This window comes from Canis lupus, chromosome 18, assembly GCF_048164855.1.
Source record: "Canis lupus baileyi chromosome 18, mCanLup2.hap1, whole genome shotgun sequence".
Taxonomy (NCBI): domain Eukaryota; kingdom Metazoa; phylum Chordata; class Mammalia; order Carnivora; family Canidae; genus Canis; species Canis lupus.
This window is the reverse complement of record NC_132855.1, coordinates 59,664,930-59,737,018: the sequence shown is the minus strand read 5'-3', so window position 1 is coordinate 59,737,018 and position 72,089 is coordinate 59,664,930. Positions and strand designations below refer to the sequence as shown.

At 39.4% G+C, this 72,089-nt stretch overlaps 2 protein-coding genes across 2 annotated transcripts; both read right to left on the bottom strand.

Moving 5' to 3' along the window:
- Window positions 1-28,968: 28,968 nt before the first annotated feature.
- Window positions 28,969-29,913, bottom strand: OR2W3 (olfactory receptor family 2 subfamily W member 3). Its single transcript, XM_072784742.1, has one exon. It carries the CDS (start codon window positions 29,911-29,913, stop codon window positions 28,969-28,971), a length of 945 nt encoding a protein of 314 aa, XP_072640843.1.
- Window positions 29,914-36,133: 6,220 nt separating this feature from the next.
- Window positions 36,134-55,544, bottom strand: TRIM58 (tripartite motif containing 58). The gene is made up of 6 exons (XM_072784651.1): window positions 54,900-55,544; window positions 51,802-51,897; window positions 47,876-48,106; window positions 44,756-44,778; window positions 44,558-44,658; window positions 36,134-40,435 (listed from the first exon to the last, which is right to left on the bottom strand). Exons 1-6 carry the CDS (start codon window positions 55,320-55,322, stop codon window positions 39,846-39,848), a joined length of 1,464 nt encoding a protein of 487 aa, XP_072640752.1. The 5' UTR covers window positions 55,323-55,544; the 3' UTR covers window positions 36,134-39,845.
- Window positions 55,545-72,089: the final 16,545 nt, after the last annotated feature.

The window sequence follows — 72,089 nt, the reverse complement described above, 5'->3', positions numbered from 1 at the left end:
CTTCAGGGGAAATGGAAATGTAGTATGTTGAAGGACAACGTGTGGTGTGCTTTCCACCCATATACACACATAAAGGTGTGAGTGAGAGAGCAAAGCAGTGCTAATTATGAAATCGATCAGCTGACCTGCTTGCAATTTCATTTTATACTAGCTATTTGACATAGTTCATTTTTAAATTATTATTATTTTTGTCATTTTGACTTTCCAGGATGCAAAATCATGCACCAAAGAATCATTGCATGGTTGCCTGTCAGGTTAAGGGAGTCTTGTGAGTATTTTTTCACAGTGACATCAAATTTATCATGCCCAACAATTAACTGTCAAAGTCCCCTGAAGAATGTGCTACCATTGGTACCACCATGTATAATAGCAAAACTAGTAATAAAAAAAGGTAATCTTAACTTTTCTTCATCTCTCTACTCTTCTATATGAAAATCACCATCTCCTACCTATCTACATACATAAATGCCTCCCATGGGTAATTCCTCCTCATGGTGCTACATACCATGTGTCATCAGGTGACTAAAGAATCTATCCTCTCCTCCTTCAGGAGAATGTCTAGATCGGTATGGGTTCAGTACCATCCAGACATGATCATGCACATCAGAGCTCTACTGAAATCAGAAGAATGTGGCCAATGAGGTAAATTTCAGACAATGACAGTGGAAGAGTGTTGGGACTGAAAGCACACACTCTTCTCATTCCTTTGTCCTGTGAGTTGCACCTACATGTGATGGTGTGTGGTCCTGCATTCTCTCTGGGAGAGCTTTGCAGGAAATAAAACCCAGTAATTCAGGAGCAAAATGCTGGGAGCCACCTGGCAATTTATTCATCATGATAATGTGTGAATATCAATGAAGATTAACTTACCAAATTGTTAAAAAAATAATTTGGGAAGATAAAAGGCAAGAGATCTCCCTGTGATAGGCTCTCAGTATACTTCATATTCCCATTGATTCACACACTTTTATGATAATGTATCTAGTATAATTCTGGTAGGTTTTATTCAAAATCCATAACACATGCTTTTATGACATAGAATCTCAAAGAATTATAATCAGGTAAAGATAATTCAAGTAAGTGTCTATGTTCAATTTCTCCCCTATGAATAGACTTTTTGTCTAGCCTAGTTTATTCTTTCTGGAACCCTGTTTTCAGCATGCATATTATCTATTAGGTTACACTGTCTGCACGTTCCATTCTATTAAAAAAAAACAACCAACAAACCAGTCAAACAAGCATCTCTATTTTCCACTTCCATGGAAATTAAAGTATTTGTATTTACATGATACTGTCTTTCTTGCATCTTTGTCATATCCATATTCTTTCTTCCACATAAACAGTCTTCCCCATGATTTATTTCTAATGTCTTTCAAATCTTCTAACATCTAAGAATTCATGTAAAAATATCCTTCTGTGGTGAATTCTTTGGTCTCTCTAGACCATTCTTCCTTGCTTCTCTTTCTTAGAACTGGACAGCTCACTCTGTACATCCTGTTTAATCTACAGCTTCTCTGTGTGACTTTCTGTTTGCTCTCTCTGCACCCTTAATGTAACCTACTCAGCTCTTCTTTACCTGATCCCTAATGTCTCCCAAGGGCCCACTTTTCTCACTTCATTAAAAGCTCAACTTCACACCACTTCACACCACCCAGAACAGAACATTGTTGAGGAGCTCTTTCACATCTGATACACTGGGCTACTGGCCCCCCAGAGGCTACACAAGCCCATCCTCATTGATGTCTAGTCATTGCTCACACCATCTGGGTGTCTGATTCAATGTCACTTCTTTCAGAGTGACTGAGAGGCATGGGAAGATTCCTCAATCCAGGAATTTGCTTCAAAATAGCTAAGAGTTTGCAAGGACAAGTGGGGTAAATGGTTTGGGAGGAACAAGGAAATGCAGGGAGGACACCCATCACCTTGAAGTCCTGTGTCATGTAGCCTCTGGAGGAGAAAATAGACACCCTTTGATGGGTGACATAAGTTGCCATGTCCCCAGGGCACAGCTAGGGAAGCAAAGGAAGTAAAGGTAGCATGAGGAAATTGTCTCTGTGGAGTTGGGTGAGGGCATTGAGACAGGTGTTTCTTAGAGTGCACCAGAAATATCTGGTGTCAAAGAGAAGGGAGATAACCAATTTCAGATGGATTAAATAAAGTAAGATGAAACATTTGATAAAGAAAAAACCTTACCTTTCTGAACTCTTCTCTATTATACCTTCTCTATTATACTTAGCATATTTTAATCCCATTCTTCAGGGCCTGAGAGCACATTTCTGTTGAAGGAGCCTTGAATGACATGTCTCTTAATCAGGTATGAGCTTTAGAGAAAGCCACTGGCTGACCTCACTTGCTGCAGCATGGAGAGTCTCCTGGGTGTTTGCAGAGTCAATGAATCAATCTGCTTATCCCACAGACAGCCTACTACAGAGAGGCATGTAAAAAGATGGTTTTGTTTTATGTAAGCTATTATGCTTATTTTTATTCTTTATAGGTTTGTAATTCAGTTGCATTATTACCAAATAAAATAAATATGAAAATAAAAGTAACAAGGGTCTCTTGAGTGCCTCAGTTGGTTGAGCGTCTGACTCTTGATTTTGGCTCAGGTTATGATCTCAGGGCCATGGAATCAGCCCCCTCTCATGTCCCAAGATCAGTGTGGAATCTGCTTGTCTCTCTTCCTCTGCTCCTGCCCTGATGAAGCCCTCTTTGTCTCTCCCTCAAATAAATAAATAAAATATTTAAAACAAGAAAGTAACTGCAACAAAATATGCAGTTAATTTACCAGTCTTACACATAATTATTATGACAGCAACACATGAAAGACAGTATAATTGACATAGAGTGTCATATTCATGTCATATGTACAGCATGGTGATTCCATGCTTCCACACATAACCTAGGGCTCATCACAAGTGCACTCCAACTCCTCTTCACCTATTTTGTCTATCGCCCCACCCAACTCACCTCCAGTAACCTTCAGTTTGCTCTCCATAGTTAAAAATCTGTTTCTTGGTTTGTCTCTCTCTAGTTTTCATTTGCTTATTGCTTTGTTTCTTTAAATTCCACATATGAGTGAGTTCATGTGGTATTTACTTTTGACTTATTTGACTTAGCAAAAGGCTCTCTGGTTCCATTCATGTTGTTTCGAATGGCAAAAAATGTATTCTGCATTTATGGCTGAATTATTTTTAATTTTTGAGGAAGTCTATAATGTTTTTCACAGTGGATGCACCATTTTTCAATTCTACCAACAGTGTGGTATGATTCCTTATCATCCACATCCTCACCAACAGCTACTGTTTTTTGTCTTTTTAGGTTTAGCCATTCTGATGGATCTGCATCACCCTGGTGATTAGTGATGTTGAGGATCTTTTCATTTGTCAGTTGGTCATCTGCATGTCTTCTTCAAAGAAATATCTGTTCATGTCTTTTTAAAGTTATATTAGTTGCATATTGGCGTTTAGAGTTGTATTTATATATTTTGAATGTTCACACATTATGAGATATGCCATTTACAAATATTTTTGTCATTCAGTAAGATGCCTCTTCATTTTATTGATTGATTCCTTCACTGTGCAGAAGATTTTTGGGGGATGCCTGGGTGACTCAGTGGTTGAGCATCTGCCTTTGGCTCAGGTTGTGATCGCGGGGTCTTGGAATCAAGTCCCACATCGGCTCACCAACAGGAAACTTGCTTCTTCATATTCCTATGTCTCTGCCTCTCTCTCTCTGTCTCTCATGAATAAAAATAAAAACTGAAAAAAGTTAAAAATACACCTACATTATGATCTAGCAATTACATTGCTTTTTAATTACCCAAAGAATATAATTGGTGATTTAAAGGGATAAATGCACACATGATACTTATTGCAGCATTATCAACAGCTGCAAAATTCTGAATAGAGTCCAAATGTACATTAACTGAATAAAGAAAATTATAGGCTGATAACATTGATAAACATAGATTAATTAATTAATCAAGGAAAACAGAAGAAGGAATGGAAAATGGAGAAATGACAAGTGGGCAAACTGGACAACTACATGCAAAAGAATGAAAGTGGAACACCAGGGAAATACAAACTATTTTAAAAACATATTATGAATAGCGACATGCCAACAAATTAGGCAATCTAGAAGAAATGGACGCATTTCTAGAAAACCACAAACTACCAAAAATGGAATTGGAAGAAATAGAAAACCTGAAAAGGCCAATAACCACGGAGGAAATTGAAGCAGTCATCCAAAACCTCCCAAGACACAAAAGTCCAGGGACAGATGGCTTCCCTGGGGAAATCTATCAAACGTTTAAAGAAGAAATCATACCTATTCTACTAAAGCTGTTCAGAAAGATAGAAAGAGATGGAGTACTTCCAAATTCATTCTATGAGGCCAGCATCACCTTAATTCCAAAACCAGACAAAGACCCCACCAAAAAGGAGAATTACAGACCAATATCCCTGATGAATATGGATGCAAAATTTCTCAACAAGATACTAGCCAATAGGATACAACAATACTTTAGGAAAATTATTCACCATGACCAAGTAGCATTTATCCCTGGGATGCAAGGCTGTTTCAACACTTGTAAAACTATCAATGTGATTCATCTTATCAGCAAGAGAAAAAACAAGAACCCTAGGATCCTTTCAATAGATGCAGAGAAAACATTTGATAAAATAGAGTGTTCATTCCTGATCAAAACTCGTCAGAGTGGAGGGATACAGGGAACATTCCTTGACATCTTTAAGGCCATCTACGAAAAGCCCACAGCAAATATCATTCTCAATGGGGGAGCACTGGGAGCATTTCCCCTAATTCAAGAACAAGACAGGGTAGTCAACGCTCACCACTACTATTCAACATAGTACTAGAAGTCCTAACCTCAGCAATCAGACAATAAAAAGAAATACAAGGCATTCCAATTGGCAAAGAAGAAGTCAAACTCTCCTTCTTTGCCAATGACATGATACTCTACAAAGAAAACACAAAATACTCCACCTCAAGATGGCTAGACCTCATAAAGCAATCGGGCAGTGTGGCAGGATACAAAATCAATGCCCAGAAGTCAGTGGCATTTCTAGACACTAACAAGGAGAGTGAAGAAAGAGAAATTAAGGAGTCAATCCCATTTACAATTGCACCCAAAAGCATAAGATACCTAGGAATAAACCTAACCAAAGAGGTAAAGGATCTATACCCTAAAAATATAGAACAATTCTGAAAGAAATTGAGGAAGACACAAAGAGATGGAAAAATATTCCATGCTCATGGATTGGCAGAATTAATATTGTGAAAATGTCAATGTTACCCAGGGCAATTTACACACTTAATGCAATCCCTATCTAAATACCATGGACTTTCTTTAGAGATTTGGAACAAATTATTTTAAGATTAGTGTGGAATTAATAAAGACCCCGAAGAGCCAGTGGAATTTTAAAAAAGAAAACCAGAGCTGGGGGCATCACAATGCCAGATTTCAGGTTGTACTACAAAGCTGTGGTCATCAAGACAGTGTGGTACTGGCACAAAAACAGACACATAGATCAATGGAACAGACTAGAGAATCCAGGAGTGGACCCTCAACTTTATGGTCAACTAATAGTCGATAAAGGAGGAAAGATTATCCACTGGAAGAAAGAAAGTCTCTTCAATAAATGGTGCTGGGAAAATTGGACATCCACATGCAGAAGAATGAAACTACACCACTCTCTTGCCCCATACTCAAAGATAAACTCAAAATGGATGACAGATCTAAATGTGAGACAAGATTCCATCAAATCCTAGAGGAGAACACAGGCAACACCCTTTTTGAACTTGGCCACAGTAACGTTTTGCAAAATTCATCCACGAAAGCAAGAGAAACAAAAGCAAAAATGAACTATTGGGACTTCATCAAGATAAGAAGCTTTTGCACAGCAAAGGATACAGTCAACAAAACTCAAAGACAACTTACAGAATGGGCAAAGATATTTGCAACTGACATATACGATAAAGGGCTAGTTTCCAAGATCTATAAAGAACTTATTAAACTCAACACCAAAGAAACAAACAATCCAATCATGAAATGGGCAAAAGACATGAAGAGAAATCTCACAGAGGAAGACATAGACATGGCCAACATGCACATGAGAAAATGCTCTGCATCACTGGCCATCAGGGAAATACAAATCAAAACCACAATGATATACCACCTCACACAAGCGAGAATGGGGAAAATTAACAAGGCAGGAAACCGCAAATGTTGGAGAGGATGTGGAGAAATGGGAACACTCCTGAACTGTTGGTGGGAATGTGAACTGGTGCAGCCACTCTGGAAAACTGTGTGGAGGTTCCTCAAAGAGTTAAAAATAGATATGCCCTACAACCCCGCAATTGCACTGCTGGGATTTACCCCAAAGATACAGATGCAATGAAAGGCTGGGACACCTGCAGCCTGATGTTTCTAGCAGCAATGTCCACAATAGCCAAACTGTGGAAGGAGCCTCAGTGTCCATCGAAAGATGAATGGATAAAGAAGATGTGCTCTATGTATACAATGGAATATTCCTCAGCCATTAGAAATGACAAATACCTACCATTTTTTCGGCATGGATGGACCTGAGGGTATTATGCTGAGTGAAATAAGTCAATCGGTGAAGTACAAACATTATATGGTTTCATTAATTTGGGGAATATAAAAAAATAGTGAAAGGGAATAAAGGCGAAAGGAGAAAAAATGAGTGCGAAATATCAGAAAGGGAGATGGAACATGAGAGACTCCTAACTCTGGGAAAGGAACTAGGGGTGGTGGAAGGGGAGGTGGGCGGGGGGTGGGGATGACAGGGTGATGGGCACTGAGGGAGGCACTTGATGGGATGAGCACTGGGTGTTATTCAATATGTTGGCAAATTGGACACCAATAAAAAAATAAATTTAAAAGAAAGAATAAAATCAAATTGATCAAAGACCTAAACATGAGATATTAATCTCCTATAAGAAAAAGAATGATTTTAGCAATATTTTCTCTAAGTATATCTCCTCAGACAAGGGGACCAAAAACAAAGTAAAGTATTAGTACTACACAAAATGAAAAACTTTTGCTCAGCAAAGGAACCCATTAACAAAATAAAAAGACAATCTTTTGAATGAGGAAAGAGATTTGTAAATGGTATAACCAGTTAGGGAATAATATCCAAAATATGTTTAGAACTCTTAGGGTCCTAGTCCATTAAAAACATATAGTGTGATTAAAAATGAGCAGGGAACCTGAATGACATATTTGCCAAGAAGACATAGTGACAATGAAATGACACACGAAAAGATGTTCAACATCACTAACCACCAGAGATATGAAAATCAAAACCTCAATAAGGTATAGCTATACATATATCAAAGTGGCTAGTACACAAAAGATAAGAAATAACTAATGTCGAGGATGATGTGGAGACAAAAGAATAGAGGGAACATTCCTCAGCATCTTTAAAGCCATCTATGAAACGCCCACAGCAAATATCATTTTCAATGGGGAAACACTGGGAGCCTTTCCCATATGATCAGGAATATGACAGGGATTTCAACTCTCACCACTGCTATTCAACATAGTACTAGAAGTCCTAACCTCAGCAATTGGCAACAAAAAGTAATAAAAAGGCATTCAAATTGGCAAAGAAGTCAAACTCTTCTTCTTGGCAGATGACATGATAGTCTACATAGAAAACCCAAAAGACTCCACCCCAAGATTGCTAGAATTGGGCATACAGCAATTGGGCAGTGTAGCAGGATACAAAATCAATGCCCAGAAGTCAGTAGCATTTCTAGACACTAACAAGGACTGAAGAAAGAGAAATTAAGGACTCAAACCCATTTACAATTGCACCCAAAAGCATAAGATACCTAGGAATAAATCTAACCAAAGAGGTAAAGGATCTATACCCTAAAGACTGCAGAACACTTCTGAAAGAAATTGAGGAAGACACAAAGAGATGGAAAAATATTCCATGCTCATGGATCGGCAGAATTAATATTGTGAAAATGTCAATGTTACTCAGGGCAATTTACACGTTTAATGCAATCCCTATCAAAATACCATGGACTCTCTTCAGAGAGTTGGAACAAATTATTTTAAGGCTTGTGTGGAATCAGAAAAGACCCCGAATAGCCAGGGGAATTTTAAAAAAGAAAATCAGAGCTGGGGGCATCACAATGCCAGATTTCAGGTTGTACTACAAAGCTGTGGTCATCAAGACTGTGGTACTGGCACAAGAAACAGACACATAGATCAATGGAACAGAATGGAGAATCCAGAAGTGGATCCTCAACTTTGTGGTCAATTACTACTCACCAAAGCAGGAATGACTATCCACCACTGGAAAAATGACAGTCTCTTCAATAAATAGTGCTGGGAAAATTGGACATCCATATGCGGAAGAATGAAACTAGACCACTCTCTTACACCATACACAAAGATAAACTCAAAATGGATGAAAGATCTAAATGTGAGACGAGATTCCATCAAATCCTAGAGGAGAACACAGTAAACACCCTTGTTGAACGTGGCCAAAGCAACATCTTGCAAGAGACATCCATGAAGGCAAGAGAAACAAAAGCAAAAATGAACTATTGGGACTTCATCAAGATAAAAATCTCCTGCACATCAAAAGAAACAGTCCACAAAACTAAAAGACAACCTACAGAATGGGAGAAGATATTTGCAAATGACCTATCAGATAAAGGGCTAGTTTCCAAGATCTATAAAGAACTTATCAAACTCAACAGCAAAGAAACAAACCATCCAATCATGAAATGGGCAAAAGACATGAACAGAAATCTCACAGAGGAAGACATAGACATGGCCAACATGCACATGAGAAAATGCTCCACATCCCTTGCCATCAGGGAAATACAAATCAAAACCACAAGGAGATACCACCTCACACCAGTGAGAATGGGGAAAATTAACAAGACAAGAAACCACAAATGTTGGAGAGGATGTGGAGAAAGGGAACCCTCTTACACTGTTGGTGAGAATGTGAACTGGTGCAGCCACTCTGGAAAACTGTGTGGAGGTTCCTCAAAGAGTTAAAAATAGACCTGCCCTTCGACCCAGCAATTGCACTGCTGGGGATTTACCCCAAAGATACAGATGCAATGAAATGCCGGGACACCTGCACCCTGATGTTTCTAGCAGCAATGTCCAAAATAGCCAAACTGTGGAAGGAGCCTTGGTGTCCATCGAAAGATGAATGGATAAATATGTGGTCTATGTATACAATAGAATATTACTCAGCCATTAGAAAAGATAAATACCCACCATTTGCTTCGACATGGATGGAACTGGAGGGTATTATGCTGAGTGAAATAAGTCAATCGGAGAAGGACAAACAATATATGGTCTCCTTCATTTGGGGAATATAAATAATAGTGAAAGGGAATATAAGGAAAGGGAGAAGTGTGTGGGAAATATCAGAATGGGAGACAGAACATAAAGACTCCTAACTCTCTGAAAAGATCTAGGGGTGGTGGAAGGGGAGGAGGGCGGGGGGTGGGGGTGAATGGGTGACCGGCACTGAGGGGGGCTCCTGACGGGATGAGCTCTGGGTGTTATTCTGTATGTTGGCAAATTGAACACCAATAAAAATAAATTTATTATAAAAAAGATAAGATGTGGTTTATGTATACAATGGAATATTACTCAGCCTTTAGAAATGACAAATACCCACCATTTGCTTCAACGTGGATGGAACTGGAGGGTGTTATGCTGAGTGAAGTAAGTAATCGGAGAAGGACAAACATTATATGTTCTCATTCATTTGGGGAATATAAATAATAGTGAAAGGGAATAGAAGGGAAGGGAGAAGAAATGAGTAGGAAATATCAGAAAGGGATACAGAACATAAAAACTCCTAACTCTGGGAAATGAACTAGGGTTGATGGAAGGGGAGGAGGGCTTGGAATGGGGGTGAAAGGGTGACGGGCACTGAGGGGGGCACTTGACAGGATGAGCACTGGGTGTTATTCTGTATGTTGGCAAATTGAACACCAATAAAAAATAAATTTATTATAAAAAAGTAAGAAACAAAACAAACCTGCAAAGGGGGGTGAGATGAGAGAAGCACACCAAGAAACACATTGTTAACCATAGAGAAGAAACTATCAAATACTGGAGGAAGGTGATGAGGGGATGGGGAAATGGGGGATGGGGGTGACAGAGGGCACCTGGGATGAGTAGCAGGTATTGTCTCCAATGGTTGAATCACTATCTTGTACACCTGAAACTAATATTACACTGTGTTAACAAACAGGAATTCAAGTAAAACTTTAAAACAACAATAACAATTGTTAGTATTGATGACACTGGTGCACACAAGAGATAAAATTGAAAATCCAAATAAAGTTTATTTAGAGCCATATATCTTCTCAGCTCAGGAGATGGCTGCCATGTCTATTCTACCCCAGCAGAAGCCTGGATTTTGATTCTCTGGGGAGGCCTCTGAATGGATGGATGCCAAGCACAAACACTAACCCCAAACTTAAACACAACACTTAAAACTAACCCATTGAAGATACTAGGATTCCCAGTGCCAGACATTCCCAGATCCAATCTCTACCTGTATACAGACAATAAGCCTAACCCTAATCCTAATCCTAACTTTCATCTGGCCTCACACTGGACCTATCACTAACTGAAAACCAAATATGAATCACTAGCCCCTAATCTATACACCTAACCGTGACTCCAACCATAATCCTAACCCCGACCCTAACGCCTAACCCCTAATCCTAAACACTGAAAGATAACCCTAACCCTTTAACCCTAAGCCTACTCTATTGTAATCCCACCCCAAATCTGGAACCTAACCCAAACCCTAGCCGTACTCCCTAATGCTAACCCCTAACCACAATCCTAACCAAAAACCCTTAACCATAACGATTAACCGATAACCCCCATCCCTAAAACCAAACCCTCCCCTTAACCCAAACCTGTAACTCTAACCCCTAACCCAAATGTAACAGTAACCCTAACCCCTAACTCTAAACACTAACCTTAACTCCTAACCCTAAACACTAACCCTAACCCGACACTCACCTTAACCCTACCGTTACCTTAACCCCTTACCCTAACCACTAACCCTACCGGTAACCCCTAACGCTAGCATTAACTCTAACTTAACCCTTACCTTGTGGTTTTGAAGAGTCCCTGCTAATGTCTGCGTGGACACGACCAATGCCTCCAGAAGCCTCCAAGCGGGTTCTGAAAGGCCAATTTCTGTAGGCATGTCGGGCCCTACATCAGCCCCCATACTCACCACCCCAGGGCCTGAGGAGGCCAGGGCTGCTGTCAGAGTGGAGCCTGACAAGCCTCCCCAGCGCGGGGACTCCTTTTCCTGCAGGTGGACAAGGGCCCCTGCACCTGTCAGGCCGCTGGGGCAGCGCCTGCGCTTGGGCGCCCCCTGCAGGGTGTTCAGGCTCTCCAGGAAGGCAAAAGAAACAAAAGCAAAAATGAACTATTGGGACTTCATCAAGATAAGAAGCTTTTGCACAGCAAAGGATACAGTCAACAAAACTCAAAGACAACTTACAGAATGGGAGAAGATATTTGCAAATGACGTATCAGATAAAGGGCTAGTATCCGAGATCTATAAAGAACTTATTAAACTCAACAGCAAAGAAACAAACAATCCAATCATGAAATGGGCAAAAGACATGAACAGAAATCTCACAGAGGAAGACATAGACATGGCCAACATGCACATGAGAAAATGCTCCGCATCACTTGCCATCAGGGAAATACAAATCAACCACAATGAGATACCACCTCACACCAGTGAGAATGGGGAAAATTAACAAGGCAGGAAACCACAAATGTTGGAGAGGATGTGGAGAAAGGGGAACCCTCTTGCACTGTTGGTGGGAATGTGAACTGGTGCAGCCACTCTGGAAAATGGTGTGGAGGTTCCTCAAAGAGTTAAAAATAGACCTGCCCTACGACCCAGCAATTGCATTGTTGGGGATTTACCCCCAAAGATACAGATGCAATGAAACCCCGGGACACCTGCACCCCGATGTTTCTAGCAGCAATGTCCACAATAGCCAATCTGTGGAAGGAGCCTCGGTGTCCATCGAAAGATGAATGGATAAAGAAGATGTGGTTTATGTATACAATGGAATATTACTCACCCATTAGAAATGACAAATACCCACCATTTGCTTCGACGTGGATGGAACTGGAGGGTATTATGATGAGTGAAATGAGTCAATTTGAGTAGGACAAACATTATATGTTCTCATTCATTTGGGGAATATAAATAATAGTGAAAGGGAATAGAAGGGAAGGGAGAAGAAATGGGTAGGAAATATCAGAAAGGGAGACAGAACATAAAGACTCCTAACTCTGGGAAATGAACTAGGGTTGATGGAAGGGGAGGAGGGCGGGGGGTGGGGGTAAATGGGTGATGGGCACTGAGGAGGGCACTTGATGGGATGAGCAATGGGTGTTATTCTGTATGTTGGCAAATTGAACACCAATAAAAATAAATTTATTATAAAAAAAGATACAAATGCAATGAAATGCTGGGACACCTCTATCCCTATGTTTATGCAGCAATGTCCACAATAGCCAAACTGTGGAAGGAGCCTCAGTGTCCATCGAAAGATGAATGGACAAAGAAGATGTGGTCTATGTAAAGAATCGAATATTACTCAGCCATCAGAAACGACAAATACCCACCATTTTTTTCAACGTGGATGGATCCAGAACATATTATGCTGAGTGAAATAAGTCAATTGGAGAAGAACAAACATTATGTGGTTTCATTCATTTGGGGAATATTAAAATTAGTGAAAGGGAATAAAGGGAAAGGAGAGATAATGAGTGAAAATATCAGATACTGTGACAAAAAATGTGAGACACCTAATTCTGGGAAATGAATGAGGTGTAGTGGAATGGGAGGTGGGCGGGGGGTTGGGGTGACTGGGTGATGGTCCCTGAGGGGTGTACTTGTCGGGATGAGCACTGAGTGTTATGCTATATGTTGGAAAATTGAACTCTAATAAAAAAAATTAAAGGTGGTAGCAGGATGGGATGATGGTCACTGAGGAGGGCTCTTGATGGAAAGAGCCCTGGGTGTTATACTATATGTTGGAAAATTGAATTTATATTAAAAAATTTTTTTAAAAAAGAAACCCAAAAAATGGTGTAGGAAAAAAACAGTAAGAAAGAGAAAGGACATTTATAATAATAAAAATGACACTTCATCAAGAATATATAACAATTATAAACATATATATATATATATATATATATATATATATATATATATATACCAAACATCAGAGATATTAAATATACTTAGAAACATTGACAGAAGTAAAGGGAAAGTAGGCTGGTGTATAATAATATTAGAAGATTTACATATGTCATATTAAAAATGGATAGAAAATCAGAGAGAAAATCATGATAGAAATAAAAGACTTGGGCAATACTACACAGCAATTCAATAAAAAATAATAGAGAGAGGTCTCTTCACACAACAATATCAGAGTACATAATTTCTCAAGTGAACATGGAACATTTTCTAATATAGACCGTATATAAGTTTAATAAACATTTATTAACATTTTAAGAAGAGTGAAGTCATACAAACTAGCTTTTCTTTTTTTTCCCTGTTAAGCCACGTTGTCAATTTATTTCATAGAACTACCTATAGAACCCCTAAGGATAGAGGGGAAGGCTTTCATCTCTTACAGTAGCTTTCCTTTTCATTATTTTTTTATTTTATTTATTTATTTATTTATTTATTTATTTATTTATTTATTTATTTATTTTTATTGGAGTTCAATTTGCCAGCATATAGCATAACACCCAGTGCTGATCCCATCAAGTGCCCCCCATCAGTGCCCGTAACCCAGTCACCCTCACCCCCGCCCACCTCCCTTTTAACCACCCCTTGTTCGTTTCCCAGAGTTAGGAGTCTCTCATATTCTGTCTCCCTTTCTGATATTTCCCACTTATTTTTTCTCCTTTCCCCTTTATTCCCTTTCACTATTTCTTATCATAATGAGATAAAATTAAAATCATTAGCAGAAATAAATCTGGGAAATCAAGAATATATGTGGAAAAATTTAATTATATACTTGTAAAATAATATATGTGGAAATTTAATTATATACTTGTAAAAATGAACTGGTCAAACAACTAAACACAAGGGACATAAAATATCCTGACACAAATGAAAATAAAACATCATGTACCAAAATGTATTAGATACAGGAAAAACAATGTTAAGATGGAAATTTGGAGTTGTAAAATTTTTCATTTATAAAGACTGTGAGTCTGAGGCTCTGGGAAATAGAGGAGTAGGAGGATCCTGAGCTCACCTAGTACCAGGGATACACAAGGTAACAGACACACCCATGCAAATAGTTCTGAAGACAACCCAAGGTAGGATATAACAGACTCTCCAGTCACTCAGGGAGACAGGCCACATCAAAAATGGTAGGAGGTGTGGAAATGAGTTGGGAACCAAATCCTTCACAGGACTAACCACAAGAAGGAGGTACACAACAAGCATGGAGAAGAGAGAAAATCAGAACCCATGCTAAACAGCTCAAGGATGGGGCACCCACACCAGGATCATGGATCCCCCTATAGTATCTGGCTTTGTAAAACAGTGGAGCTTCACTTTCTGAATTTTTACCATCAGCTGGGCATAATTCTGGGTATTTAACAAATTGGCAGGCTTAACTCAGCCTGAGGGCAAACAGAAACTGGGTCCCTGCCTTAAAGAGCCAGCACAATAACATATGAACATCATTTCAAACAGCATTTGGGACATGTATAAGGAGATTTATTTACTACTCCCAGAATATACTTGAGTGTGTTTGGAGGGGTGTGGTGGGAGAAATCTTGGGGACTTGAGGATTTCTCCAAGAAAAGTACTGGGCAGTTCCATTTCCTCCCAGACCCGAAGCCAAGACAACACCACATGTACAGACCCTCTGTGAACACTCTCTACTTATCTTGGTAGCACCATGAACATGGTTCCCTCATTCTCCTGCAGATCCACCATATCCAACCAGTCCTCTTACACAGGTGTCCATCCAAAGCAACTCCTGCCCCAAAACACACTGCAAACAGTCCTAACAGTGAGTGGTGACACTCCAAACTGTCTTCTGCCCTGGGGAGAGGGGAAGATATCCATGCACACCAGTATGTCCACAGTTGCAGTGCCCAAATCTTGGCTAGTAGCAGAGAGAGCACGGACGGCTAATCAGTGCAACTGCAGCCCTAGCAGGTATGGCTGCTATTACTGCCCACTCTGAAAGCCTTAGGGCACAAGGCAGAGATATCATCCTCCAAGGCCCTGCAACAGTAGCTCCTGCACATGAGCTTATGGCAGGCATCTTGCTGACCGCTGACACCATCCAACCTCTAGCCCATGATGGCGCAGATTGGTCCCTTGATGGCACAAAGACAAAAATCTTCATGGTGTAACAAGCACAGTGGTCATTGCAGCCAAGTGGACTGAAAGAAATTATAGTTCAGTCACAATAATAAAGTGCACACACCCACATGGGACATATCCTTAGAGTGCCGGTTCTAGGGAACAGAGTGTCACAATAGTGCTACTGGACACCACAGAATCTCTTCTTTATAAAGCCACTCCTGTCAAGGTCAAGAAATGTCTCTGATCTTCCAAATACATAGGAAACAAGCACAGACACTTACACATAATAATGATATAGAGGACTATGTCCCCAGTGGACAAGGACAAAACCCCTTCAAAGTGCTAAATGAAACAGAAATAATCAATATGACTGTTATCAATTCAAAGGAAGGACTGTAAGATATTTATGGGATTTGAGAAGATTGCAGTGTGTCAGTGAGTCTTTTGACAAAGATAGGAAATATTGAAAAGGGATCCAGTATTAGATAAATAACTCAGTAACTGAAATAAAATATACTGGAGATAAGCAATTGCAAATAAGATGATGCAGAAGAATGGATCAGTAAGCTAACTTGTATACTGGCCATGTTGGCTGTGATCTCTCCTCTTTCATTGGTGATTTTATTTATTTGGTTCCTTTCTTTCTTTTCTTTCTTTCTTTCTTTCTTTCTTTCTTTCTTTCTTTCTTTCTTTCTTTCTTTCTTTCTTTCTTCTTCTTTCTTTCTTTCTTTCTTTCTTTCTTTCTTTCTTTCTTTCTTTCTTCTTTCTTTCTTTTTAAAGATTTTATTTATTTATTCATGAGAGACACAAAGAGAGAGGCAGAGACATAGGTGGAGGGAGAAGCAGGCTCCCTGTGGGCAGCCTGATGTGGGACTCGATCCCAGGACCTGGGATCATGACCTGAGCCAAAGGTAGATACTCAACCACTGAGTCACCCAAGTGCCCTTTTTTTGATAAGTCTGGCTGGGGGCATATCAATTTTGTTAATTATTTCATAGAACCAGCTCCTGGTTTCATTGATCTCTTCTGGGATATTTTTTTATTTCTATATTTTTTATTTCTGCTCTAATCTCAATTATTTGACTTCTTGATTTCCTGTTCTTTCTCCAGCTCTTTTAGATCTAAGTTTTGATTGTGCTTTTGAGACTTTTCTAGCTTCTTGATGAAAGTCTGTTTTGCTATACACTTCTCTCTTAAAACCGAATTTGCTATGTCTCAAAGGTTTTTGATCCTTGTGTTTTCCTCTTGTTTCCATGTATTTTTAAATTAATTTTCAAAGTTCATGATTAACCCATTCACTCTTTTGTAGGATACTCTTTAACCTCAACATACTTGTGGTCTTTCTATGTTTTTTTTTCTTGTGGTTGATTTCAAGTTTCAAAACTTTGTGGTCTGAAAATATCCACAGTATGTTCTCATTCTTTTTGTACCAGTTGAAGTTTGTTTTGTGATCCAGTATGTGATTTTTCTGAAGAATATTCCAAGTGTACTCAAAAATAATGTGTATTCTGATTTAGGATGAAATGCGCTGAATATATATGTTATGTCCATCTCTTCCTGTGTGTCATTCAAAGCCTTTGTTTCCTTATTTATCTTTTGCTTAGATGGTCTGTACATTGCTGTCAGTGGGGTCTTAACTTCCCTACTATTTATTTAAATAATAAATTTATTTTTTATTGGTGTTCAATTTGCCAACATACAGAATAACAACCAGTACTCATCCTATCAAGTGACCCCCTCAGTGCCCGTCACCCAGTCACCCCCACCCCCCGCCCTCCTCCGCTTCCACCACCCCTAGTTCATTTCCCAGAGTTAGGAGTCTTCGTGTTACTGTGGCCGAGTTCAAAAAGGATGTTGCCTGTGTTCTCCTCTAGGAATTTGATGGAATCTTGTCTCACATTTAGATCTTTCATCCATTTTGAGTTTATCTTTGTGTATGGTGCAAGAGAGTGGTCTAGTTTCATTCTTCTGCATGTGGATGTCCAATTTTCCCAGCACCATTTATTGAAGAGACTGTCTTTCTTCCAGTGGATAGTCTTTCCTCCTTTATCGAATATTAGTTGACCATAAAGTTGAGGGTCCCCTCCTGGATTCTCTATTCTGTTCCATTGATCTACATGTCTCTTTTTGTGCCAGTAACACACTATCTTGATGACCACAGCTCTGTGGTACAACCTGAAATCTGGCATTGTGATGCCCCCAGCTATGGTTCTCTTTTTTAATACTCCCCTGGCTATTCGGGGTCTTTTCTGATTCCACACAAATCTTAAAATAATCTGTTCTAACTCTCTGAAGAAAGTCCATGGTATTTTGATAGGAATTGCATTAAACGTGTAAATTGCCCTGGGTAACATTGACATTTTCACAGTATTACTTCTGCCAATCCATGAGCATGGAATATTTTTCCATCTCTTTGAGTCTTCTTCAATTTCTTTCATAAGTGTTCTATAGTTTTTAGGGTATAGATCCTTTACCTCTTTGGTTAGGTTTATTCCTAGGTATCTTATGCTTTTGGGTGCAATTGTAAATGGGTTTGAGTCCTTAATTTCTCTTTCTTCAGTCTCATTGTTAGTGTATAGAAATGCCACTGATTTCTGGGCATTGATTTTGTATCCTGCCACGCTGCCAAATTGCTGTATGAGTTCTAGCCATCTTGGGGTGGAGTCTTTTGGGTTCTCTACTTAGAGTATCATGTGATGGGCGAAGAGGGAGAGTTTGACTTCTTCTTTGCCAATTTGAATGCCTTTAATGTCTTTTTGTTGTCTGATTGCTGAGGCTAGGACTTCCAGTACTATGTTGAATAGCAGTGGTCAGAGTGGACATCCCTGTCTTGTTCCTGATCTTAGGGGAAAGGCTCCCAGTGCATCCTCATTGAGAATTTTATTTGCTGTGGGTTTTTCATAGATGGCTTTTAAGATGTTGAGGAATGTTCCCTCTATCCCTACACTCTGAAGAGTTTTGATCAGGCATGGATGCTGTATTCTCTCAAATGCTTTCTCTGCATCTATTGAGAGGATCATATGGTTCTTGGTTTTTCTCTCGCTGATATGATGAATCACATTGATTGTTTTACGAGTGTTGAACCAGCCTTGTGTCCCAGGAATAAATCCTACTTGTTCATGGTGAATAATTTTCTTAATGTACAGTTGGATCCTATTGGCTAGAATCTTGTTGAGAATTTTTGCATCCATGTTCATCAGGGATATTGGTCTGTAATTCTCCTTTTTGGAGGCGTCTTTGTCTGGTTTTGGAATTAAGGTGATGCTGGCCTCATAGAATGAATTTGGAAGTACTCCATCTCTTTCTATCTTTCTGAACAGCTTTAGAGTAGGTATGCATTCTACTTTAAACGTTTGATAGAATTCCCCTGGGAAGCCATCTGGCCCTGGACTTTTGTGTCTTGGGAGGTTTTTGATGACTGCTTCAATTTCCTCCCTGGTTAATGGCCTGTTCAGGTTTTCTATTTCTTACTGATCTAGTTTTGGTAATTGTGGCTTTCCAGAAATGCATCCGTTTCTTCTAGATTGCCTAATTTATTGGCGTATAGCTGTTCATAATATGTTTTTAAAATTGTTTGTATTTAAAAAAAATTGTTTGTATTTCCTTGGTGTTGGTAGTCTCTCTTTTGTCATTCATGATTTTATTAATTTGAGTCTTCTCTCTCTTCTTTTTAATAAGGCTGGCTAATGGTTTATCTAACTTATTAATTCTTTCAAAGAACCAACTCCTGGTTTTGTTGATCTGTTCCACGGTTCTTCTGGTCTCGATTTAGTTGAGTTCTGCTTGAATTTTTATTAACTCTCTTCTTCTGCTGGGTGTAGGATCTAGTTGCTGTTTTTTCGATAGCTCCTTTAGGTGTAAGGTTAGCTTTTGTATTTGAGTTCTTTCCAACTTTTGGATGGATGCTTGTATTGCGGTATATTTACCCCTCAGCACTGCTTTTGCTGTATCCCAAAGATTTTGAACGATTGTATCTTCATTCTTATTAGTTTCCATGAATCTTTTTATTTCTTCCTTAATTTCCTGGTTGACCCTGACCCTTTTATCTTTTAGCAGGATGGTCCTTAACCTCCATGTGTTTTAAGTCCTTCCAAATTTCTTGTTGTGATTTAGCTCTAATTTCAAGGCATTATGGTCTGAGAATATGCAGGGGACAATCCCAATCTTTTGGTATCAGTTAAGACCTGATTTGTGACCCAGTATGTGGTCTATACTGGAGAAAGTTCCATGAGCACTTGAGAAGAATGTGTATTCAGTTGAGTTTGGATGTAAAGTTCTGTAGATATCTGTGAAATCCATCTGGTCCAATGTATCATTTAAAGCTCTCGTTTCCTTGCAAATGTTTTGTTTAGAACACCTCTCGAGGGGGTCCGTAGGTGGCGCAGTGGTTTGGTGCCTGCCTTTGGCTCAGGGCGCGATCCTGGAGACCTGGGATCGAATCCCATGTTGGGCTCCCGGTGCATGGAGCCTGCTTCTCCCTCTGCCTGTGTCTCTGTCTCTCTCTCTCTGACTATCGTAAATAAATAATAAAAAAAAAATTTAGAAGACCTATCGAGTGTAGAAAGCGCTAGATTGAAGTCACCAAGTGTAAGTGTATTATTATCTAAGTATGTCTTAACTTTGGTTGTTAATTGATATATTTGGCAGCTTCCCCATTCGGGGCACATATATTGAGGATTGTGAAGTCCTCTTGTTGGATAGATCCATTAAGTATGATATAGTGTCCCTCTTCATCTCTCACTACAGTCTTTGGGGTAAGTTTTAGTTTATCTGATATAAGGATGGCTACCCCTGCTTTCTTTTGAGGACCATTCGAATGGTAAATGGTTCTCCAACCTTTTATTTTCAGGCTGTAGGTGTCCCTTCTGTCTAAAATGAGTCTCTTGTAGACAGCAAATAGGTGGGTCCTTCTTTTTTATCCAGTCTGACGCCCTGCACCGTTTGATGGGTCATTAAGCTCATTCACGTTTAGAGTTACTATTGAAAGATATGAGTTTAGTGTCATCATGATATCTATTCAGTCCCTGTGGATTGTTCCTTTGGACTTCTTCTTAAAGGGGAATTTTGAGAGTCCCCCTTAAAATTTTGTGTAGAACTGGTTTGGAGGTCACATATTCTTTTCAGTTCCTGCCTGTCTTGGAAGCTCTTTATCTCTCCTTCCATTCTGAATGAGAGACTTGCTGGATAAAGTATTTTTGGTTACATCTTCTATTCATTTAGGACCCTGAATATATCCTGCCAGCCCTTTCTGGCCTGCTAGGTCTCTGTGGAGAAGTCTGGTGTTACCCTAATACTTCTCCCCATAAAATTCAGGGATTTCTTGTCTCTTGCTGCTTTAAGGATCTTCTCTTTATCTTTGGAATTTGCAAGCTTCACTATTCAATGTTGAGGTGTTGAACGGTTTTTATTGATTTTAGGGGGGGGAATCTCTCTATCTCCTGGATCTGAATGCCTGTTTCCCTTCCCAGATTAGGAAAGTTTTCAGCTATGACTTGTTCAAATACATTTTCTGGACCTCTGTCCCTTTTGGCACCCTCGGCAACCCCAGTTTAACATAGGTTTTTCTTCCTCAGGCTGTCATTTATTTCCCTTAATCTATCCTCATGATCTTTTAATTGTTTGTCTCTTTCTTCCTCAGTTTCCCTCTTTGCCATCAACTTGTCTTCTATGTTACTCACTCGTTCTTCCACCTCATTAACCCTCTTCGTTAGGACTTCTAGTTTGGATTGTATCTCATTCAATTGGTTTTTAATTTCTGCCTGATTAGATCTAAATTCTGCAGTCATGAAGTCTCTTGAGTCCTTTATGCTTTTTTCTAGAGCCACCAGTAGCTTTATAATAGTGCTTCTGAATTGGCTTTCTGACATTGAATTGTAATCCAAATTTTGTAACCCTGTGGTAGAGAGGACTGTTTCTGATTCTTTCTTCTGAGGTTAGGTTTTCCTTCTAGTCATTTTGCTCAGTGCAGAGTGGCTGAAAACAAGTTGTATTGGGAAAAGGAGAAAAAGATAGGAGAGAAGGAAGGAAAAACAAAGAAAAAGAAAAAAGAAAAAAGGAAGAAAAAAAGAGAAGAAAAAGAGAAAGAAAAAGAAAGAAAGAAAAAAAGGGGTGGGGAAGCAAACAGAAATCAAAAAGCAAAAAAAAAAAAAAAAAAAAAAAAAAAAAAAACCACTCGGGAGTATCCTCTGATTCTGTATACTGTAAGTCCCTTCACTTCCCCTGGAACTTTCCAGTGCTGCTTCATCAATAATTTGTTTTTCCCCTGTCTATCTAGCTAGTCGTCTGGGGGAGGGGCCTGTTGTGCTGATTTTCAGGTGTTAGCACTTGGGGGAGCTGCTCTGCCCCCTGCCTGGTGCAGGGCTCAGTGGGGGATGTTTATCCCGTGAGGCCCCAGGAGGAACAACCTCAGTGGCGGGGCCAGCTCTGGAGCCCTGGAGTCAGCTCCCGCAGTAACTCCGGAGCTCTCTGTCTGCAGGGCCTGGAGGCTCCGGGGCGGGCCGCTGATCTGCTCAGCTGGGGGCAGGAGCATCCTTGCTGTCCTGAGCCCGCCCGGCCTCTGCCTGTCCCGGGGGAGGCCGGATCCTGGGCTGTGTCCCGGCGCCCTGTGCTCCGGGGCCTGTGCTGTTGGATTCGCGCTCCCGCCCCGCAGCCCCCTCCGCGGAGCCGCCCCCGAGCCCCCAGAGCTGCTCCGGGTCCCCCGTGCGCGCTGCAGCCCTTAGGGAGCTCGGCGCACTCTCCCGGGGCGCAGGTGTCTGTTAGTGTCCTCGGGAGCCCGAGGGCATCCCCGCCCTCCTGGGTCCTGCTCTAACTCCCTGCGAGCCCCTTTCCGCCCGGGAAGGTCGGTGCAGCTCCTGCTCCTCCGGGACGGGGCTCTCCTGTCCTGGGGACACTAGCCCTGGTCTCAGCCCGGCTCCTCTCAGGGCCCCTCCCCCTTGGAGGCCTTTTGTTTCTTTATTTCTCCCCCCCCCTGGCCTTTTTAGAGGCGCAAACTCTTCTCACTGTAGCATTCCAGCTGTTGTCTCTAAATCTCAGGCTGAATTTGTAGATTTTCAGAATGATTTGAAGGTTATGTAGTAATTTGTTGGGGACAGGTGACTTGTGGACCCTACTCTTCTGCCATCTTGCCCTTATGTACCTCCTTTTTAGTACAGCCTTTTTAATTTAATTTAATTTAATTTAATTTAATTTATTATTTTATTTTATTTTGTTATTTTATATTTTTGCCTTTTGTGAAATCTTTTGCTTCAGCTGACCACACCAGTATTTGCTGTTCCTATACTTCTTCCTTTGGTTTTATTAACTAGATTGTTTTAACCAATATTCTAAAAAGCAATTTCCCGATGCATATCTGTCATAGACTCTACATAGAAGTTCACACTGTTTTATATAAATGAGTCTCCAAAAAGAACTGTGACTCAACATGTTCAAATCATACTCAAAATTTGCAAGCTTGAAGCACCTCATTGGCTCAGTCAGCAGAACTAGTAGCTCTTAATCTTGGAGTCATGTTGGGCATAGAGCTTACTTAAAAAATGCACCCCCTGAAATTTTGCAACCTGCACAGAGATACCTGACCCCAACTGTATCACTTGTGTTTCTTTCATCTAGCAGTTTCACATCTGTAATTATTTTGCTTATTTATATTGCATATCTATGTGTGTGAGTGTGTATGTGTGTGTCCAATATTATCCAATTGCAAGGACCTTAGCAGTTATATTTGCTGCTGTAACTCTTATTAAACCCAAGTTTGGCTACTTGTCACTCAAGAGATTGAAAATAATATGAACTTTTTCCCCGAGCCAGCCACCACTGGGAAAGGTAGACTCTTGTCCCAAAGCCACATTTGTAGTTTCTGTCTAGGCCAGAGGGTTTTAAAGGGATGGGTGTTGTCAATCAGTGAGGGGGTACACTTGTCTCTACTATTTCCTGATTATGAGTAGATTTAGCAATGGCTATTTAGGTTTCAGTGGTTGAGTGTGATCCAAGAGGTCTAATTCATGTTCTGTGGCACACAGAGGCTTTCTTTTCTCCTTTGCAAAAGGAGTGTAAGATTTATAGAAACACAAGAAAGGTTAGAAAATCAATCATATAAACTTAAGAATGAGTTAGGGATAAACAAGGCTAGGCAGGGCTAGGTAAAGGGCCATGGAAGCAGGCTCACAGAAATCCCTAAAATGCTGAGATATAAGGAAACCAGAGATAGTGGAGCAAGCCAGACCACCTTGGCCTAGGTGTGGGCAGGGAGGGTGTCTTTCTATGATGGTCATCTGTAACCAACATAGAATAACTAGACCCCAAAGAAGAAGTGAGCCATTGAAGATGTTACCACCAGTCCTAACTCAAACCAAGACAGCACAAGAATCTCAAGGCTATGAGCTTCCCAGTCAATTCTCAATAAAAGGCTGCCAATACAAGAGCTCAGTGGCAACCCTGTTGGCAGCCCTCTCACTCTTGAGAGCTTTCTCTATATCTTTACTTAATAAACTTCTGTCTCTTTACTCTCTCTCTCCTGTGTCCACAAGATTCATTTTTTGACTCCGTGAGGCAAGAACCGAGCTCTCCTGTATCAAGAATACCTTTTAAAGATCACCATACTAGTTTATAACGATCAAAGTGGCTTCATAACTCTAGTCTCTGAAAGAATAGAAAAGCACATTTTAGGTGTTTACATCTTTCTTCAATTAATGAGTGCATCAGTAGATGGAAGATATAGTTGTGGTTCCCCTTGGCAATAATTACAATGAAAACAAATATTGTTGACTGGTATGATAGGTGAGAACAAATCCAGTGATTATGAAATCTCCTTTGGCAGGATGGTGTGGAGCAAAACACAACTAAGTAGGATTTCCTGGTACATGCCTCAATTTACTTCTTCAGATGCCTGTGTCTTTTGTGAAAATGTGATCTTTGACATTGATCACAATAGAAGAGCCAAGGTTAGAAACATCAGTGCCAAAAAGAAGGTTACAGTTGTAATGATTCAAGAGAGATTTTTTTTCTTAAGAGATTTTTTTTATAGATCTTGGAAACTAGCCCTTTATCTGATACGTCATTTGCAAATATCTTCTCCCATTCTGTAGGTTGTCTTTGAGTTTTGTTGACTGTATCTTTTGCTGTTCAAAAGCTTCTTATCTTGATGAAGTCCCAATAGTTCATTTTTTCTTTTGTTTCTCTTGCCTTCATGGATGAATCTTGCAAGAAGTTACTGTGGCTGAGTTCAAAAAGGGTGTTGCCTGTGTTTTCCTCTAGGATTTTGATGGAATCTTGTCTCACATTAAGATCTTTCATCCAAAAAAAAATCTTTCATCCATTTTGAGTTTATCTTTGTGTACGGTGCAAGAGAGTGGTCTAGTTTCATTCTTCTGCATGTGGATGTCCAATTTTCGCAGCACCATTTATTGAAGAGACTGATTTTCTTCCAGCAGTATTTGGAATAAACAATTGGGAAGGGTGGATGGAATTGAGAAGGAGGACCTTACAATAATCAGATGTTTGGAATGTGGAATTACAAACAACTTTATTTTTTGAAACTGGACAAATAGGTGTGACAAAGGTAGAATTTAAAGAACCCATGTGGAAAAAAAAATAAAGAACCCATGTGGGGAAGCCTGGGTGCCTCAGCAGTGAGCATCTGCCGTTGGCTCAGGTCCTGATCTGGGGTCCTAGGATCGACTCCCACATCAGACTTTCTGCAGGGAGTCTGCTTCTCTGTCTGCCCGTGTCTCTGCCTCTCTCTGTGTGTCTCTCATAAAGAATAAATAAAATCTTTTAAAAAAAGAGCCCATGTGGAGTGGAAAATTTGATATCAGCATATATGGACTCCATTGATTCATAAGTTTTATGGTTATTGAGTATAAAATATGTAATAAATAAGCCAAAGAGTATGGCATATTTCTTATTTGAGGGAATGCTAAAATCCCCAAAATAATCATAGGAAGCAATATGAATGACTTTATTTCCACTATTGTCACCCAATGGGGGTAGATTATATATACATTACTTGTAGTATACTTCCCAAGCAACTATTCTATCTTAAAAGCACACACACACACACAACACATGCAGGTATGCAAAAATGCAGATATAACACATATGTCTGTATATATATTGTCAAGGACTAAGAATTACTGCTCCCTTTAAGGTCCTTTTAGCTTAAAAATCAAATTGACATGAGTCAGATTAACAGTAGAAAATCAAGTTAATAGTGGATATAAGGGAAATCCACACAGATACAGAAATTCCAAAGGCAGTGAGGCAATATGAAGCCTAAGAGCTAAGGAGAAGGATAGGGTCTGAGAATATAAAGGAGAGGAGATGCTTGGAAATCAAATGTTTCACTATTATGTAGATACGTGTTTAAGTAAAGAAGAATCTCTCTTAATAGCTCTCTTCCTAATACAGGCAGGTAGTTGAGGTGAGAGATAAAAAACTTTTCCAGAATCTACTGGGTTTTGATTAATGTTTATGCCAGACTGGCCTATTTGGGGTAGTCCGCCCTTTGCCCATATTGTATTATGTGTATGTATTTTACCTACATGTGTGTACTATGAAAAAAAAGCCATAAGACATGGATTAGATAGCTATGTAAGTATGTACACTTTTTTAGATAGAAAATGTTTTTTTAATAATAAATTAATTTTTTACTCGTGTTCAATTTGCCAACTTACAGAATAACACCCAGCGCTCATCCCGTCAAGTGCCCCCCTCAGTGCCCGTCACCCATTCACCCCGCCGCCCTCCTCCCCCCACCACCACCCCCAGTTCGTTTCCCAGAGTTAGGAGTCTTTATGTTCCCTCTCCCTTTCTGATATTTCCCACACATTTGTTCTCCCTTCCCTTATATTCCCTTTCACTATTATTTATATTCCCCAAATAAATGAGAACATATAATGTTTGTCCTTCTCCGACTGACTTACTTCATTCATCATAATACCCTCCAGTTCCATCCATGTTGAAGCAAATGGTGGGTATTTGTCATTTCTAATGGCTGAGTAATATTCCATTGTATACATAAACCACATCTTCTTTATCCATTCATCTTTCGATGGACACCGAGGCTTCTTCCACAGTTTGGCTATTGTGGACATTGCTGCTAGAAACATTGGGGTGCAGGTGTCCCAGCCTTTCATTGCATCTGTATCTTTGGGGTAAATCCCCAACAATGCAATTGCTGGGTCGTAGGGCAGGTCTATTTTTAACTCTTTGAGGAACCTTCACACAGTTTTCCAGAGTGGCTGCACCAGTTCACATTCCCACCAACAGTGTAAGAGGGTTACCCTTTCTCCGATTCCTCTCCAACATTTGTGGTTTCCTGCCTTGCTAATTTTTCCCATTCTCACTGGTGTGAGGTGGTATCTCCTTGTGGTTTTGATTTGTATTTCCCTGATGGCAAGTGATGCAGAGCATTTTCTCATGTGCTGGCCATGGGTATGTCTTCCTCTGTGAGATTTCTGTTCATGTCTTTTGCCCATTTCATGATTGGATTGTCTGTTTCTGTGGTGTTGAGTTTAATAAGTTCTTTATAGATCTTGGAAACTAGCCCTTTATCTGATAGGTCATTTGCAAATATCTTCTCCCATTCTGTAAGTTGTCTTTTAGTTTTGTTGACTGTATCCTTTGCTGTGCAAAAGCTTCTTATCTTGATGAAGTCCCAATAGGTCATTTTTGCTTTTGTTTCTTTTGCCTTCGTGGATGTATCTTGCAAGAAGTTACTGTGGCCGAGTTCAAAAAGGATGTTGCCTGTGTTCTTCTCTAGGATTTTGATGGAATCTTGTCTCATATTTAGATCTGTCATCCATTTTGAGTTTATCTTTGTGTATGGTGAAAGAGAGTGGTCTAGTTTCATTCTTCTCCATGTAGATGTCCTATTTTCCCAGCACCATTTATTGAAGAGACTGTCTTTCTTCCAATCGATAGTCTTTCCACCTTTATCAAATATTAGTTGACCATAAAGTTCAGGGTCCACTTCTGGGTTCTGTATTCTGTTCCATTCATCTATGTGTCTGTTTTTTTGCCAGTACCACACTGTCTTGATGACCACAGCTTTGTAGTACAACCTGAAATCTGGCATTGTGATGCCCCCAGATATGGTTTTCATTTTAAATTTCCCCTGGCTATTCGGGGTCTTTTCTGATTCCACAGAAATCTTAAAATAATTTGTTCTAACTCTCTGAAGAAAGTCCATGGTATTTTGATAGAGATTGCATTAAACGTGTAAATTGTCCTGGGTAACATAGACATTTTCACAATATTAATTCTGCCAATCCATGAGCATGGAATATTTTTCCATCTCTTTGTGTCCTAGCCTCAGCAATCACACAACAAGAAGACATTAGAGGCATTCAAATTGGCAAAGAAGAAGTCAAACTCTCCCTCTTCACCGATGACATTATACTCTACATAGAAAACCCAAAAGCCTCCACCCCAAGATTGCTAGAACTCATACAGCAATTTAGTAGCGTGGCAGGATACAAAATCAATGCCCAGAAATCAGTGGCATTTCTAGACACTAACAATGAGACTGAAGAAAGAGAAATTAAGGAATCAATCCCATTTACAATTGCACCCAAAAGCATAAGATACCTAGGAATAAACCTAACCAAAGCAGTAAAGCATCTGTACCCTAAAAACTATAGAACACTTCTGAAAGAAATTGAGGCAGACCTAAAGGGTTTTGACACTACTTAAATGCTTAAGGATTTTCATTCTTTAAAAATTAATGTAACAGTAGAAACTCAGACAAAACTTGACGTAAATCTCTGGTTCATTTCTTCTTGAGCAAAGAATGATTTATTGTAAAGCATCAAGTGCCACATAGGTAAAATGAAAACAGTGAAAATCATGCTGATCTTTGACAAATGCAGAGAGGATTAGAGGTTTAAGAGCACCTGACTCACAGCATTAACTTGATAAACAGGTTTTTCTCAGTAATGAAAAAAAAACATATCTGAAAATTTAATGATCCATTAAGACTAAAATGTCCGTTATGTCATTTATATACTTCTTGGTTTATCTACAATTTAAACCAGACTTTGGGATAATGCTAAAGATTGGGGACAAAAGGTAGGAAAACAAAGAACATGACTTGATGAAAGGCTTTGGATGAGAATTTGAAAAAAAAGTGCAATGTGTTAAAATAGCCCATGTTTGATGGCTGTCAGATAAATTATCAGTCCATGATCATTCTGACTGAAGGACCCAAAAATTTGTTAACAAATTAAAAACAAACAAAAACCAAGGCAAAATTCTGAGTAAGGAAAGTAGTTTCCTCTTTGGCACTCTTGTGTAAGTTGTGAAAAATCTTTGTAACTACTCATCACAGTGATCTTCAGATCTGGATTATAGATCATTTGGTGGGTTTTGAATGCTATGTGTTGTACAGTTCACTCATTAAAATATTATTGGAACTGAAACAGTTATAGATGTCTAAGAAAAGCTATATAAGTTTGAAAGGACAAGTTAAGAGCAGGTCTGATCCAACAGGTCCAGATGCCATCACTGGCTGCTGAGCAGGTGACAACCAGATGGAGATATCTATCTCTCAACACTTCCCCACCTCTCTTTTACCCAGCAGGAGCCTCTGCAGAGCCACCTTCACTTCCTTGTTTCTGAGGGTGTAGATCAGGGGGTTCAGAAGTGGTGTGACAATGTTGTAGAAGAGAGTGAGGAACTTTCCCTGGTCCTGGGAAGAGCTGTTTCCTGGTTGCATGTACATGTAGATGATGTTTCCATAGAAAAGAGAGACCACTGTGAGATGGGAGCCACAGGTGTTGAAGGCCTTCTGTCTTCCTGATACTGACTGAATGTGTAACACAGCTCTCATAATATAGCTGTAAGACACCAGAATGAACACCAGGGGGGAAAGCACAATGCCCACTGCCAGGACAAAGATAGTGCCCTCGATGGCAGCTGTATTGACACAAGCCATCCGGATCAGGGCAGGCACTTCACACAGGAAGTGGTCCACACTGCGATGCCCACAGCGGGGTAAGTGCAGAGTGACTGGGGACATGGCCAAGGAGTTGGCCACCCCACAGCTCCAGGCCACTGACACCAAGCCCACGCAGAGGCGCGGATTCATGATCACCATGTAGTGGAGGGGTTTGCAGACTGCAACAAACCGGTCATATGCCATGACAGCCAGGAGTAGGCACTCCACACCACCCAAACCCAGAAATAGGAAGAGCTGAATGGCACAGCCTGTGTAGCTGATGGTCTTGTCATGTCCATTCAGGTTATACAACAACTGAGGGATGGAGCTGGTGGTGAAACCGAGGTCCAGGAACGATAGGTGAGTGAGAAAGAAGTACATGGGAGTGTGGAGGTGGGGGTCCAGCCGGGACACCAAGATGATGGTGGTGTTGCCCACAAGGGTCAGGAGATATGCAATGAGAATGACCACAAACAGGATCCTCTCCAGGTAGGGGCGATCAGAAAACCCCAGAAGGATGAAATTTCCCTGAGTGCTCTCATTGGTCCCACCCATCTCTACTGTACCTGAAGAGAAATATTGATACTAATAATAGTAGCACCTGTGATAAGAGAACACTTACAATGACTCAAACATTCTTTCATGCTTTTTTTTACATTTATTTAGTCATTTAACCTCCAACAACAGTGATATGGAGCTGGCATTCTTTCTATCCCTGACTTACAGAAGGGGAAACTGAAACATATGTGTTAAGCAAATGATCATATTCCAGAAAGTAGCCGAGCTGATTTTGATCCCAGGAAATTGAACGTAGAATACTCAATCTTTACTGCTGGAACTGATTCTAATTCCAATGACCAGAGAGAAAATGCTGCTATGGTCCAACCTTTGATTCCTATGAAGAGCCAATGTCCTAAGCTCCTGCTCAGTATCTGGGTAGTTCAGTCAGTTAAGTGCCTTCAGTTCAAGTCATCATCTCCAGGTCCTGGTATCCCCCCTGCCCAGTGGAAGTCTGATTCTCCATCATGCTCTTCCCTTCCCCCCATGCTCTCTCTCTTTCTCTCTCTCTCTCTCTCAAATAAATAAAAGCTTTAAAAATAAGAAAGAAGATAGTTTTTTTTTTCCCAAAGCATTATTCAGTGTTTGAGGAAAAAAAATCACATTATCGATTAGATAGTAAAATTTTAATGTGATAATTCACATACATGTGCAGAAACATCTATCAAATTTAAATTTCAGAAATAAGTCACAATAAAAGGAAAGCATGTTTGAGGACAGAAACCACAAATCTTACAGATCAATGCAGAGAAATAGATGTAAAGCATCTTGGGCTACAGCTCCAATATCCCTTAGTCAACAAGACACAATTCTAAGATCTTGGGAAGTTTCTTTACTTTCTTCATAGTTTTCTCACCTAAAATGGTAATAATAAAACTGTCTTATCTATCTTACAGATTTATCTTGAAATTTTTTAATATGGAAGAAAAGTGGTAAATGTAAAAGTCTATATGTGTGTTGCATAAAAGTTATGTGTCATATGAACAGGGAATGGGAAAACAATCCCAGGAGATGAAGCAAGGAAATTCTGAGAAGAAGAAAAAGTCTAGTGAGAGGAAGCTGCCTTTAATGTACATCCAGACATCCTTTGGAAATATAATTAAAACATGATCATTGAAAAGAAATTTGAGTGGGGATACTGTGGATCCCTACTTCACTCCTTTCAGAAAAATAAATTCAAATCACACACAACTGCTATATAAGAAAGAATGATAGTTGGTATTGTTTTTTTTTTCCTGATTATCTGGGATTTAGATAGAGCTCACAAAATAAGTTAAAAGTCCCAAAAGCTATGAAGCACGCAGGGAGCCTGCTTCTCTCTTTGCCTATGTCTCTGCCATTCTCTCTGTGTCTCTCATGAATAAATACATAAAATCTTTAAAAAGGGGGGTGCACCTGGGTGATTCAGTGGTTGAGCATCTACCTTCAGCTCAGGTTGTGATCCTGGGTCCTGGGATGGAATCTTGCATCAGGCTCCCCGCAGGGAGCCTGCTTCTCTGTCTGCATCTCTGCTTCTCTTTCTGTGTCTCTCATGAATAAATAAATTTAAAATCTCAAAAACACATTAAAATCATTCTCATTGATGGTTAAGGATATAAAATATAAATATAAAACTATTTACTTTTTAGGTAGGTAAGCTTTTAAAGATGCGATATATATACAGAGCTTGGAAACTATGGGGAAATAAACCCATCAACGTCTGATAGGAATTAAATGGGAATAATATCTTCGGAAGGATAAAGATAATTAATTAAAAGTACACATTTATCTTGACATTGTACATGTCATACATGAATTATTTTCACAACTTCTATGTGAAGGTAAGAATGACTCATTAGAAAATTTGCAATGATTGAAAGACATAGTTAATGTTTTTATGTCTTATCTTGCCAGCTCTTAACCAAGAGGCTACCTCTTCTCTTTGGAATGACCAGAGTTACTTGTCCTGCACCGGGACTCTCAGAAGGTGTGTTCTTGAGCTCTGCGCTAGCACAGGCTTCTCTCCATGGAAGAAACCAGTCTTTCATGGGGAGTATGGAATAAAGTCATTTTATGAATGGATCTAGGCAAGGGACAAATATTTTCCTCCCAGAAATTCAAGCTTTGGAAAGAATCCAATCAGTTTTATTTTCTCTATATAAAGATCTTTCTCAGCACTCTAGTTCAGCATTAACAATCTCCCAACATAGAGTTGCACTTCATAAGTACACTTTACAGCCATTCTGAATATCTTCATACTTAACCAAATTGTGCACCTGTTCCTGCACATAGCAAATTTTACCATACATTGTGTGAATTTGTCACTACTCTCCTGGTGAGAGAAGATATTGGGCAATATCCACTATTTTATCATTCATACAAGGACACAAAGTAGGAGGGTTAGTGTTAGGGTTACAGTTAGGGTTAGGGTTAGGATTAGGTTTAGAGTTAGGGTTAAGGTTAGAGTAGTAGCTCAAAGAGTAAACATTTAATTGCATACTGTTTCATTTCAAGTTTGTCCTACCTTGGGGAAGCATTTCCTCTTCATTGCTCAAAGCTAGAGACACTGAAAATATCAAGTGCTAAACTAGAAAGACCTGACCTCTCCCCACACACATAGGTGGTGACTCATGTAAAGGTCAGGAAATTAATCCAATGACTGATGGTTTGGTTTTGTTTTTTAGACATGATTTTGTATGTAATTTGAGATAGAAGAGCAGCCTGTGTATAAACGAAATTATTACCTTGTAAAGCAGTTGTTTGGGAGTGTGAGCTGACAGTGTACCAAGAGGTATAAAACCTTTCTCCTTGTAGGTGCTGGTCAAACACTGGGAATACCATTGCATCCAAGTGCACTATTCTACTGCAAAAATGCCCACACTCAACCCACAAGTCAAAAAAAAATGTACTATTTTTCAGTTCCTGGAGGGCAGATGGTCATATAATCATTTATTTTCCAAGTATTTTTAACCTTAAAGATTTAGGAGTCTTAAACTCAAAAGTGGGGCCACAATAGCAGATGATAGGTGTGATGCATTTGCTTATGTATAGCTTTTTTCTGGGTGTTTGTGTCATAATCCATAAACTTTCCAACAACAAAGAGGATATTCTCATTTTTTTTCTGTTCCTTTGATTCATTTCATATGGCTTTTTTAAAGCAAACCAAAAGAGAAGTACAGATTTATGAGCTGAGGTCCTAAATCCAGAAATCTACTCACCATTTTTTTACTTATATGTACCAGGTACCTAAAAGTCAGAAGACAGAAGGTGCAGATCTAGGTGGAAGACCTTCATAGGATTGTGCAATGTCTTCTCCCCAAGCTTCACACAGGTGCTCTAGCCAAATGCAGTTCCAGATATTGGAGGAAAGAAGGCATCTCTCCTGTACTTCACCCATGCTTCTATAAATGCAATAGATCATAATATTTGTACAGATGGCAATGACAATATGTTGCAGCTCTCCTGAGGAAAGACTGGGTAGGGATTATAATGGTGGTCTTGAGTCATCAACAGCCCCAAGCTCTGGGGAACCTTCTAAACCCACAGGAGTCATTAGCACATATACTGAGGTGTGCTGTAGACATGTATCACATCAAACTATTCAATCTCCCATAGGGTCCAGACAAAAAATGAAGACCAAAAGAATTTGTCGCCAAATATAAAGAAGATTTATTCCTTCATGTAAGTAAAACTGGGGACCCAATCTATTGTTGTTCTATAAACATAAATACTGATGGGTCATTTGCTCACCTGTTACTGAGAATTATTTTGTCTAAAAAACAAATGAGGCATAATCAGTCCCATACAACCTGGATCATGCTTTATCTGTTCCTTTTTCTTTTGGTTTTTTTCCTCAGATCCATGGAAGATAAGGCAAAAGTATTTTGACTTTTTTAAAATAAAAATTTAATGTATGATAAAAAGCCATTGTCTTTAATAGTGAAAAAAATGTCAAAGGTACAATGATTAATAGATATTTTATTGTTAATTTAAGGAGCTAATTGGGTGAACTATTTTGTTTCATTTATTTATTTTTGGATCTGAAAGGAAGACAGTATACACTGATTTATACTTTATAGTTTTAAAACTATGGGAAAATTAAGCAGATGTAATGAACCCCTAATTTTGTTAGATTGTGTACATATGACATGTTTTTAATGATTTTATAGAAATAAATTTGCCATCATGAGGGTGGATTTTTTAAAATAATGAAAAAGCAAATAAATAAATTGAAATAGAGTCCCTGCAATCAGCCAAGCATTATTAGAGAAAAATCAGACTAGTTTGAGCCAATTAGCTAGGGAATTTATCAAAGGTATTATTTGGGTACTTTTGTGTACATAGAGTAACAGAATCAGGGGATAAAGACATTATTCCATATACACCAATATGTATAACTTGTAGGTTTGTAGAATGTGTATTCTGTATGTATTCAGATAATCTTCATTGTTGCCCCTTCCCTTTATTGCAGGGGAGCAAATCCACAGGGGGCCCCAGTAACACCTAGCAAACCTGCATGGAGGAGTCCATGCTTGAAGAGCAGACAGGTTTAATAAATCCCAGTGTTCCCAATTTCTCTGCCCTTTGGGACACTAAGAGTTGAAATTGACCCTCTAAATTTGCTAAGTCCTTTCTCTTTGCTAAGGCAGCTATTTTACTTCCTATTCCCAACCAGTCCTGCATATCACTCTCCTCCTTCATTCAAGGCCTGCTTAACATGTTAGAATCATTAGCTTAGTTGGTTAGCTTAGTTGGTTAATTCACTTGAAAAAAACAGTCACCTGATCGAGGGTAGGGTAGAAGAATGACCAAATCAGTAATTTGAATAAGCTATCCAGTCTTCTGTTAATCTGTAAACATAGCTCTGAAGAGTTATAGCTTCAAAAAAACTAAAATCTAATGTTGGTGGTTTACTTTGTAATCCTTCTTTGTGATTGAAGTTATTCTTTATAATGATTGGGACAAATCAAAACCACAATGAGATACCGCCTCACACCAGCGAGAATGGGGAAAATTAACAAGACAAGAAACCACAAATGTTGGAGAGGATGTGGAGAAAGGGAACCCTCTTACACTGTTGGTGAGAATGTGAACTGGTGCAGCCACTCTGGAAAACTGTGTGGAGGTTCCTCAAAGAGTTAAAAATAGATCTGCCCTATGACCCAGCAATTGCACTGCTGGCGATTTACCCCAAAGATACAGATGCAGTGAAATGCCGGGACACCTGCACCCTGATGTTTATAGCAGCAATGGCCACAATAGCCAAACTGTGGAAGGAGCCTCGGTGTCCATCGAAAGATGAATGGATAAAGAAGATGTGGTCTATGTATACAATGGAATATTCCTCAGCCATTAGAAACGACAAATACCCACCATTTGCTTCGACGTGGATGGAACTGGAGGGTGTTATGCTGAGTGAAATAAGTCAATCAGAGAAGGACAAACATTATATGGTCTCATTCACTTGGGGAATATAAAAAATAGTGAAAGGGAATAAAGGGGAAAGGAGAAAAAATGAGTGGGAAATATCAGAAGGGGAGACAGAACATGAGAGACTCCTAACTCTGGGAAATGAACGAGGGGTGGTGGAAGGGGAGGTGGGTGAGGGGTGGGGGTGACTGGGTGACGGGCACTGAGGTGGGCAGTTGACGGGATGAGCACTGGGTGTTATTCTATATGTTGGCAAATTGAACACAAATAAAAAAATAAATTTATTTTAAAAGTCCAATGTATAATAACAGAGAGATGCACAGTGATAGGGAAGTAATGGGGAAGAGAAGAGATCCAAGACGTCCTATAGGTGTAGGGATGTCTCTCCTGTGCAGCTGGAGATAAAGTTGAAAGAAACATTTTTTTTTCAAAAAAAAAAGGTTTTAGTCCATATAATTTTATAGAATGGTTTCCCCACATTCTTGGGTTATGAGAAGTGTCATAGAGAGTGCATACGATGTAACTTAATGCATGATTCAAAAATATTGTTTCATTGTCATTAAAGCTACAGGGTGTTCAGTGGGACAATTGCCTGGCCATGGTAAGTCATCATGTGCCTAGAATCCATTATCTTTACAAATTAATCCTTCTATTCAAATTTTCTCTATACCTAAAAATTGATTTTACTCATTTAGCACTTGACACTAAACTTTATTGGTCAGTGGTTGTGTAGTTATAAATAATAGTAATAATAATGATAATAATAATAATAAATTATATTTTGCAAAAAACACTTTGAGATCCACCATTGAATTCTGTCCTCTGAAAGTCAATCATTTATTTATTCAACAAATATGCATTGAGTGATAACCATGTACAAACAAGTATTTAAGGTGCTTGAGATATGTGAAAAATATTGTTATCAATAAACAAATATCCCTCCCTTCAGAGTGCCTGCATTCTACCATGAAAAGGCAAAACAAACCAACAAAAATAAACTCAATAAATAAGAAAACAACATAGTGAATACATTTAGAAATTGTTAAGTACAATAGTGGTAAAAAAGAGCTGTCTCCTTTGGACCTGGTAAAAGAGACTGGGGAGAGTAGGATCTGGGTGGACACCAAAGTGGTTCAGACTGTATAGTTCTGACCAAGAAGCTGGGTTTGATAAGGTTTAATGGGGAAAAAAAGAGGGGATGAGTAAGGGAGACATGCCGGTAAAGAGAATTTCAGGTAGAGGGCACAGCTGGCAGAAGGGTCCCTTGATGGGAAATGCCTGGTCTGGTATAAACCTGGCCTAGATGCCAGGGTAGGGGGAGGAGGATAAAACCAGAAGCATGTGGAGGGAGAGAGAATCAGAATCAGATAATTAACTGGTGCTCAGATACTCCAGTGTTTATACGTTCACTGTAAATATTACCACTTTAACTCTTAAGTTCAAAGGAGAGTCATTGAACTCAACTTATTGTTTTGGGACCTGAAGGATCAGACCAGCTGCTGCATTCATAATGGACATGGGAGGGGCTGGAGTATAGCCCAGATTAATGTTAGGAAACTAGTGTAGTAATCCAATGGAAGAGGATGGAAGTTCAGACCACAGTTGTAGCAGCAGAGTTAAATTATCTATGTATTCTGGGGGTAAAGCCGGGGTTTACTGATAGACTGGATGAGGACTAAAGAAATCAAGACAGGAGTCAACCAGATTCTTGGCCTGAGCAATTAGAAGGATGGAGTTCCTTTCCACTGAGATGAAGAAGCCTCTGTGTGTGTGTGTGTGTGCATGTGTGTGTGTTTTTCAGGAGAAAGAACAGAGAAGAAAATAAGGGGAAGTTCGGGGAATAGGAAAGATCTTTAAAGAGAATTTAAAGAAGAGAGACTCCTAACTCTAGAAAACAAACAAGGGGTGGTGAAAGGGAGGTGGGCGGGGGGTGGGGGTGACTGGGTGACGGGCACTGAGGAGGGCACGTGATGGGATGAGCACTGGGCGTTAAGTTATGTGTTGGAAAATTGAACTCCAATAAAAAAAATTAAAAATACTAAAAAAAAAACAATTAAAGAAGTTAGCTGTTAATGAACCAGAGTTCCAGAGAGAACAGAAGAAACCTCTCAGGAATTGGAAAGGAAAGGAGAAAAGGTTATACTAGCAGATGCACAAAACTTCTTGAAGCTTGGAAAGCAAGGAATGAAGGAAGAATTAACTTGGTTGAATGATTGACATAAATCATGATAAGATGTAAAGTGAGATAACAAGATGGGAGGGGGACAGTGGAAACCAGGATGTAAACTTTCTCAAGGGACTAGTTATTCTCTGTTCATGCCTTGAAGAGGGTGGAAGGCCTGAGACTGCCATGGTGTCCCTCTGCCTGTTAAGCCCCTGGGGAGGTGTGATCTCCTGATGTCCACAGGGAAAAGTCCCTAGGGTTCTGAGTGTATGTTCTCTCTACTGCCTCCTGTCATGGATCCCTGACATTACAGTCACATGAATAAGTGCTTCACTAAATTGGCGGTTCCTGTTTAATTCCTGACAATGGTTAAGCATGAGCAGAAACCCAGGGCATGAGCCTCTTTTCTACTTGGACCATGCATGGAAGAGGACTAGGATATGTGTGGTCTATGAGATATTAACAAGGTACATGTAAGAAAACATTATTATTACCTCCATTTGGAAAGGAGAGATGGAGAAAGGAATTGTTTGCTTATGATCAAATATAAACATATCAAAAAAGTGAAGGTACAGAAATCTTTGTTTAATACAAAAGCTCATCAATAAAGTATGTAGAGCCATCTGGAAATAGTTTATGAGACTGTTCCATTTCTAAAATTATTATACTTCATGATAGTCCTCCAAATGTAAAAATCTGCAAAGAAAAATGTTTAAAAATCTAGAAAGAAAACCAAATCTGACCTTATTAGAAAGTAAGTAAAAAAAAATTAATCAAAGAGATCTTTCTGCAAGATAAAATAGGTTAAAATTCAAGGTAGAGTTAAAGTGGAGCATTAAAGTGTTGGCAGATTATTATCAAAGTAATGTTAACTAAATTTTCCTTTAATCAATAATTGTATGTCATTTTAACATTTGGCAGTTGAGCATTTTAGCTTTTGTTTGGCAATTATTTATTAGACATAGATATAGAGAAATGTAGAAGCAAATTTAGCCTTCAGTGATTTAAGAATTTTTTTAGGAAGGTATGGAGTATACATTAAAAATAAGTCAAATATTATTATCAGTCCATCATCATCATCATCATCATCATAATCACCTTTATATTGTATTTAAGTAGAAACGTTTAATTAAAACCAATCTTGATCTTAAATATTTTCCATAGCATTGTAAGGCTCATATCATGATTTCACTTATAGGAACCATATTAATTTGCTGAGATCTAAAGAGAAAGGCATTATTTGAGGTCTTGCCACTAGTAAATGGCTAAATCAAAGAATTAATTGAATCAGAATTCTGAGAAATTTCCACTCTAAAAAAATATCTCCAAAGATAAAGGAAAAAGTTGCAGTCCCAGAGAGGCCTGGAGTCATAATCAGTTATATTTGAATCAGAGGAATGGATTTCATAATCCTTAGAAATTAGTTGAGTATAAAGAGGATTTAGAAAATAAATGAACAGGGGATCCCTGGGTGGCTCAGCAGTTTGGTGCCTGCTTTCAGCCCAGTGGGTGATCCTGGAGTCCTGGGATGGAGTCCAGGCTCCCTGCCTGGAGCCTGCTTCTCCCTCTGCCTGTGTCTCTCCCTCTCTCCCTCTCTGTGTCTCTCATGAATAAATAAATAAAATATTTTAAAAAATAAATGAATATAGTCATAAGAAAATTGAATGTAAAAAGAAATGGTTCTGAATTTGTTAATCTAGAAAGAAATGGAATCTTATCCATAACAGGAATGAAGAAAAAAAGGAGCAAGAAAGAGAGAAAACTAGAGACAGAGGCAGGCAGAGAGACAGAATGAGAGAGGAGGAGTAACAGAATTACAAATCTGATGCTGGAATTGTATTGGACTGTTCTCCACCAATTCAAGAATTGCCATTTCTGAAAAAAAGTCATTTCTTATTCTTAATAAGACTTGGAATGAAAGGAGATTAAAAGGGATAAGAAGTTACAATGAATGTATAGAAATCTTTAACACAATGTCTGTTGACTTGGAAAAGCCTTATCAAGAAAATGTGGGACTCCATCTGAAAGACTTGAGGAGCCCACTCCATTTCACAAATTATGATCTATGGGGATGTCAGGCCAGCTCAGCCAGAATGCAGTGACTCTTGATCTCAGAGAGTGAGTTCAAGTCCCAGGCAGGATACAGACAGAGGTCACTTTTTTTTTTTTAAGTATGCTCTATAATTCTCCTCCAAATGTAAATATTCCATATTTTCTGTTTTATCCTGATGGAAAAATGTCCATAGCAAGATGGATTAAAGTGCTAATGGGGGCAATTGTTGCTGCTTAGCATGTTCCTATTGTCCAGTCCACCCTGGAAATCTTTGCTAAGTGGAAAATTCTCAGGAAGAGAATTTTAGAAATGATCATGTCTCATATTAGAAGCAGAGTCAAGATGACTGCTGGATGCCCAAATTTCTAACTCTGCTTCTGTCATAGGTGGCAAGGTAAGAGGAATCGTGTCACAGATGAAAAAATAAGGTCGGAGAATACCAGAGAACAGTTGGTTGAATGAGTAGATGTAAGACCCGTTTGTTACATTGTAAAAGGAGATTTCACCTGCTTCATAGTCCAAAAAAATCCCAATGCAGTGAGGCCGTTCCAGGTGGAGGAGAGGCACCGAAGGGGAGGCAAGGACCATGTACTCATTCCCTTTGAGCAGCCACATGGCCCAGACACCGTTCTCAGGAGAGGGTGTGGTCTCTCCCTTCCTTGGCACTGTCTCTTGACAGACACCTAAACCCCATTCTGCTCTTTCTCCCACCATGACTTCCCAGTAATGCCTCCCTGAGGAGAAGTTCTGCAAACCCAGGATACAGGGCCATGTGTCAAATCTTTCAGGGTTGTTGGGGAGATCCCTCCACCGCTCTCCATCCTGCACAGTACGAAGATCGGCCGTCAAGAGGAGGCTAGGATGTGCTGTGACAGGGTCCAGCTTTACATCAACTGTGGGAAGAATTTTGTGGGACATGTGAAAGGTCAGAAAAGACTGGTTAAAACATAATAAGCTGCAATATTATGGATAATAGTCATACTGTTCCTTATTCTTCTCTCTCCAATAACTCCTACGGGAAGCAAAACGAGTAGTTTACCTTGAGGGTTGCTGAGTATATTCTTCATCACTTCCTTGTGTATCCCACTGCTACCTCTGCATAGCTCAGGACTCATGACTGCCCCAATAAAAACATAACCATTGATTATGTGACAAATCGCATGTATTAACTAGAGTCCTTTCACTTACATTCAGAGCAGTGGGGTAATCTTAGGAAGATCTTCTGCATTTATTTTTTTCTCAAAATCCATAGAAAAAATTGTTAATTTGAAATTCACCACTTTCAAGTTATGTCACTGCTGTAGGCAAAATTCTAAGATGAGCCCTATGGCCTCCAGACCCTGGTGCTACTCTCATATTTATGTTTATTATATGGAACATGATGGGGTAGATCTAACTTAATGTAATCACATGAACCCTTAAAATCAGAAACATTTCTCTGGCTATTGGGTTGATGGCAGAACAGGAAGTCAGAGATATTTGAATTTCATATGTCATTGCTGGCATTGAAGATGGAATGAGCCACAAGAGGAGCAAGGCCAGTGACCTCCAACTGACAGCCAGCAAGGAAACAGAGATCTCAGTCCTACAACTGCTAGAACTACCTTATGCCAATAAACTAAATAAGATTGAAAGTGGAGTCTTCCCCAGACTCATCAGAAGAGCCAAGCTTGGCCAACACCTTAATACTGATCTTGTTAAAACCCAAGCAGAGAAATGAGCTGACCCCACAGGAATGTCTGGTCCACAAAACTATGACCTAATAAATGTATGTGGTTTTAAGAAGCAAAAGTGTTGGTAATTTATTACACAAAAGAAAACCTATACTGATATTGTGAAGTCCCAGGGAGATTGATGTGAAGTTTTACTTATACACACAATTAATAAATACAACTATATATAAAATTTCCTCAGAGAACAAGGCAGGGTGTAAAATATTCAAGGTTTTTTCTTTAGTAAAATTTCCTCAATGAACAAGGCAGGGTGTAAAATATTCAAGGTTTTTTCTTTATAAATGTTCAAAAATAATAAATTTCTTTAATATAGTTTTATTTTTAATATCATAACAAATACTACTAAAATGGTACCATTTGTCTCTAAACTACTTCTGGTGATCTTGTGTTGAAACTATAACCTGAGTGGGTCATGTAAGGAATATATCATCACTGCTAATGCATTCAACCATCCTCAAGGTGAATTATCATCCCCACATTACACATGAGGAGACTCAAAGTTGGAGTTTATGTGACTTCCCCAAACTCTAGAGGTCATAAATAACAGATTGAAATGTGGGCTTCCATGGAACTGTGTCAGGCCTACTTAATGTATGCACTCTCTTTACACATCATTTCCATGCCAGCACACACCCTTGCTCGATTTATGAGAAAATAAATCTGTGAAATAGTTGTTAATATGGTCTATCTCCAATTCCTCCTCCACCCCTCTCTCTTATACTCAATTGCTTATCATGATGTAATGAAACTCCCCATGTCTGTCTTTCCAGTGACCTCCCCCTGGTGAGTAGTCATTAGAGTTCACCTTAAATTACTTTTCTATAGCAGTCAATGCTGTTGAGAATCCCTTTGTCCTGGAAAACCTCCTTTCTCTTTCCCAAAGACACTGATGTTTTCCTTCCCTGTGTACTCATCACTCATTCTTGGTCTCCTGTGCTGCTTTCCCCTCTCCTCCATCCAGTGGTTTCAGGACTGGAACCTCTTCTTTCCTTCTTAGCTCACTCTCAGTGTGTTCCTGGGGTGGTTGGATCATTCCTTTAATTAAATTCCGTTCATATGCTTACTGATTCCAAATGCACATCTCTACCTTAGAGAGGTAGACTTTTCTCTTTCTCTGACAACTCATATCTAATCCAACAGCAGATTTTGACAGCTTTACTTTCTAAATATGCCAAGATTCTGTCAACATTCCCCATCTCAGCACTTCCAATAATACTACCATGCTGATCCAATCCACAATCATCTCGGATTGAATGACCGCAAAGGCTCCTAATTGCTTTTCCCACTTAAAGCCTTGCCTCTTTGAATTTATTCTCAATAAAACGTACAGAGTGAGACTCTCAAAACATTAGTCTGATCATGTTATTCCTCCATTCACAACTTTTCATGAATTTCTTGCTTGATGCAAAGGTAAAGCATCCTGGTCACAGTGACCGGCCCGTAACACCCTAAGCTAGTTCGTCTTTTCTTGGCCTCACTGACTCTTCCCTTGCTTACTTCTTCCCAGTCACACAGACGTCTTCATAGCTCCTGGAACACATCTTCTAATTTCTATCTAAGGCCTGGGTACTCATTGTTTCTGATGCCTGGAATGTTTTTCTCCACATCAGATATTTGATGATTTAACCCCAAGGGACCTTCCTTGATTGTCAAATTCAAATGAGATGCCCTAACCTGAGAATGTCTGGCTATCCTTACCTTATTTGTTTCCCCAATATTTTGTATCATCTAGCATTCTATGCATTTTTCATAATTTAAGTAAATATGTACAACATGAAGCTATGGATTTGTAGGATTTGGGGTTCTTGTTCAATAATATATTTTAATACTTAGAAAGGTGTCTGACACAAAATACAGGATTTTTCTTGAATTGATTCATTAATTATTTAATTCATTAAAAATGGAAATATGAGGACACTTATTACAGGAGTGCAATAAATTACAGAGGTCATATAGTTACTACATGTTTAATCTGCCCATCATTGAACAGGGCTGCTAAAATGGGTTTTCTCATGAAGGATGGCTGAAGCTTCCTTCCAAGTAATGAAACTAGTATTTAGCCACAGTTTGTCTGCTTTGCTGGGTATAACTTGGATTAAACAGAGAAATACTAATGTTGAATCTATATTGCTTTGAAGAACAACATAATCAGACCTAACAAACTCATTTATGTACCACATTTATTCCTACATGAAAATAAATAACTGAATATATTTGGCTTTATTCACTACCTAATTTAAGCAACTCATCAAATTATAGATAATAAAATAAACTTGATACACAGCAATGCTTTTATATTGATAGTTTTTCTGTTTTCAAAAAAATTTCATTTAGCCCTCCAAACAATATATGTTTTCAGCATTTTGTTTTATCTTAAATATTTATTTATTTATTCATGAGAGACACACAGAAAGAGGCAGAGACACAGGCAGAGGGAGAAGCAAGCTCCCTGCAGGGAGCCCAGCGTGGGACTCGATCCTGGGTCCCAGGATCATGCCCTAAGCCAAAGGCAGATGCTCAGCCACTGAGCCACCCAGGCATCCCTGTTTTCAGTATTTTATAAACAGGGAAGTTAATATCCATTGGAACAAATGTTATTCATATCACCGCAAATAAACTCTGAATCATACTTTCAAGCCTAATTTTTCTAACTAAATGTAGCTTAAATGGGTGTTAGTGACTCTGATTCTCTTTATAACTCTACACAAATATCCCAGTTCTGTTTCTTCTGAACACAGCCCTCTCTCCCATCCACTGTTATAACTTGGTATGACCATGTGACTCACTTTAATTAATGACGTCTTCAGGGAGCCAGTGTGCCACATTAGTGTGGATGTCTGTAGGACCAGAGTCTAATCCACCAGAACTTAGCAGTTTCCCAGAGCGACCAGCAACAGAAAGGAGGTGGGGCTCTACCTGGACGGGTCCCAGGAGAAGATGAAGTGAAGCACGTGTCTCCAGAATCCACTAGTAAACCAATGATATGATCTAGAAATAAGCCTTTGATGGGGTGCCTGGTGGCTCAGTGATTAAGTGACCAGCCTTTGGTTTCAGCTCAGGTCTGATGTTCAGTCATCAGATCAAGCCTCACGTCTGACTCCACATCCAGTGAAGAATTTGCTTGGGTTACTCTCTCCCACTATCACAAATAAATAAATAACTCTTTAAAAATTCAAAATAAACTTTGAATTCTATCTGTTACTGCTGCCTGACTTGTCCAGAAACAAGCTGCAATAACAACCAAACCATGTTATAGTTCTCCTTGGTCAAAGAGCAGCCTACCTTGGAACTTTCTCAACATTTCCCTCATCCCAGGGATGCGACACATTGTCTTCAGTTCCATGGGGATGGTCTCTGCTTCCAGCTGCATGACATCCTGACTTCTGAGAAGGGCACAGAACAGAGAATTCTCAGTACAGTGTATCCACTAACTTCCTTGTCCTCCCCCAACCCATTCCCTGAGTCAGAAAGGAAACATACCGGCTCAAGGCTCCTCTCACACCCTGAAAGTAAAAGAGAAATATGAGCAGGTGTGAGTCAGACCTCCAAACCACTTTTGATGGATTGGAAACAAACCATGAACATCTCTTTAGGAATGAATGGAAATAATTAAATATGAAGATAAAACTATAGGAAACATGAATCTCTCTTGACAAAATCCAAAAATTGGCTGTTGAATTTTCTCTTTAATTTAATTAATTTATTTTTTAATAAATTTATTTTTATTGGTGTTCAATTTGCCAACATATAGAATAACACCCAGTGCTCATCCCATCAAGTGCCCACCTCAGTGCCCGTCACCCAATCACCCCCACCCCTCACCCACCTCCCGTTCCACCACCCCTAGTTCGTTTCCCAGAGTTAGGAGTCTTTCATGTTCTGTCTCCCTTTCTGATATTTCCCCACTCATTTTTTCTCCTTTCCCCTTTATTCCCTTTCACTATTTTTATATTCCCCAAATAAATGAGACCATATAATGTTTGTTCTCCCACTGACTTATTTCACTCAGCATAATACCCTCCAGTTCCATCCACGTCGAAGCAAATGGTGGGTATTTGTCGTTTCTAATGGCTGAGTAATATTCCATTGTATACATAGATCACATCTTCTTTATCCATTCATTTTTCAATGGACACCGAGGCTCCTTCCAAAGTTTGGCTATTGTGGACATTGCTGCTATAAACTTTGGGGTGCAGGTGTCCTGGCGTTTCACTGCATCTGTATCTTTGGGGTAAATCCCCAGCAGTGCAATTGCTGGGTCGTAGGGCAGATCTATTTTTAACTCTTTGAGGAACCTCCATACAGTTTTCCAGAGTGGCTGCCCCAGTTCACATTCCCACCAACAGTGCAGGAGGGTTCGTTCCCCTTTCTCCACATCCTCTCCAACATTTGTGGTTTCCTGCTTGTTAACTTTCCCCATTCTCGCTTGTGTGAGGTGGTATCTCGGTTTTGATTTGTATTTCCCTGATGGCAAGTGATGCGGAACATTTCCTCATGTGCATGTTGGCCATGTCTATGTCTTCCTCTGTGAGATTTCTCTTCATGTCTTTTGCCCATTTCATGATTGAATTGTTTCTTTGCTTTTGAGTTTAATAAGTTCTTTATTAGATCTTGGAAACTAGCCCTTTATCTGATACATCATTTGCAAATATCTTCTCCCATTCTGTAGGTTGTCTTTGAGTTTTGTTGACTGTATCCTTTGCTGTGCAAAAGCTTCTTATCTTGATGAAGTCCCAATAGTTCATTTTTTCTTTTGTTTCTCTTGCCTTCGTGGATGTCTCTTTAATTTTAAAATCAGTTTTCCTCTACTACAATTTCAGACTGCACAAAGTTTAGGCTAATTCCAATGATATCAACCAATTTATTTCTGAATTGATACTTTTGACATTTGGATATATTAATAAAGAGTTGTGCTTTTGCAACACACATAGATGGAATTAAGGTAAAAATAGACCTAATATATTTCCAGAATTTATTTGAGGGACAGAGAAAGGTATTGACAAAAAAAAATTACTTCCAATGTCCAAATTTCTCATTCTTTGGACCACCACAACATAGCTATGAACCCATATGGAATAGGTTACCTAACTAGATAAAAAAGGAAGTCATTAATTAATGGCAACATTTTATCTCAAAGAGATTATTTAAATAAATTACCTATTTTACATTTTCCTTTTGCCTCTGAAAATAGTCACATGTCAGATAAATTTTCAGAAGGCATAAAAGCAGGAAAATAATTAGCTTTAGTTTTTATAGGACTGGTAGGCCTTTTTTTTGGCCTTTGTTGGTAAAATGCTGCTTGCTAGTACTGAGGAGGTAAGGGAAATGTGGATATAAGAATGAACATAAATAATTTTAGGATATATTCTCCTTAAGATTTGTAGTATAAGTCATTTTAACACTGATTCTAATGAGCACTAATAAGTGATTGTTTTCGGGGCTGTGTTTTGAAATATGGTAAAATGAGATGATGGAGGTTGTATTTGAAAATACTAAATTTCTGTGTATATTTATTTTCTGAAGTTCAGAAAATCCTGAAAAAATAAAAAGTAAAAATACTTTCTGATGCTTAGTTTGCTCACATAGAAATGAGCCTAATAATAATAATAATAATAAGTGTTGCTTATATACAGAGATGTATTGAAAACAAAATGGATTAAGTGAAATAAAATAAATAAAAATGCTTTGTAAGTTTGTTCATTTCATGAACTTCCAACTGTGTAACCAGTGCCATGTACTCACTGTACTTGTAAACATTACGTAGATAGTCAATATGAAGATTTCCTGGCACGTTCAGTGCCTGGATCTAAGTCAGGTGGGATCTGAGCATCAGCTACTAGATGAGGATGTGGATTATTAGTTGAGAATCTCCTGAATGTGTCATTGGGGATGAGACAGAATGAAGTGTGCCCAGAAGTCTTCTATTGCAGTGTGTTCTATCATGCTAATACACACGCATTAACAATAGCTTTCTCAGTTCCCTTGGGATTTTGATGACCTCACGGAGGATTAAAAACAAATAAGTATTCCCTGTTTCCTGTCTGAAGTATAATACCTAACTTTGAGGAAATGGCAAGAAGTCCATTTAATCCCTCCCCACCATGCCTGGAATGCACATGCAATATGGACAAGGAAATCCATGTTTACCCCAAAATTTAACAGGAACATTTGAAGATGGACAGCTTAAAACATTATTCATATGTTTCATATTTCATATTCATATTCAACTACTGACATGGAAATGGATTACAGAAGACTTCTGGAATTGTCATTATCATCATTGACAGATTGTGAGGATTTTAGGCAACACAGTGTGGACTGTCCATTTTTTTGTTTAACCTTATCATAAGATCAAATTAATTTTACTTTCCAAAAATACTTAATTTTGGTTTCTACTATGAACTGTTTTATACATTTCTCTAGGGTCCCTTCTCATTCTGATGCTAGAACTTAGATTCAAGGTATGTTCCAAACAGATTCTATGGTGTCCTTTTCCTACAATGCATAGAGGCCCAAGTGGTTTGCTGTGTATGGGTGAAAGGTCTGTATCCCCTGTGGTCTCACATCTGCCCATGGCTTTGCCTCAGCGCCCAGGCTCACCTCCAGCAGAGCCAGAGCTGAGCGCTGGCACCTCTCCTCCAGCTCCTGGGCCAGCTCCTTCAGAGCCCTGCCCTGCTGCACCAGCCTGTTCTTGTTCTCCCGCAGTCTCTGCAGGGTGGCTCGCTCCTCCTCCTCCAGCCTCCTCAGCTGCAGCTGCTCCTCTAGGGCCAGGAAGCCACGATACTTCTCAAACTCCAACCTGAAGCGCTGCCTTTGGATTTCCACTTTCTCCTGGAGTGACACAGGGGATCAAATCATCAACAAAGGGGCATCTTCAGGTATAGGGTAGGGAGCTGACAGCAGTGTCTAGAGACACCTCCAAAGAGACCATAATTCTGCCCAATGATTGATTGGCTGCATTTTAACAACAAGCAGAAACCCAGAGCCATGCAATTGGACAAATGGTCTGCTACAGTTTTCAAATTTAGAGTCTGAGAAAGACAGTTGGATTTGAGTTCTCAATGTGCAATGGGCTTGGGGACCAGGCAATTTTACCTGCAAGTTTTGGTACCATATTTAAATTATGAGGGAAGAAGAGTGTGGGGATTAACAAGTCAATCGGAGAAGGACAAACATTATATGTTCTCATTCATTTGGGGAATATAAATAATAGTGAAAGGGAATAGAAGGGAAAGGAGAAGAAATGGGTGGGAAATATCAGAAAGGGAGACAGAACATAAAGACTCCTAACTCTGGGAAACGAACTAGGGTTGGTGGAAGGGGAGGAGGGTGGGGGGTGGGGGTGAATGGGTGACGGGCACTGAGGGGGGCACCTGATGAGATGAGCACTGGGTGTTATGCTATATGTTAGCAAATTGAACTCCAATAAAAAAATGGGAAACGAACTAGGGGTGGTAGAAGGGGAGGAGGGCGGGGGGTGGGAGTGAATGGGTGACGGGCACTGGGTGTTATTCTGTATGTTAGTAAATTGAACACCAATAAAAAAAAAATAAAAAAAAAAAAAATAAAATAAAATGCTTATAGATAAAAAAAAAAAAAATAAAGATAAAAGATAAATACCTATTAAACTGCTGAGCAGAGTGACTCACATGGAATAGTTACAGAATGAAGTTAAAATATATTAAAGTAGTCACTAGAATGACAACACTGTAGAAACAAATGAATCTCTATGAAGAGAGATTAGAGAGACCTGGATTTAGATATTAGAATGTGAACATTGTTTAGTAATTGGAAATTGTGAAAACTTAAAGTTAATGTTCTCTGCTCAGTCAAAAAAGAAGTAAATGATCCACAGGCCATTTATGCAGTTAACTTCAGAAAATTAATCCTTATTTCTACCCAAATCTTACATGTACATGTTTTAAATAGACCTGAGGAATATACTTGGACACAGCATCATTATACATACATTTTATTCTTTTAAGACTGAGATGTGGAAGACTAACTTTAAAAAAAGAAGAAGAAGAAAAATGACATGCAACAGAGGATATTCCAGACAGTAGGCAGAGGGGAGTATTTTTAATAAAATGCAGCTGGAAGCTTTAAAAAAAGGGTATAGAAAGCAAATTCAACTCCCATAGTATCTCATTTTGGATTCCCTTTGCTAAACATTGTAAGGTCTTGGTTTGATTAAAGGGCATCAGCTATCATCTTTTTCTAAAACAACAAAACAAAAACAAAAACAAAATTAGTAATGGTTCTAAAATCCCTTAAGACTCCTGCAATTTTCCATCTCAACCTCTTTCTGCCACTTTCTAATGCACTGGGTTCATATAATCCTGACTTTAAAAAAATGTTTTTAATAACAAATTTACTTTTTATTGGTGTTCAATTTGCCAACATACAGAATAACACCCAGTGTCCATCAAGTGCCCCCCTCAGTGCCCGTCACCCATTCACCCCCACCACCCGCCCTCCTCCCCTTCCACCACCCCTAGTTCGTTTCCCAGAGTTAGGAGTCTTTATGTTCTGTCTCCCTTTCTGATATTTCCTACCCATTTCTTCTCCCTTCCCTTATATTCCCTTTCACTACTTTTTATAATCCCCAAATGAATGAGAACATATAATGTTTGTCCTTCTCCGATTGACTTATTTCACTCAGCATAATACCCTCCAGTTCCATCCACGTTGAAGCAAATGGTGGGTATTTGTCATTTCTTTTTTTTAATTGTTTTAATTTTTATTTATTTATGATAGTCACACACACACACAGAGAGAGAGTCAGAGACATAGGCAGAGGGAGAAGCAGGCTCCATGCACCGGGAGCCCGACGTGGGATTCGATCCCAGGTCTCCAGGATCCGCCCTGGGCCAAAGGCAGGCGCTAAACTGCTGTGCCACCCAGGGATCCCTATTTGTCATTTCTAATGGCTGAGTAATATTCCATTGTATACATAAACCACAATCCTGACTTTTAAAAAAATTAATCAACTCTAAACTCCATAGTTTGATCTGAAAGATACAATTCATGTAATTTATCCATGATGTTGGACCCTGAGCTGTTGAGGAGTGGTGCTAGTAATCCAGTCATGGAAGAAGAGTGGAGTTACCCCATGAGGGACAGCGTGGTATAAGATGAGGTTTGGTTGTAATCCTGATTTCTACCACATCCTCCTTTTGAGTATTACAATTATATCTATAGACATAGATAGGAGAAGTGTTTTTGTAGAAGTTAGAGTTCATTTTAGTAAACCAGTGTGTATTGCATTTGGTCGACAAGGCTACATTCTCCGTAGTAAAGATCATGCAAAGTTTATATGACTTAGAACAGGGATCTTAGAATCATCTCTATTTAGAATAATTAGTGGAGTGTTTGCAAAATGCAGAAACCAAGGTCTTGTGTATGGAGCTTCTGATTGTGTAAATCTGTGGTCATGTCATGATTGAAAACAATTGACTTAGATTATTAGCCTAAAAAGAACAAAAATTATCAATAAATGATTAACTTTACATATCATATGCATAACTATAGAAAAAGATGAGATTCAACACATAAGAAAAATGTAGCATAAATGGTCTTTATGGAAATATCAGGGTGAGGCTAGAGTATAAGATGCAATTTTCAAGAAAAGAGGAATGAAATAATTAGAAAAGTATAGAAAACAATCAGAGAAGAAGGGTTATTTGGAGAAGGCCAAATAATAGAAATACTCTATAAAATAAATCTCATATATGTCACATATAAGATATGCATATATATAAATATGCATATAATTTCTATATATAGATTCTCAATCTTGACCCTATTGATATTTGACCAGATGATTATTGTGAGTTTTTATGGGCTGTTCTGTGCATTGTAGGGTGTTTGACAGAATGCCTGGCTTTCGCCCATGGAGTCCCAGTAGCAAACTCCCCTCCCTACCCCTCAGATTGTGTCTACAGATATTGCAAATATCCCTTGGAAGGCAAAATCACCACAGACTGAGAACCATTGTGTGTGAGTGTGTGTGTGTGTGTGTTAATAGGTAAGTGAAAAAAATGATGAAGTATAAAAAAAAAGAAGATACATATATGGCTTACTGACAAGAGGCTGAAAGTTCAGATTATCCTCCTATATGTAAAATGATCACTATTAACTGTATTTCATGTTTATCAATCTTGTGAAATATTTATTATATAATTTGTCCAATGAATACACACATACACACACATTTTAAACTAGAAATGATTGTATGAGACTCTTCTCTAGGTACTAGGAATGGAGCAGTGAGTTATATAGTATAATCAAGATCAGTAAGACTACTTATTTATAATTTTGATTGGGGTAATATTAATAGAGATAAAAAGAACACAAATACATGGTATAATCTGAGGGAATGTGATGATCCAGGGTGATGCAGATGTTTCTCGAGAGCAACTATGTATATGGAACAAAAGTGTGGAGCAGAGAAGGTGGTTGAATAGTAATTGAATGATTGGATCTTTCAGACAAGCCAGTCTCCTGAAGTCCCAAGATATTTTTACCTTCCAAACGACAGTTTTCTTCCCCATGTTGGCCTCCTGAGTCAAGGTCTCCTCCATCTCCTTCCTTATTAGTTCCAGGGCCATCTGAAGCTTTGTCTGTTTGGAAAGATATAGATATAGATATATTAACCCATTATAGATGCCCCAGATCAGCACCTAATATCAAGCAGGCATGTTGGGAAATAAAAGATCAATTAAAACAGGTCCTACTAAGTACAGAAAAACTTTTAACCTCATTAATGATTAAGTAAAATATAAATATATTTTAAATGTTAATGCCAGTTATAATCAAAGATTTATCTAAAAGTATGTTCATTGCAGCATAATTTAAAATAGTAGAACAGTAACTTACCATATGTCAAAAACAGGAGAGTGAGGAAAATGTATTCTATATTAACATGATGGAATTAAAATAAGATGCTGCAGAATACTGAATGACAGGAAACATTCACAATTATAAAGTCAATTAAAATAAGTATATTTTATACGAATTGACACCAATTTTGAGAAAAAGTGCTTGTAATTAATATATAAAAAACTAAGTAGAGGGGCTCCTGGGTGGCTCAGTCACTTGGGTGCCTGCCTTCAGCTCAGGTCATGATCCCAGGGTCCTGGGATTGAGTCCAGCATTGGGCTCCCTGCTAGGCAAGGAGTTTGCTTCTCCCTCTCCCTTCCCATACTCATGTTCTCTCTCTTTCTCGCTCTCTCAAATAAATAAAATCTTTTAAAAGAACAACTAGGTAACAACAAATGTTCAGTAGATGACACTGCATCTACTACTGCTTGGTTGGAAGTGATGTTATTCCTTATATCTATATATTTCAACGTTTAAAAATTATTTATTGCTTTATAATAAGAAAGTTGTTTATCATTATTTGGTCAAATGGAATCTTATAAGTTACTAATTTTCAAGTGAAAAGGAGATACAAAAAAAAGGAGATACAGAATATCATAAACCTTATGAGAAATTTATAAAATAATGAAATGAACTCCTTTCAACCCTACAAATCTGCTGGAGGTAAACATATGTATTTAATCTATAGAGAACCCTCAGAAAGATACATATGTACAGACATTTTTATATTCTTTGCTAAGTCATTCAGTAGATCTTAAGGAAAATTTGAGAAAAGAAAACCTTTTCCCAAAGTCATTTAATATGCCTTATACAGCAACTGGCTTTTATTTTATTTTATTTTATTTTATTATTTTATTTTATTTTATTTTATTTTCTAAATAATTTATTTTTTTCATGAGAGACACAGAGACATAGGCAGAGGCAGAAGCAGGCTCCCTGCTGGGACTCAAACAGGACCTGAGCCAAAGGCAGGGTCTCACCTGCTGAGCCACCTAGGCATCCCCAGCAACTGCCTTTAAAAGAGATTGCTATAATTTTATCTGTGATGCTGCATATAAAGTACCAGAAGGATTCATAGAAGTTTTTGACAAGATGAGGGGAGTGACATTTGTTTTAGTGTTTGCAAGAAATAGAACTTTGATATTTATAGAAAAGATCCCTTACACAGAAAGAAAGACTGATCAAAAACAAGTAGGTGAGGGATGCCTGGGTGGCTCAGTGATTGAGCGCCTCCCTTAGGCCCTGGAGGTGATCCTGGAGTCCTGGGATCGAATTCCACATCGGACTCCCTGCATCGAGCCTGCTTCTCTCTCTGCTGTGTCTCTGCTTCTCTCTCTGTGTGTCTCTCATGAATAAATAAAATCTTAAAAGAAGGAGGTGAAAAAGATGTGGCATGTTTGGGGCCAACAGTGATTAGGCTAGTTTTGCCGGATCTCATAGTTGTTGACATAAGAACTGTGGAAACAGAACTTAGGACCCTAGGGAAGTTTGACTTATAGGCTAAAGAGTTTAACAAGTATTTATTTGGTATTTAAATCAGGACTATTAAAATATAAGGAACTTCTTTAGACATATTACATATAGCCAAGTTACACTGAGTTAACTTCTGGATAAAAAGAAAGGAGGAACAGCATACTTTAAAAGTGTAACTAGAAAGGAGCTGGCACCTGAATTTTATAGATGACAATCAAAATAAAAAAGAAAAGCTAAGAGATATTTCCAGGCATGTCAGGAAGAAAGTTGAGGTGGAAAATACCCCAAAAACCTTTATTTAAAACAATCAAAGGTAAAAATATAATCACTATCATCGTCATCATCATCATCATCATCATCATTTTAGAAAGTCAATATTCGAAATTTATTTAATTGTGACAGTACTTCTGTTAAACATGTTCATAGACTGAAGACAAGTCCCACTCCCCTTGTGGTAGTAGCTGTTCCTAATGCTGGAAATTTAAATGTAATCAGAATATGTCAAAGAACTTCTGGAGAGCACCAACCAGTAGGGAAAATTCTATTAGAGTTTCACAGATGCCACTTTTGGGGGCTAAGTACCCCAATATTAGCCACCTTCCCCTTGAGGGTGCCCACATTATGTGAGCCCAAAGCTGTGTGGAATAGACCCGCCTGTGTGTGAAGCCACAGATTTTTACCTCAGGGTACACAAGCATCTGCAGGCTTTAAAGATGATGAGAGCCATGTGCCCAGCAGACTCTACTGTCCGAAGCCCAGGGTTGTTTTGGTGACAATATAAAGTAACACAGAGATAAGCACTTATTAAAAAGCAAGGTATCGTACAACTAGGAAGCATTTACAATCAAGACAGATACTTATCATGAAGAGCCCGTTGGATATCACAGCCTTCCACACCAGACCTCTAGCCCTCCCAGAACACCAGCATCAGGAAGAATGAGAGCAGGATGAAAGTAAAGGGCTAGGGAAGGCTTCTCAGAGGAGAAGAAAGACTAAAATAACGGAGCACTTGAGCTTTTGAACAGAGGTCTCAGAAGGGGCTTCCATACCACAAGGCAGGAAGACCAGACCAGAGCTGAGCGTGAGCTGTGAGGCAAGAGGGGGTGAGAAGGGCGCGGAGTCCTTCAGAGCAGGACTCTGCCCTTTGGCTTTGTCCCTGGGCACGCCACCAACACCGCGGGCTCAGGCCGCTCCTGTCTGGGCCGTGACTCCAGGCTCGCCCTCGAGCCTCTCCGCCTGCGCTCGCGGTGTCACGCACCCCGGCTCTCACCTGGTAACGCCTGGCTGCGTCCTGGAGCGGCGCCGTATGGTGGCTCCTGTGCTCCGGAGTGGTGTCGCAGACCCAGCAGAGCACGTCCTGGTCCTCCTCGCAGAACAGGCTCAGGTCCTCACCATGCCGTGCACACTGGCGCGCCCCCAGGGGCCCAGCGCCCAGCCCCAGCTGCCGCACGCTGTCCACCAGGCTGGCCAGCTGCCGATTGGGCCGGAAGCTCTCCAGCGCAAAGGGGCCGCGGCACTGCGGGCAAGCATAGAGGCCCCCCTGCGCGCTGGCCGACTTCTCGCAGAACTCGGAGATGCACCTAAGGCAGAAGCTGTGGCCGCAGGCCACGCTGACCGGGTCCTGCAGGAAATCCAGACACACGGGGCACCTGGCCTCCTCACGCAGCCGCTCCCCAGGCGCCCCCGAGGCCATGGCCGTAGGGCCGGAGGTCGCCTGGCCCGGGGTGATAGTTGCACTGTCCTCCCCAGCTGCCCGCACTATCTGCCCTTGAGGTCTGGCACAGGGCGGAACCCCACAGCCTCGGGAGAGGCAGATGCAGCCTGGGTTTTATCCGCTGGCTCTGCTTCAAGAGTCCAAATGAGCCACTCCTGGTGAAAAGTTGCAACTCAGTGACAAGGATAAAATTGACGTTTTAGTAATCATGGCCTCCTAGGAAACTGCGTATTTGTAACAGAATCCCTCACACTGTATCTTCATGGAGCCCCTACTCTCATGTTTCACTCTCAGTGCATTTGGAGAATTGCTGAGCTCTGGCCTTTCATTATTTTTCTCAACTACCCCATGGCTTTCTTATCCTTACATAGTATAACAATTTCTTAAAATCTTTTCCAAACTTTACTTTTTCTACCCACTCCATCCCATTAATTATAAAAGGAATGAGTAGATGAGCTGATCTGGGGATATAGAGGTAGATATACATAGAATAATGACAGGTGTATAGCTCAGCAAATATTTGGAACATACATATCTGGCATAGTTCAATGAGGGTCCTGTAAGGACTGTGTGCCTCTTATTATTGTTGCAAAGCATATCTTGGAGGTGACAAGGCTTTCCTCAGAAGGAATAATTCACGTGTAGCCCCTCAGAGCTGCTGCAACTCTGAAGTCTGAAGATTGAGAAAGATGCATAAGAAGCAAGATAATTTGAAGAGAGGAAGTGATACCTACTCAGGATGAGTGCGGTGAGGTCAGTAGGTCAACTGAAAAGTAACAAATGCAGGGAGTGTCTGTCACTGAACAAAATGTGATTTCCATTTTGAATTTGAAGTTATGGTAGCTATGCATGGACCAAATCATCCAGACCCAAGGGTAAGCAAAAGACAGAATGTTCCAGTTCTCAAAGAGCCTTACAATCCATCAAGAGAACTCAGGCAATTAGAAAGGAATCGTTCAGCAGTGCTACAAGATTATAATAGAGGACTCTGGACTAACCTGTAGGGTTGGGGCCAGGCCCACAGGGAGTCTCTGAGCTAACAACTGAAGGGCCAGTACAAGCAGTAAGCAGGAAGGGAAGCCATCAACAGAGCAGTAAGAGGCCACAGGGTACACAAGCCTGAACTGTGCTAGGAGGGAGCAGGACACAGCCTGGGACCAGAGCCCTCCAGGCAGGCTGTGTGTGGGGCCAGATGAGGGTGAGTGGCAGCAGATAAGGTCCCCATGACAGGCAAGGACAGATGACTCAGGTCTTTGGGGTTCCTGTGAAGTTTGCAGTCCTTTTTTTTTTAAAGATGTATTTATGTATTTGAGAGAGAGAGCATGAATGAGGAGAGGGGTAGAGGGAGAGGGAATCTCCAGCAGAATCCCCACTGAGCACAGGGCCCAAGAAGGGGTGGGGGTTTCAATCTAGTGACCCTGAGATCCTGACCTGAGCGCAAACCAAGAGTCTGATGCTTAACCTCCTGAGCCACTCAGGCACCCCGTGGGTCATTCATTATTCTAAGTATGAGGGCTTGCCTGAAGTTTTGGTGGTGGGCAGGTTTGAAAGGTTTGGACTCATCTGCCCAAAGGCTAGGGTGGAGAAATAAAATAGATTCTTTGAGAGCAAACAGATGCATGTATGATCCAAACAACAATGTTAGAAAAGAAAGCAAGAGGGCACAGGCCTCCCCAGTGGAAAAGCAGACCCCGGCCGAGGAGGAAGACTGTGCCACTTCCTAGCTACATGGATTCAGATAAAGCCACGTCCATCTTCCTGTGCCAAACTTCCTCTGAATATGAGGACCTTGCTGGTGCCACTCCTACAGTGCTCTTCAGATGATGAGAAGAACTCATAGATCCCACACATTTGAAACAGGCTCTGGCATGTAGTAAGTATATTTAATTAAAGAAAAGTATCAAGACAAATGGAAGGACTGTGAGACAGAACTTAAGCTACATTAGGACAGGGGGATTTTTCTGTTTTGTTCAATGCTGCATCTCCCCCAATACCTTGAAGAATGACTGGACCCTCAGTAAATACTAGTTGAATGCATGATAAATGAATGAACAGAATCAGTACAGTTTATCCTAGAAGCTAATGGATGAGGGAATTTCAAAGATGACAATATCATGTCAAAGTGAGATCCATGTTTTTCTACATATATAGTTGGGTTTTTGTTTACATCCCTGAGGCTCTCAATGATGCTCATTCCTGGGAAGCTGAGGAGCTTGCTGGCTTCAGTGTGGGGGGACAGTGGTCTTCAGGGGGGTGAGCTCAGTGTCTGAATGGACATCCGATGGCATTTCTTCCCAGCTGATTGTAATGTAGCTGAGTTTTGTTTTGTCTCCAGACTTGTTAGCCTGGGAATGAGGTCGATGACATCCTTGTTCTTAGAGAAACACAATTCCCTCCAGTCTGTCTGTGCAGGTAGGCACTGGGCCTGATTATAATTTGATTTCATTGTATTACAAATGCTGTGAAGTGACTGCCTGGGTACTTTTTTGTTTAATAGGGTTGGTCTCACATTTGTATTTTCTCATGCAGCTTCTTCTAAGGTGAAGAGAAAACCTCCGTAAGCCAATACACACATATTTCAGTGCACTCCCTCCCAGATTCCTCTGTCTGATTCAGGTTGCATCGTTCCAAATCCACCCCAACCCTCACTAATGCTCCTTTTCTAGGTCTTTTCATCTGTGTCTTATCTTCTCTGACAACACAGGATCCTCCATCCTTGGACTATGCCTCCCTGCTCACCTTCCCTAACTTCTTGGGCATGGTGGCTTTGGGTCCTAAACTGCTGCCTTCAGGGCATCCATAGTTTTCTCCCTTTCAGCCTCTCGCTCTCCCTGGCACACTTTTGCCTCAGCCCTGGGGATTCACAATCTCCTAGACTCAAGCTCCTCCTCCTCCACAGGAAGAAAAAAAAAAGCAACAGTTACTGACACAGCACTTTCCTTCCTATTTGTGGTTTTCAAAAGGATCTTGGTTGGTTTTCATTCAGCAGTTACAGCCTGCATTATTGTTGTTCCTTTTTTTTATTCCCCAGAAACTGCTTTTGTGACTCATTGAGCTAAACTTTTCAAACGTGCTCTGTGGACACAGCACTAGGGGACACAGTCTCCCTAGTTATAATAAAGGGCGGCTGCATCCAGGGCAGCTCTGTGTTTCTGAGGAAGGAATCTGGGAAGAGGAGTTGAAGCAGAGAAGGTCTTTCTGACTCTGAGGGAGAACTGAGGGTCTCTGAGACATTGGAAGGTGCAGGGGGATAAATGCCAGCCTTTGGCTGGCTTTGCACACGCATGAGCTCCATTCCTCACATATGCATGTTAGCAAATGTAGATTTATGTAGTAATGCTATATTTAAACAGTGATTTACATTAGAATTTTCTTTTAAGTAATTTGAGTGTTTTAAGGACAACACTCATATTTTTATTCCAAAATCCCTCACTCAGAGTCTGCACAGAGTAAGGGCCCAGTATAGTTTCTGGGGTAAATTAATAAATACAATGTCCCATGTGAGATTTGCAATAATTCTCTGAAAAAAAAAACATGTTGCAAGCCCCGTACATATATTAGATATGAGACATGAGATAATGCAGGGAATAGAAAGAGACCCTGTCTTTATTGTATGTTTAGTGTTTGATGATGGTGTACTCTGCAAAGCAGGGCAGGAATGGCATTCCTCCTTCAGCAGATGGTTTTAGGAACAAGGCAGTGGATATGGGCATCAAATGCAGAGTTAATCAAGGTGAAGACCTCAGAGCTTATATGCAGCTGCAGGAGGGAGCTGGGACACGGGGAAAATAGTAAGGCAGTGGCACATATTACCAGGTGTACCCACTGGTGAACAACCAGTGGGCACATGGATGGCAAGACTGAATACAGTATACTTAAGCATGTGGAGAAATGGTTCACAATGGAACTACCGAGTGTCCAGGGAGATCTGGAACTGCCAGCCTGCCTCAGTAGTGTGAGTAGAATCTGGTCAGAATAAACACAAGCACAAAATCCAGTGAAGTATGCAAAGGATGTCCTGAGATGTCCAGTAGTTTGATGAGGTTCTTAGTCCAGCTGTGGATGGGGAAAGACCAACTGATGACCAGTTTTGCATGCTCTGCAAATGTGCTTAGATTTTTATTTGTGAGTAATGGGTACTGATGACCTATTTTCAGTGATCAACACTGAATGTGATACCCATTCCCTGTTGTCATCTTTTCTAGGGTTTTGGCCCTATGGCTCACTATGAATTAGAGGCTTTGCCTATCCTCAGGGATGTTCCAGTGTGGCTGCGAGCATGCAGTAAAATGGGTCATAGGTGTTTCTCCCAGCTTGTAGAGGCAGCCTGAACTCAACTGTATTTACATAGATTCTGTTACCATAAATTCAATAAATGTAAAAATAGACCTTATAGGCCTCCTGGGCCATACCTCCAGGAAAGACGTGTGAAAGACTTCAATGAAGGCAATTCCTCAACAACGTTTTCTATTTCCATTCTATTAAAGTACATAAGAAAAAACAAAGTCATTTCCCTATATAGAAAGACTTTGGGGATGCCTGGGTGACTCAGCGGTTGAGCACCTGCCCCTGGCTCAGGGCGTGATCCGCAGTCTCAGGATGGAGTCCCACATCAGGCTCTCTGCCTGGAGCCTTCTTCTCCCTCTGCCTATGTCTCTGCCTTTCTCTCTCTGTGACTTTCATGAATAAATAAATAAAATCTTAAGAAAAGAAAGACTTTCACAATTAATGGCCTAGTATGGAATCCAGTGTTTCATATAGAGCTATTGTAAACCGGTTTGACACAAAAATATGTATTGACACTTAGTACTTATAGGACATGCCCCATGCCAAGAATGTCTGTGAATTCAAGAGGCTGTACAAACACACTATAGCATTAGAAGGAAAAGCATGACTCATAAAGGAGAAGTTTTCCTGGTCTCTATAAAATTTAAAGAAACATAAGAGGGTATACACAATTGTTTTAAATGATGGGAGAGCTGGGAGAGAAATCAGGAAGAAATCACTGCGATATTTGGAAAGGATTTCCCAAGATTGGAATAACAGGATGCAAAACATTTAATTAAAATGAAAAAAAAGGGGGAGTAGATGATGAAGTCTAGCCTCATTTTTTTTACATAAATGAACACTTTATCAAAGTATAAAGAATTTACACATTCATCCCAGAAGTGGAGCATTCATATGAAATGTTTTGTGAACCAAAATAGCATAAAAAAGCAATCACCATTAACTTACCCAGAAAGATTTTTGAGCATTTCCAGACCCCCAAACAACCTCTCTTAGGCTTTTCCGTTACCTAGGAATGCATCTTGCTGACAAATGCAGAAACGAAATCAAGATAAAGCACATTATATCTCGTTGCTTGCTACATTCTCTACATAGTTATATGATGTGGTAGAGCCATTACCATCACTTTTTCAATAGTTATTGATAATATTGTGTTTTTTTTTTAGAAATCCTTAATGTTCAAGGACAAAACTGGGCGATGTGTTATTTTATTTAATAACTTAAGACTATTTTCTAGTCTTAAGATTTTCTTTCCTTGGTCAAAAGGTGCAAAGGTATGGTGGCTTGCTTCTGAGTGTAATTCCTGGGGAGGAGCTTGATGGGGCTCCCCTTCCTGCTGAGAGAGCACACCACCTCTGTCACTACTCCCTGCAGAACAAACACTGAATGCTAATCTTGCTTTTCACTTCTTTTGTTAAAGCAAAAATCCTCTTGAAATTTCTTTTTTCTTTCATCCTTTCTTTCAGTAATGCACTTCCTTTTTTTAACAATAAATTTATTTTTTATTGGTGTTCAATTTGCGAACATACAGAATAACACCCAGTGCTCATCCCGTCAAGTGCCTCCCTCAGGGCCCATCAACCATTCACCCCCACCACCCACCCTCCTCCCCTTCCACCACCCCTAGTTCGTTTCCCAGAATTAGGAGTCTCTCATGTTCTGTCTCCCATTCTGATATATCCTACCCATTTCTTCTCCCATCCCTTCTATTCCTTTTCACTATTATTTATATTTCCCAAATGAATGAGAACATATGTTTGTCCTACTCCAATTGACTCATTTCACTCAGCATAATGCCCTCCAGTTCCATCCACCTTGAGGCAAATGGTGGGTATTTGTATTTTCTAATAGCTGAGTAATATTCCATTGTATACATAAACCACATTTCTTTATCCATTCATCTTTCCATGGACACCGAAGCTCCTTCCACAGTTTGGCTATTGTGGACATTGCTGCTATAACATCAGGGTGCAGGTGTCCTGGCGTTTCACTGCATCTGTATCGTTGGGGTAAATGCCCAACAGTGCAATTGCTGGGTCATAGGGCAGATCTATTTTTAACTCTTTGGGGAACCTCCACACAGTTTTCCAGAGTGGCTGCACCAGTTCACATTCCCACCAACAGTGTAAGAGGGTTCCCTTTTCTCTGCATCCTCTCCAACATTTGTAGTTTCCTGCCTTGTTAATTTTCCCCATTCTCACTGGTGTGAGGTGATACCTCATTGTGGTTTTGATTTGTATTTCCCTGATGGCAAGTGATGCAGAGCATTTTCTCATGTGCATGTTGGCCATGTCTATGTCTTCCTCTGTGAGATTTCTGTTCATGTCTTTTGCCCATTTCATGATTGGATTGTTTGTTTCTTTGCTCTTGAGTTTGATAAGTTCTTTATAGATCTTGGAAACTAGCCCTTTATCTGATACGTCATTTGCAAGTATCTTCTCCCATTCTGTAGGTTGTCTTTGAGTTTTGTTGACTGTATCCTTTGCTGTGCAAAAGCTTCTTATCTTGATGAAGTCCCAATAGTTCATTTTTGCTTTTGTTTCTTTTGCCTTCGGGGATGTATCTTGCAAGAAGTTACTGTGGCCAAGTTCAAAAAGGGTGTTGCCTGTGTTCTCCTCTAGGATTTTGATGGAATCTTGTCTCACATTTAGATCTTTCATCCATTTTGAGTTTATCTTTGTGTATGGTGAAAGAGAGTGGTCTAGTTTCATTCTTCTGCATGTGGATGTCCAATTTTCCCAGCATCATTTATTGAAGAGACTGTCTTTCTTCCAGTGGATAGTCTTTCCTCCTTTATCAAATATTAGTTGACCATAAAGTTAAGGGTCCACTTCTGGATTCTCTATTCTGCTCCATTGATCTATGTGTCTGTTTTTGTGCCAATACCACACTGTCTTGATGACCACAGCTTTGTAGTACAACCTGAAATCTGGCATTGTGATGCCCCGAGCTATGGTTTTCTTTTTTAAAATTCCCCTGGCTATTCTTGGTCTTTTCTAATTCCATACAAATTTTAAAATAATTTGAGGCCAGCATCACCTTAATTCCAAAACCAGACAAAGACCCCACCAAAAAGGAGAATTATAGACCAATATCCCTGATGAACATGGATGCAAAAATTCTCAACAAGATACTAGCCAATAGGATCCAACAGTACATTAAGAAAATTATTCACCATGACCAAGTAGGATTTATCCCTGGGACACAAGGCTGGTTCAACACTCATAAAACAATCCATGTGATTCATCATATCAGCAAGAGAAAAACCAAGAACCATATGATCCTCTCAATAGATGCAGAGAAAGCATTTGACAAAATACAGCATCCATTCCTGATCAAATCTCTTCAGAGTGTAGGGATAGAGGGAACATTCCTCAACATCTTAAAAGCCATCTATGAAAAGCCCACAGCAAATATCCTTCTCAATGGGGAAGCACTGGGAGCCTTTCCCCTAAGATCAGGAACAAGACAGGGATGTCCACTCTCACCCCTGCTATTCAACATAGTACTGGAAGTCATCGCCTCATCAATCAGAAAACATAAAGAGTAAAGTTTTAAAAATAAAAAAAATTATTTTAGGGTAAAATTTCTCTGAAAAGCTGATTGTCTTAGGCAAATGCTTTGGTGTCAGCCCCAGGTGCTACATCTGAACCCTCTTCCTTGTCCCCTGAGGAGGGTTTTCCTAACCATGAATCCTCCTCAGACCCAAACTCACCATTCCTATGTTGGAAATTCTCTTTGATGCAGGTATAGTACATCTCTTCTCATTTTTCTCTCATGCTAGCTCCTGAACTACTCAGCAGAATAAAAAACCTTCAATCTTAATACAACTAAAATTTCCTCATTTCCTTTGGTGCCCTTTGAGCTTGATTCCACTGATATAACATGTACAATTCTCAGAATTCCCATAAAAGTAGAGCATTATAGTGAAAGATAGTGCATTTGAAGCTGAAATAGACCTGCATCCAAACACTGCTGTTCTGACCCTGGTGAGTGATATTATGTTACTCAAAAACCCCTCAGAACCCAGGTGAGTTATGTAAGCCTCTCTGTGTCTTTGTGGATGAAATGGGTCCTTTTATAAGACTTATATGGGTTTTTGTGCATTGAGAACATAGCATCTAATACATACTCAACAAACACTTGTCCAAGCCCCTCACTGTCCAGTCATATAATGTACCTGAGAAAAAGAAAGGAAAATGCAAATCTTAGGGGACACAATCAGTTCAATTGTATACAGTGGCTAATTGTTCTGAATTTCCTTATCTTCATAGTATATTCGACATGGAGATGTTCAAAAGGGAATATTGTCTTCATAATTATACTCCAAGAGGTTTAACAAGACAATAACAAATTATCTCCTAATTTTAAAACATGGCAGTCTTGAAAATAATAATTATTGACTACTACATTGGATATTTTCTTCTGCTGGTTGTTTCACTTATTTCATCAGCTCTTTTAGCTACTTGATTCTAGAAAATAGTCTTAAGTTATTAAATAAAATAATGCATTGCCCAATTTTGTCCTTGGACATTAAGGATTTCTAAAAAATACATTATTATCAATAACTCTATTGAAAAAGTAGCGGTAATGGCTCTACCACATCATATAAGTATGTAGAGAATGCAGCAAGCAATGAGATATAATGTTTGGATAATCCTCATCCTTACTTTACAAAAAAGTTAAGTAGTATTTGAATATAGCTCTGCAAATAATTTAAATTGATGGACTTATAATTCTGTCTCCGCCCATCATATATCAAGTCCCTAGAAGAGGTCAGCAATGTTAAGGTATTAGAATGGGATTTGAGGAAGGAGACTACTTTGAAAAAAAAGATCTGTGATGACTGCATTCCAGAAAATCCCCCTCATTTCTATAGCTATACAAAGGCAATATGATACTGACAAAGTTGAATTTACATGTCAGCAAACAGTGCCCTTAATTTAATTCAAAATATATTTTCAACGAGATCAAAGATTACAATTCTCAAAACACTTGAACGTCTATCCTATTTATTCAAATATTTATTTACAAAAACAGGGACTGAATAGGTATCATGATGACACTAAATTCATATCTTTCAATAGTAACTCTGAACATAAATGGGCTTAATGACCCATCAAAAGGCGCAGGGTTTCAGACTGGATGAAAAAGCAAGATCCATCTATTTGCTGTATACAAGAGACTATTTTAGATGTAAGGACACCTACAGCCTGAAAATAAAAGCTTGGATAACCATGTACCATTCAAATGGTCTGCAAAAGAAAGCAGGGGTAGCCATCCTTATATCAGATAAATTAAAGTTTATCCTGAAGACTGTAGTAAGAGATGAAGAGGGACACTATATCCTAGTTAAAGGATCTATCCAACAAGAGGACCTAAAAATCATCAATATTTATGCCCCAAATGTGGGAGGTGCCAAGTATATCAATCAATTAATAACCAAAATTAAGACACACTTAATACACTTATACTTGGTGACTTCAATCTAGCACTTTCTACAAATGACATATGTTCTAAGGACAATATCTCCAAAGAAATGAGATCTTTAAATGATACACTGGACCAGATGGATTTCACAGATATTTATAGAATTTTACATCCAAACTCAACTGAATACACATTCTTCTCAAGTGCACATGGAACTTTCTCCAGAATAGACCACATACTGTGTCACAAATCAGGTCTTTATTTTTATTTATTTTTTAGTTTTTATTTATTTTTTTTACAAATCAGGTCTTAACTGATACCAAAAGATTGGGATCATCCCCTGCATATTCTCAGACCATAATGCCTTGAAATTAGAACTAAATCACAAGAAGTTTGGAAGGACTTCAAACACGTGGAGTTAAGGACCATCCTGCTAAAAGATGAAAGGGTCAACCAGGAAATTAAGGAAGAATTAAAAAGATTCATGGAAACTAATGAAAATGAAGATATAACCGTTCAAAATCCTTGGGATACAGCAAAAGCAGTCCTGAGGGGGAAATACATCGTATTACAAGGATCCATCCAAAACCTGAAAAGAACTCAAATACAAAAGCTTACCTTGCACCCAAAGGAGCTGGAGAAAAAACAGCAAATAGATCCTACACTCTGTAGAAGAAGAGAGTTAATAAAGATTCAAGAAGAACTCAATGAAATAGAGACCAGAAGAACTGTGGAACAGATCAACAAAACCAGGAGTTCGTTCTTTGAACGAATTAATAAGATCAATAAACCATTAGCCAGCCTTATTAAAAAGAAGAGAGAAAAAGATTCAAATTAATAAAATCATGAATGAGAAAGGAAAGATCACCTCAAATACCAAGGAACTACAAACGATTTGAAAAACTTATTATGAACAGCTATATGCCAATAAGTTAGGCAAACTAGAAGAAATGGATGCATTTCTTGGAAAACCACCAACTACAAAACCGGAACTGGAAGAAATAGAAAACCTGACCAGGCTAATAATCAGGGAGGAAATTGAAGCAGTCATCAAAAACCTCGCAAGACACAAAAGTCCAGGGACAGTTGGCTTCCCAGGGCAATTCTTTCAAACGTTTGAAGAAGAAACTATACCTATTCTACTAAAGCTGTTCCAAAACATAGAAAGAGATGGAATACTTCCAAACTCATTCTTTGAGGCCAGCATCACCTTAATTCCAGAACCAGACAAAGACCTCACCAAAAGAAGAATTATAGACCAATACCCCTGATGAACATGGGTTCAAAAATTCTACACGAGATACTAGTCAATAGGATGCAACAATACATTAAGATTATTCATCATGACCAAGTGGGATTTCTCCCTGGGATGCCAGGCTCGTTCAACACTCATAAAGCAATCAATGTGATTCATCATATCAGCAAGAGAAAAACCAAGAACCATATGATCCTCTCAATAGATGAAGAGAAAGCATTTGACAAAATACAGCATCCGTTCCTGATGAAAACTCTTCAGAGTGTAGGGATAGAGGGAACATTCCTTAGCATCTTAAAAGCCATCTACAAAAGGCCACAGCAAATATCGTTCTCACTGGGAAAACACTGGGAGCCTTTCCCCTAAGGTCAGGAACAAGACAGGAATGGCCACTCTCACCACTGCTATTCAACATAGTACTAGAAGTCCTAGCCTCCGCAATCAGGCAACAAAAAGAAATAAAAGGCCTTCAAATTGGCAAAGAAGAAGTCAAACTCTCCCTCTTCGCTGATGACATGATACTCTACATAGAAAACCCAAAACACTCCACCCCAAGATTGCTAGAACTCATATAGCCCTTCGGCAGTGTGGCAAGATACAAAATCAATGGCCAGAAGTCAGTGGCATTTCTATACACTAACAATGAGACTGAAGAAAGAGAAATTAAGGAGTCAATCCCATTTATAATTGCACCCAAAAGTATAAGATACCTAGGAATTAACCTAACCAGAGAGGTAAAAGATGAATACCCTAAAAACTAGAACACTCCTGAAAAAAATTGAGGAAGACACAAAGAGATGGAAAATTATTCCATGCTCATGGATTGGCAGAATTAATATTGTGAAAATGTCAGTGCTACCCAGGAAAATTTACACATTTATTGCAATCCCGATCAAAATACCATGGACTTTCTTCAGAGAGTTGGAACAAATCATCTTAAGATTTGCGTGGAATCAGAAAAGATCCTGAATAGCCAGGGGAATTTTAAAAAAGAAAACCATAGCTGGGAGCATCACAATGCTAGATTTCAGGTTGTACTACAAAGCTGTGGTCATCAAGACAGTGTGATACTGGCACAAAAAGAGACACATAGATAAATGGAACAGAATAGAGAATCCAGAAGTGGACCCTGAACTTTATGGTCAACTAATATTCGACAAAGCAGGAAAGACTATCCACTGGAAAAACGACAGTGTTTTCAATAAATGGTGCTGGGAAAATTGGACATCCACATTCAGAAAAATGAAACTAGACCACTCTCTTGCACCATACACAAAGATAAGCTCAAAATGGATGAAAGATCTAAATGTGAGACAAGATTCCATCAAAATCCTAGAGGAGGACACAGGCAACACCCTTTTGGAACTTGGCCACAGTAACTTCTTGCAAGATACATCCGTGAAGGCAAGAGAAACAAAAGCAAAAATGAACTATTGGGACTTCATCAAGATAAGAAGATTTTGCACAACAAAAGATAGAGTCAACAAAACTAAAAGAGAACCTACATATTAGGGGAAGATATTTGCAAATGACGTATGAGATCAAGGTTAGTTTCCAAGATCTATAAAGAACTTACTAAACTCAACAGCAAAGAAACAATCCAATCCTGAAGTGGGCAAAAGACATGAACAGAAATCTCACAGTGGAAGACATAGATATGGCCAACAAGCACATGAGGAAATGCTGGGCATCACTGGCCATCAGGGAAATACAAATCAATACCACAATGAGATACCACTCACACCATTGGGAATGGGGAAAATTAACAAAGCAGGAAACCACAAATGTTGTAGAGGATGTGGAGAAAGGGAAACCCTCTTGCACTGTTGGTGGGAATGTAAACTGGTGCAGCCACTCTGGAAAACTGTGTGGAGGTTCCTCAAAGAGTTAAAAATAGATCTGCCCTATGTCCCATCAATTGCACTGTTGGGGATTTACCCCAAAGATACAGATGCAGTGAATCGCCGGGACACCTCACCCAATGTTTATAGCAGGAATGTCCAAAGGAAGGAGCCTCGTTGTCCATGGAAAGATGAATGGATAGAGAAGATGTGGTTTATGTATACAATGGAATATTACTCAGCCATTAGAAATGACAAATACCCACCATTTGCTTTGACGTGGATGGAATTGGAGGGTATTATGCTGAGCGAAATAAGTCAATTGGAGAAGGACAAACATTATATGGTCTCATTCATTGGGGGAATATAAAAAAATAGTGAAAGGGAATAAAGGGGAAAGGAGAGAAAATGAGTGGGAAATATCAGGAGGGAGACAGAACATGAGAGACTCCTAACTCTGGGAAACAAACAAGGGGTGGTGGAAAGGGAGGTGGGTGGGGGATGGGAACAACTGGGTGATGGGCTCTGAGTGGGGGCACTTGATGGGATGTGCACTGGGTGTTATGTTATATGTTGGCAAATTGAACTCCAATTAAAAAAAAGAGGGATCCCTGGGTGGCGCAGCGGTTTGGCGCCTGCCTTTGGCCCAGGGCGCGATCCTGGAGACTCGGGATCGAGTCCTACATCAGGCTCCCGGTGCATGGAGCCTGCTTCTCTGCCTATGTCTCTGCCTCTCTCTCTCTCTCTCTCTCTCTCTCTCTCTGGGACTATCATAAATAAATAAAAATTAAAAAAAATTAAAAAAAAAGAAAGAAAAAAAGAACAGATAGTTATTTGCTCATATAATACCTAAGCGTGTGTTATTTCCTGTTTGAACAATTATCAAAGCTGAATGGCTTTCTTTTTATTAGAACAAAATATATTTCCTTAAAGGCACCATCTGTTAAAGATATCTGTACTTTTAGGATGCCTGGATGGCTCAGTGGTTGAGCTTCTGCTTTCAGCTTAGGGCGTGATCCCAGGGTCCTGCTGTCAACTTCTTCATTTGGTTCTCTGCAAGGGGCCTGCTTCCCCCTCTGCCTATGTCTTTGCCTCTCTCTCTACATCTCTCATTAATAAATAAATAAAATCTTCAAAAATAAAAGACATTTCTAGGATGAATTAGAAAAAAGATGAGATAGAGCAATTTTAATTTATCTTGTAAAACCATTTAATCTATAAAATCATCCATTTATGTTCTTCGAATCAGATGAGATACCTCCACTTCTTTTTCATTCCTTTCTTCTTGGCATAATTCTAAAGCAGCAGGACATCCTCCACTGAGCACATACCCTTTTAGCTAGAAAACTCTCAAGCACTGCCCTCAGAAGCAAAGACAGTGAAATCCAGGAAGAATGCAGATGAAGTTGTCTGTCTCCTTGCTCACTGTGTGAAACCTCTGTTGATTTCCATGCACTTACTTCCCCTCCATTATTTTGAGAACTAGTATATTTGGTAAGACAAGGCTGTACCACTTTTACCTAGAGAAGCAGGAAGGAAATCTGTGCCAACATGGCCTCCATATCCGGACAGTACTGGGGAACTAACGGCTCCATAGTGACCTTGAGCTCAGTGACCTTGAGTAAATCACTTACTTTCTAGGCCTTAGCTTTCTTACTTGCAGATCGGTACCCAGCATGTAAACCTATTGCCAATGTGATATGAAGAACTACATTTAATCACTGTGGCTCGAATTAAATAAATGCTCAAGAAATATTGGCTATATTATTATGAGTCTCATTATTTTACCTTTTATAATGAAAATAGGTTGTTATTGCAATGAAATATTATCAATTCTTTTAATTTAAAGTGACTTTCAGAAACATTTGATTAGGTTTAAGTTTACTATTAAATATCTATAATTTTTATATAATCGTTCATATCATAGTGATAAATAATTACCAAATTTCAAATTTCTCTGTGCAATTATAAATGAACTTATCATACAACAATGAAGAATACTTTAAAATATCAACTTTACTGTGAAATAAAAAAGAGGAATTTAAAAATATTATTTTTGGATGAAAATTTGAATATTTAAAATTATCTGTAAATTTGTTTTGATGTGATGAATTTATTTTTTTAATTTTTAAAAAGATTTTATTTATTTATTCATGAGAGACACACAGAGAGAGAAGCAGAGACATAGGCAGAATGAGAAGCAGGCTCTATGCAGGGAGCTGGATGCAGGACTTGATCCGGATCCCAGGATCACACCCTGAGCCAAAGGCAGACTTAGACCTGGCTGAACCACCCAGGGATTCTCGATGTGATGAATTTAAATGTATATTTATTTTAATGCAATAATAATTCTTCATTAATATGCAATAAGCTTTAGTAAAAATACGTTTATAATGTTTGAATTAGGAAATCAATAACAGGATTCTTGCTCCACTATGAAATAAAATGGCCATTATGTACATTCCTTACGATAGATTACATATTGCATCAGAAACCATGATTTTCATGGGATATAAAAATATATTGGAAAGAATACTCAAGCTAATTGATAGCCAGGAATAGTGAGGAAAAGATGACGCAGTGAAGGAGAGACACAGAAAGAAACCTTCAAAAATTATGTTCTATATATAGTACATATTTGTAGGTTTATGTCATTAATATCCTTTGAAACCTAGAAATGTGCACCATAACTTGCAATTTATATTTCATGATATGTTTTTATTTTATTTTTATTTATTTTTTAAAGATTTTATTTATTTATTCATGAGAGACACAAAGCACGAAAAAGAGAGAGACAGAGACACAGACAGAAGGAGAGCAGGCTCCATGCAGGGAGCCAGATGTAGGTAGGACTCTATCCTGGGTCTTCAGGACCACAACCTGGGCTGAAGGCAGCACTAAACCGCTGAGCCACCCGGGCTTCCCATATTTTTCATGATATGTTTTTAATCCGCATTATCCAGCTTAGTCTTAGATGTGATGTTTATCCACCTATGCTCTAATATCTTCTTTCCAGAGAAGAGACATCCACCCTTGTCACCACGTCCTTGAATATTAGAGGAAAGCTCCATGGCGCCCCCTACCTTCCATTGTTTGCTGTCTCACCAGGCAGCCAGGTTGATTTGTGAAGCTTGATTTCAGAGCATTGCTCATGTTCCATGTGCTCTCCAGCTGGCTGCCCCTCATGTGTAGACAGTGATGATCTTTGTAGGCATGGACACCCTCTCATCTCCATAAATAGAGCTGTGGCTAATGTGTACAAATGAAAGTGCCAGAGAAAATTGTCAAAGTACGTAGTCTGCTGTGAAGACCTTATCATGCCTTTCATTTTTTTTTTTCTGCAATGGAGGAATTACACGTCTAGATTTGAGATTAGATAGGAAAAGCACACCGCACACGAGAGTAATGTGCAGTCTATCCATGACACTTGATTTTGTTCCCCTAAATTTAATAGCTTGAGAAAAGACCTAAGGAGGAAAGTTAGTTATAAAAGTAGTTGCAACAAATGCCGAGATGATCCAGGTTACATAAAATTGGCTAAAAACAACCAAGATACAGGCTATATAGTAGCAGCCTAATTGTTTTACCATATATGTAGAACTCACAAAAAAAGTTTGGAAGGTAAGACATCAGGTGCCTACCTCTGGGAGATAGTAATATGGATCCCACCCTCAAGTAACTTGGACCTTCTTCCCAACAGCCTTTATTACCTGTAAGCACCATGGCTTCTGATGGTGCAGTATATGACATATCCACAGTTGTGGCCATTTGCTGTATATTTTATTTCATCACAGTTTACTAACTTAAAAATTATTTTTACTAGAGTTTATTGCATATTAATTAAGAATTATGTTGTTGAGTTAAAAATAGACATCCATTTATGTATATCACATCAAAACAAATTTAGTGATATTTTTATCTACTTCTTTCCAT

Coding starts and splice junctions, on each gene's coding strand:
- OR2W3 (XM_072784742.1), bottom strand. CDS start 29,913: ATGGGTGGGACCAATGAGAGCACTCAGGGAAATTTCATCCTTCTGGGG.
- TRIM58 (XM_072784651.1), bottom strand. CDS start 55,322: ATGGCCTCGGGGGCGCCTGGGGAGCGGCTGCGTGAGGAGGCCAGGTGC. Junction 44,659..44,755: donor GTGAGAGGAGCCTTGAGCCG/GTATGTTTCCTT, acceptor TGCCCTTCTCAG/AAGTCAGGATGTCATGCAGC. Junction 40,436..44,557: donor AATGTTGAGAAAGTTCCAAG/GTAGGCTGCTCT, acceptor TTCTTCCCACAG/TTGATGTAAAGCTGGACCCT.